This window comes from Takifugu flavidus, chromosome 12 (assembly GCF_003711565.1).
Source record: "Takifugu flavidus isolate HTHZ2018 chromosome 12, ASM371156v2, whole genome shotgun sequence".
NCBI classification, from domain to species: domain Eukaryota; kingdom Metazoa; phylum Chordata; class Actinopteri; order Tetraodontiformes; family Tetraodontidae; genus Takifugu; species Takifugu flavidus.
Window position 1 is genome coordinate 9,385,313 of NC_079531.1, and position 70,844 is coordinate 9,456,156.

The 70,844-nt window shown below is 42.1% G+C and overlaps 4 protein-coding genes and 2 long non-coding RNA genes across 16 annotated transcripts; 4 read left to right on the forward strand and 2 right to left on the reverse strand.

Annotated features, from left to right (window-relative positions):
* Positions 1-9,843: 9,843 nt before the first annotated feature.
* Positions 9,844-13,460, reverse strand: LOC130535045 (uncharacterized). Its single transcript, XR_008953025.1, has 2 exons — positions 10,353-13,460; positions 9,844-10,272 (listed from the first exon to the last, which is right to left on the reverse strand). It is a non-coding gene; the product is annotated as an uncharacterized LOC130535045 (long non-coding RNA).
* Positions 13,461-16,824: 3,364 nt separating this feature from the next.
* Positions 16,825-19,768, forward strand: zgc:162730 (uncharacterized protein LOC564559 homolog). The gene is given in 3 exon segments (XM_057049847.1): positions 16,825-16,981; positions 17,473-18,222; positions 18,224-19,768. Coding segments are annotated over 3 exon segments (1,281 nt in total). The 5' UTR covers positions 16,825-16,948; the 3' UTR covers positions 18,722-19,768.
* An 8,380-nt stretch (positions 19,769-28,148) lies between these two features.
* On the forward strand, positions 28,149-30,909 carry LOC130535048 (uncharacterized). The gene is made up of 3 exons (XR_008953028.1): positions 28,149-28,730; positions 28,813-28,904; positions 30,171-30,909. It is a non-coding gene; the product is annotated as an uncharacterized LOC130535048 (long non-coding RNA).
* A 2,188-nt stretch (positions 30,910-33,097) lies between these two features.
* On the forward strand, positions 33,098-36,621 carry zgc:114130 (uncharacterized protein LOC570332 homolog). 2 transcript variants are annotated; one of them, XM_057049846.1, is made up of 2 exons: positions 33,098-33,306; positions 34,259-36,621. In XM_057049846.1, exons 1-2 carry the CDS (start codon positions 33,253-33,255, stop codon positions 35,489-35,491), a joined length of 1,287 nt encoding a protein of 428 aa, XP_056905826.1. In that variant the 5' UTR covers positions 33,098-33,252; the 3' UTR covers positions 35,492-36,621. The 2 variants fall into 2 exon arrangements, with proteins under 2 accessions (XP_056905826.1, XP_056905825.1); XM_057049845.1 differs by having other exon boundaries at positions 33,125-33,306; positions 34,256-36,621.
* Positions 36,622-38,699: 2,078 nt separating this feature from the next.
* On the reverse strand, positions 38,700-41,873 carry trappc6bl (trafficking protein particle complex subunit 6B, like). 7 transcript variants are annotated; one of them, XR_008953024.1, is made up of 8 exons: positions 41,637-41,867; positions 41,266-41,363; positions 41,086-41,168; positions 40,900-41,017; positions 40,523-40,606; positions 40,218-40,311; positions 39,014-39,694; positions 38,700-38,965 (listed from the first exon to the last, which is right to left on the reverse strand). XR_008953024.1 is itself a non-coding variant. In XM_057049858.1 (7 exons), the coding sequence occupies exons 2-7, from the start codon at positions 41,359-41,361 to the stop codon at positions 39,660-39,662; spliced, it is 495 nt and encodes a 164-aa protein (XP_056905838.1). In that variant the 5' UTR covers positions 41,362-41,363; positions 41,606-41,873; the 3' UTR covers positions 38,700-39,659. The 7 variants fall into 7 exon arrangements, 6 of the variants coding, with proteins under 6 accessions (XP_056905838.1, XP_056905836.1, XP_056905833.1 ...); XM_057049858.1 differs by having other exon boundaries at positions 38,700-39,694; positions 41,086-41,153; positions 41,606-41,873; XM_057049856.1 differs by having other exon boundaries at positions 38,700-39,694; positions 41,086-41,153; positions 41,637-41,872.
* Positions 41,874-41,940: 67 nt separating this feature from the next.
* On the forward strand, positions 41,941-50,210 carry bloc1s3 (biogenesis of lysosomal organelles complex-1, subunit 3). Of its 4 annotated transcripts, none has more exons than XM_057049848.1 (5): positions 41,941-42,030; positions 42,209-42,326; positions 42,431-42,617; positions 42,724-42,824; positions 43,214-50,210. In XM_057049848.1, exons 1-5 carry the CDS (start codon positions 41,975-41,977, stop codon positions 43,370-43,372), a joined length of 621 nt encoding a protein of 206 aa, XP_056905828.1. In that variant the 5' UTR covers positions 41,941-41,974; the 3' UTR covers positions 43,373-50,210. The 4 variants fall into 4 exon arrangements, with proteins under 4 accessions (XP_056905828.1, XP_056905830.1, XP_056905831.1 ...); XM_057049850.1 differs by having other exon boundaries at positions 42,784-42,824; XM_057049851.1 differs by lacking the exon at positions 43,214-50,210 and adding an exon at positions 42,899-43,161 and having other exon boundaries at positions 42,784-42,824.
* Positions 50,211-70,844: the final 20,634 nt, after the last annotated feature.

The following is a 70,844-nucleotide window of genomic DNA, read 5'->3' on the forward strand; positions in this document are numbered from 1 at the left end:
TTAAACGCTTCATTAAATTAAGCCGTGGTTGATGGGATGTGTTGCTTCTTAATTTAATTGTTAATTGAAAACTAATTCTGGACCTTGTAGGAGAAAAGAACAGATCATTTTGTGTGGTTACATGTTAAAAATGTAAGAACTTTCTGTACTTCTAAATTTGTGATTCACTTCTATCCACTCCTTGTGGTTGGCTTTTCCCATGCAATTCACACCACATTTAGTAAGATTATTTTTGTTTTGTTCTGTAATCTACTTCCCCACTTGACCAAATAACATTTCGTAGCCTGTAGAAGTGCTTCTTCTCAGTTCACAATAGACATTGTGTGTGCGTGCGTGTGTGTGTAACCCTAACCTTACTAATTATCAGGTGTGTCTCAAATCAATCTTTATTTATAATGCATCTGTTATAATCAAACTTGTTTCTAGGCACTTTACAGAATCCCAGGGCCTGACCCCCAACAAGCAACAGTGGCAAGGAAAAACTCCCCTTTAACAGTAAGAAACCTTGAGCAGGACGAGGCTGTAGGGGGACCTTCCTTCTGATGGCCGGCTGGGTAGCAGCAGCAAGCGGCTTTATTTTATAGTTTTCATTTCTCGCGGTATGCACAATGCACAAGTTAAATCTTACTTGTGTTGAAGCTATGTATTACACAGACAGGAAATGGAAAGAAGGAAGTGAGGTCCCACAATACTAAGCAGAGGAATGTTCCAGTAAGGGGGAGGAATGCTATTCAAGATCAAACCAAGAGCTTTCTTGGTACATTATGTACAGCTCATGATGCCGACCACCCTTAGTTTTATCGTTTTTGATCCTGCTATAATAATTATGTTGCAATGAAACAATAGATGGGGAAAATCAGTAGAGTAATCTATCAGGGCTTGGTTGCCTTATCACCCTCTAGGTGTGGCTCTTGTCTTTGTCTCATCTTTTTTTAATCAACTATACCTTCATAAAACCCTCTCTACTCTTATTTTCATGTTGGTTAGAAAAAACAGAGCAACTGATTTATAAGGTGATGAAACCTTTTATTTTTCTTCAAAATTTGACTCAAGCCAAGGGCCAGAAGATTTTCTGCATTAGGGCCACATTGCATGCCAGATGCTCCACCGCATGAAGTAGGAGCAGGTGTTTGCAGGGAGTGCTCGTTTAAAATAAAATTGTGAGAGTGAACATGAGGGGAAAAATCATTTGACACTTTCAGTTAAAATAAGTTCAGTCACTGAACAGACGTGATGAAACACGGCATTAAGATTCAGCTGTAAATATGATGAAGCCAGGAACTGACTCAACTTGTGCACGAGCACCTTTCAGATTCTCACTAAACTTGTGACTGTGCTGACATGAGTTACTAACTCAAGTCTGGACAAGACATGAAGGGTTGGAGATACTCTTTTTTATCATTTGTTATTCCTGCACTTGGAGATTATCCAGCTAAGTTAACCTTTGTTGAAATTAAGATTCCAGTAGTTTCACTGTGGTTTTTACGCTGAGTCTCTCTGGAAAGTTTAAGAGCCTGTTTGTCAGCCTGGGTGCTGCACGTTCAAGCTCCTGGTTCTGCTTTGATGTTTATCACCAGTAGTTGCCATATTAGACTATTTACATTTTTTCACTAATATGGATCCAAACATCAATCAGGGTGCAGGTTGGAATTTAAAGTTGTTTTTTTTTAATTTGTTGAACCTCTGGTCCTCAGGGACAATGATCGGTTAGCAAAATAACAGTCAACCAGACAAGGTGACACATTCTGAGTCAATGTGTAGGTGTTTCAGATGTCCCACTCACTAGTTTAAAGAAGAAATTACACATGCAAGATAATAAATCAGTCTATTTAAAGAAGCAGACATGCACCAGGAGGCACAGATGTCAGCAAATGTTATGTGCAAGTTCAGCCGAGGTAATATCCCGTAAATACGCTGACAAAAACACGTGTTAAGGACGCCCAGATCCCTCTGAGATAAACACTCCACCAGTGGTGGATTTAGATCTGCATTCCCTATTTTGTCCGACTGACTCCATAAAACTCATGAGCTTTCGATAACATACAATCTCTGAACAGCACACAGAAAGTTCAGCAGCGTCTGTGGAAACTATGCAAACAAGTGCGCTAACGTTGCCATTTTTAATATAAAGTTGAGATCTAGATCAGGCAGTTGACATCAGAATGCTTTCTTGGCCCATAACTGCACCACAGAGGCGTCCACCTCCATTCTTTCTGATGTTATTGCTCCTTTTTCAAGGATTTTTCTCATTATTTCCAGGAAGAACTCTGCCCTTGTTTTAGATTATCAGCTTCATGAGCTGAAGTTTCTGCCAATGAGACTTTTTCAGTTCTAAGCCGTGACGTGTCTCCTCTGTTTGGTATAGCCGGCCCTCCAGTCGTCTCCTCTCTCCTACCTCTAGAAAAGAAAGAATGGATGTGGATGGAATGAAATACCTGTCTTCAACCCCTCCTATTTCAAGCATGTTGATGAACCGACCTGGGCTGCCTGGGAATATGTGCATTTCCCAAGAGTGCATTTACTAGTATTTCCAGTCCAGGTAGTCAAAGTTGCGGGCTCATTTAGAAATAAGAAGTTTGAAATTAAGCTTTTCAACTAGAATAAATATTAGATATTAAAAATGTATTATTGAATATTAAAAAATAAATATTAAAGTTTTAACAGTTCCCTTACTGTTGGCCAAAAAAAGTGTGTGCTATAGCTAAATGAGACTCCACTTCTCCAAAATGAAGTTGGGGTGTAATTTCATAATTTTGGTTTCAGGTCCTGATTGACATCACTTCTGAAGCAACTTGAGCTTTAGGGTGTAAGTTTATCGTTCCCCAGGATGTCATGAGAAGCACCCGATTGTTATAGGTCAACAGCTGTTTCCTTTTTGTTAATGTTCATAAAGTTTTCAAGCAAACTTTTATTTTGATTGGATGGATCATTAACCCCCTAAGTCAGTTACAGGAATAAAATGTTCCAGTTCTGTGGGGTGACTTGAAGATGTGAGATACAGGAAGAGGAAGTACAAAAGCAGCATAAAAAAACACCCCGAACGCATCATAATGGAACACCAAAACATTTCAAACTGATAAAATACCTGAATAATCCAAACAAGTTGGTACCAGTGTGTGTGTGAGTTCGTGCATGCGTGTGTTTGTGTGTGTGTGTGTGTGTGTGTGTGTGTGTGTGTGTGTGTGTGTGTGTGTGTGTGTGTGTGCTACACAAAGCATGTGACATGCTAAAACCAAATATAACCAAGAGGAAGTTAAACTTCAACACGTACTTCAGTAAAGCAGTTCTGCAATTTAATTCTGAAGTGAACTAAGTACACACACACATACACACTCACACACACACTGAAAATGAGAGAATTATAAGAAATATCATTAACACTTGTTATTTAATTTCAAAGATTGTCTTGCGCAGCAGATTTCAGTTTTCTCGTCCCAGTATTACTTTTTTGAAACTATGCCTGTGGACTATGCTTGTGGACTCACCTGGATGCGTAAAAAAGCTACTTGTGTATATGAATCATCTTCCTAGACCTGAAAGGATACCACAGGAAATTCTGGTGCACCCATTTGTGGTGGGGTGTAAAGACAGACCTTGGACTTTTTGAGTGAGCTTCCTTCTGCCAGCGATTCAGGAAAACCTCTGGCCTTCCACAGAATGTTCCAATCTCAGGAATGCTGGGAAGTCACCTGGCAGATATATGTTGGTCGTGGACTCAACTTGATTCATCACCTGGCAGTGAAATTAATCTTTCACAGTGTTTTTAAAATGAACCAAGCTGAAATGTCTTAACCAAATCACTTTTTAAAATTTAAGTAGCTAATTGTTTTTTACCTTGAGAAACATAAACTTTTCCACACCATCATTCAGTATTGTGATACTTAATATAACTTTAAATGACCTTTCCACCTTTGTCTCATCATCTGGGTCACGTGGTGACACCATTGATACAACAGTGACTCACAGAAACAGCACAAGTTAATGTGTTTTGATTTTGAGTACTTCTCTGTCATTCAGACTCAGAAGGGTGTGTTTTCTGCAAGCAGTCAGGGCAGGTCTGGTGGGTCAGAGGCAGCTCTGATGCATGGAACAGAGGATCTGCTGAGTCAGCAATCATACCAACGTTCTCAGGTGGAGGTCGGAGGTTATATACATGTTTCTCTGGGTCTTTTACAGGTTTCTTGCCACAACAGTTGTCTGCTTCCGTTTGTTTCGGTTCAACAGCTGCTCCCCTGAAACTGTAGAATCCAGAATTGGAGCTGTCAATCATCACCGTCCTTTGCTGGTGGGGGGGGGGAGATATGATGATACTAAAAACAGACAAAGGTGCAAGGACTAGATCCCAACAGTTTTAAATGGGCTGAGTTTGGTTGACGCCTTCCAGCTCCTCTTTGACTGAAACATTTCCAAATCTGTGCTCACCATTCAGTCACCTCCTAGACTGATGGCAGAGGCACTGAGACCCCCCCCCCCCCTTCCTTTCCCGCCAGGCCTCCCCTGCCCCCCTGGCCCCCACGTCTTTGCTGTAAGGTGACAGTGCTGACCACTGTGCCACCAATTCGAGACTGTCTAAAAATCTATGTTTATTTACAGTATATCGAAACACTTAAGGATAGTTTGTATTAATGTGCATCCTGATGTCAGTAACATACAATAAAATTGCAGCTCTATTAACTGTGCGTTACAGTGTTTACCGCACGTTGTATTGACTTATTATTTAACATGCCAAAACATTCTGTGAAACCTAATTTCAGTTCACATGAGTAAGTGAGCAGATAACCTCCTACATTTACTGTATGTTTCTGATCACACGGCTAAGTGAGCAAAGGGGCGGTAAATGAGGGGAAAAGTGACAAATAGAAGAAATGATAACAAGGAGCGCTGTTTTTGTGAAACCTGTAAGATACTGGTAGAATTTAAACATCTACAATGTGATGCAGGCACAGTTTGTGGTTGTGAGTCATTCCGCTTCGTTTTTTGATGTTATCATTCGCATCTGCCACTGCGGTTTGATGCTGCATATGGTGAACTGTACTCAGACTGTAGCCAGGGGCGACATGAGAGGTCGTTGGAAACAATGTATAATCAAGCCTGGGAACTTCTCAGTAGTTTCCTGAAGTCAAACAATGTCCTGAAACTGAAAGAGAGCAGCTAACGGTTTACGGTACACCTGTATGTTCGCTCGCCACTCCAGTGGTGAGCCCAGGAAAATGTAGTCCGTGAAGTCATAAACATGTCATTAACAGTAAGAGTGTCCACTCATGTGTGATATTTTGCTGTAACGTTTGCAGGTAATCAAACACCCAAAAGTGATTTTGTGTGTGATGGAAATGCCAAATTGTGTAATTTAGTGGACAAATTCTAATGAAAATTTACAGTAATGAGCTTTATTTAATGAAGCATCATGACGGGTCTCATTATGGACCCCAACACACTACCTGTGATGCAGAGACACAGCATGATAGTTCTAAATGCTCTGTATATGTTGGCCACATCTATTTCCTCCTGTTCATTTCTGTTTCATTTCCTGCTCCTTGCTCATGAGTAACTGAATACAGAAGTGCAAATGGCTGCTACTCCATATGCTAAATGTATGTGATTGAAGAATTAAAGTTCCCATAAAGATGTATGTATATAACTGCCTTTTTAGACTCTGTCTTCACACGCTTGACTGACAGGTTCAAACAGAGTCCACTGACACCTTAAAGAAAGGCTGACGGGTGATGGTTTTCTGAGACCATCAAGAACAGGGTCCTAAACATGCACACAACTCTGCTCAGAGCGACATAGCACACATTCTTCAGTGCCTCACCAGGCAGGCATGCAAGTCTGTGTGTTTGTGCATGTCCTCCCCCATGTCGCCTTATGTCAAGTGTTTCCCTCTGTGACTCTAGCCTGTGCATGTCTGGCTGTGTGTATGTGTGTTTGTGTCTCTGTCATATAGGCAAACCCATGACTGACCGCTTTTATAATTAGACTGCAAATCCAGTCACCATTTTAACGGCTCATCCATCACATCTCGTTCCTAAAACATCAGAGCTAAAATAAAGGAATGTTTTCCCGCTGAGCCCACACACAAACGCACGCGGGCGCCTGCATCATTTCCTGCCATAAACTCAAAACAGGTTTTGGACCTCTGATGTCATGTCATGTGATCTTTCTTAAAATTAGGCAATGCCAAGTCACACCCATGTCTCCAGGTTTCAGCCACACAGTCTTCATTATTGTGTGTGTGTGTGTGTGTGTGTGTGTGTGACATCAAGTCTACTGTGTTTTATTGCATTTAATTCTTATTTTGGAGTTTTATTGTGGTCATCGTCGATCTCAATGCAAATTTCTGTGTTTGTTTTAAAATTGAACTCCGCAGCTCCACATTTCTGGTTATTATGGGTCATCCAGACCAGCTCCCACTATGGTTACTGCCACCACAATGTCTCACACAAGCTCCTTATGTTACAATGTTATATTTTAGTCTCTTTTCCCAAAAGTCTGATTTTGCAACGATGTTCTTTTTGGAGTGTTTTCCTTATGCTGGGGTCAAGAAAATTAATATGAGGCAAGACGAGAGAAGGTTGCCTAATAGTTTTGCTTTCTTACTTCTCTGGCTTTTCCATCTTTGAGTGATCCTTGTTGGCGCTTGATCTTTTACACGTGGTAAAAAACTAAATTTCAATCCTGATGAGACAGAGAGAGAATATTCTGATGTCTCAGCACTTCATGCCATTACTGTTAGACTCTTGTCTCTGATCACAAATGCAGCAGAATCCAGAATTCCACCTCATAACTTGGGTTGAATACCAAATGACCCAGAAAACAGAGTGAAAACGGAGTATTTTGGGATTGTTTGGCAATTTGTTTTGCTTCAGCGACATCAAATACTAATAATGATTAATCCCATCGATAGAGTTGTGCAACTGTGCACCCAGTGTCCGAATAAGTGCTGTTATTAGTTGGCACTAGTTACTAAAGTTAGCAGCAATGATAGTTTCCACAGAGTTGCCCACCGTCTGAGGCCAGTTACAGTACGTGTTCCGTGTGGTGTGAGGTAAATGCCATTTCAGGGAAATGGAATGCACCATCACAAATAAACAGTGGGTGCTAGATGCAACTTCGAATGGACCCACATATTTACATGATTTCCATACAGCTGACTGAACCCTATTTCAAACTTAAAATTAACTATAAAGTTACTGGTGCTGACTTCAAATATTTGAATTTTTCCTGCAAACTTGAACAGCATGCCAGATAATGAAAATGGAAACAATTAATGAAATGGGGCAAGATTTTGGTTTCACAAGAGTCTAATATTTCACAATCTAATGGCTCAGGACTGAAAAAATATAACACCTACTGAATGAGCCTACTAAAATGATGTTAAAAAATAAATCAAATCAAGTTGATATCCACCATTTTGCAGACCTGGGGGTGGGGTGGTGCTGTTGGGGGGTGTCACCCAGCAGGAATACCTCCTGGACCATGGCTTCTCATTGCAGGACAAACACCCATCACAAATGCACTCATACCTAGGGGCAGGTTTCCAGTTGGCCCTAGATGCATGGTTTTGAACTGTGGGAAGAAACTGGAATACCAGAGAAAAACCCACATGGGCATGACGAGAACATGCAAACTGTAAACAGAAAGGCCCAATTTTGAATGAAACCCAGAAGGTTCTGACCACTGCACCACCCTGCTACCCTTAGATGGAATTCTTCGTAAGTGATCACTTTCGAGCCAATTAAAATGTTAGTGCCCACACCTCCGGAGCTTCAGCAACGTTCACTTTGTGGTAACAGTCAGGACCCCAAATGTGAGCTTTGTCCCACTCACGCAATATGTAATGCACAAACACGATCTTGTATTTTTTCCATCCTTGTGAAAAACAAACTTTCTCATACACACTCACCGTGCCTTCCTATTACATCTTTACACCTTAGTAGAGTTTCACACGCTCACAAGAGTCTTTCAGATGGGAGGAGTGAGTGGGCAGCATGTGTGGGAGAGGACTGTGTCATATGCATCGGCCCTAGGTGTTGGTGTGTAACTATGTGTGTGTCAATAGTGCTGTAGTGGGAAATACAAAGTGTATGTGAGAGAGAGGAAGAGAGCAGAGAGACTGGACAAAGGGCTTTCAGTGTATCTCTGTTCTCTGTTCCTGGTGACAAACACATTTTAGCTGTTTAATCTTATGAAAGCTCCACTCAAAACAGCCATAACTCTTTTTTCAAGTGTATGTCCCTTGTTGCTATGGTACCATTTTCTGATCCTGCTCGCAATTACCAGGCGTGTCCTTGATCATACAGCCATCTGAGGTCCCAGTCTCCTCGTGCCATAAACTCTCAATAATGCAGTACACCATAATCCAAAGTCCCTGGACCTAAAATTGTTATATTTTTATAGGGTTGCTTTGCGTGGCTCAATCATGAACTCTTAAAAGAAGCAATCAGTTAAATTAGTTGGCCCTTGGAAAAAAAAACAGACTTTATAATTTCTTCTGTGAGTGTGAAACTCTCAGTGTGTCTCTAGATCCTCTGGCACAGTCAGAAACATACTTTTCCTTTTAAAGAAACCGTATGTCAGGGGTGTGAGGGAGCTACAGTACACACACCCTGTAGTGCAGTACAATCACAAAAGATAGAACTCAAAAGGAAGAAGCAGTGCCAGTCAGTAGAGGTTTAACCAGGCAGACATTAGAAGCAAATATTATTTTCATATTGGGCTCTTGCAAGGAGTGTAACATTAGAAGAGACAATGTAAGAACAGGTAATGGTATTTGGACTATTGACTCTAGATCTCATGCTAGCAATGCTAACATCAAAGGTCTACTTACGTATCAGCTACCATCCACCTGTTTACCAAGGTGATGTGTTACCATGAGATGTTTCATTTTTTTAATGCAATTACCGCATGCACAATTTGAGCCGAGAGGAATGATACGAAGAAAAAACGTTGTTTCATCTTATCTTATGTTGACAAAAATATTATTTATTCATATAGTGGATTAATAGCCTAACTTAAAAAAAGCAAAAAAATTGCTTTAAATGTGACTATATTTTGTAACACCACAGCCACCATTTATTCTGAATATGGTCAGAATAAAACATGTTCAGCTCTGTGCTTGTTAAATTGTTTGAAATTGCTTGGTTTGGAAAAACAGGTTTTAACTCCTCCCTTTACTTTGTATGCAGGTGAGATCACCATTTTGGAAGGTCACTTCCTGTCAGGCACATGACTGTCACCTGATCGTCTGACTAGGATGTTTAAGGACTTAATAAGTTAAGGTAAAACGTATAAAGTTAGATAAAGTGGAGTTCAAGGTAATAAAAGTGTTCGTCACACTGCACTTTTATGGGTTAAAGTGAAAGTAATAGCTAATCTAAGAAAGCATGTGGGTGTGCCTGATGTGATTACTGTTGAAGAAATGATCAGGGTTTTTACTCTGTGTGTGCCCTTTTGCAAGTGTTTGATTCTAAAATGACATGATGTGGTAATCTGGGTGTAAATGAAGCAAATGTGGTAAATACACCAATCACAACATGCTACGTATTTGTTAGCTAATGAGCTGTAATCTTTGCATACCTTTTACTGCTTTAAGAAAGATATTTGTGACCTAAGTCAAAGGAGGAAGTTAATTCCTACCATCATGCTTGTAGAAGAATCCACAATAAATGTATGTATTTGGAGTTATTCCTAAAGCAAAGTGTTTTGGACCTTTTCCTAAAGCCTTATGCTCAATGCTGCTCAAAAAGAATCACCTCACCCAAACATCCCAGGTCTTAATGGATGAAATGCTGCAGTTAAGACATACAGAGAGACAATCAGCACCTCTCAACTAACAATCATACATTTCTGTAGAGTTGTGCTTTATTATATTCATAAATTGAAAATACTGACATAAAGAATTATATATTTGAACAGAGTCTATGACACTTGTTTCCTGGAAGTTAATAGAAAACATTGCAAATAGAATATTCTCTCTCCTTCCTTTCCTTCCAGTATGTGACAAAGTGCAATCACCACATTTCACCACTCATCTAATTTCAGGGGATTTTATAAATGTCAGTTTCCCAGGCAGAGCGTGCTCATTTACTGGCAGCTGCCTAAGCCAGCAGCTCAGAACATTTTGTTTCACTGGTTTGATTTTCCTCCTCTGCTTTCCCATTCATCCCTCCTTCTTCATTCTCTGGCCAATCTTCACTCTGGCTCTTTTTTCCAAGCGTAGAGGAAGAGAGTGGTGTGCTTCTCTGGGCAGGAAAAAGGGAAGGAAATGGCAGGCTGGGAGGGTGAGAAACAGTTTAAATGAATTAGGGGAGTTTCAGTGAATCTACAAAAGTGATTCAGCCACATGCACGTACACAATCCCCTGCCATTCAAGATCCATTTGAGATCTTCTGGAATTGAGGGAATGTTACAATCAGACACAGCACACACAGAATGAAACAGTAACAAAATATACTTCTCGCCTGTTTAAGCCTTCAGAAACTCCTGTCTGCTTCCCTCGCATGCTCTGCTCTGCTGTACTTTCTATACTTCCAGTTGCTCGTCATGTCCTTGGTTGTCCTCTGTTTATTCTTTGTTATGTCGAGGGTTTGCCGACACCACTGAAATCTGATCGTGTTGAGCTAGTGTTGGCCCAAGGAACGCCGTGATTACATTTTCCTGAAGTCAAAAAACCTCAGCACATCTTCTGGGCTCTTTCAAATGGCTCAGGTTAAGAGCTGGATGGCGGCCAGGGAGAGAGCTTGCTTTTGTTTCTGGGAGAATCACAGTGGATCAGGGCTGGCCTAGTGGGAAAACACCCGTGCGTTGGGTGAGTCACGTAGCTACAGACGCCGATATCTCCTGACAACATACACCGCTGACCTTGGACAGCAGGTCATCAACACATGCACCCACACGCACACACATGCGCACGCACACACACACACACACACACACGGGTAGGTACCAACATGCTGATAAAGCATTTGCTGTGCCAACAGACAGACGTTTGAAGGGATAGCTGTGCTTGAAGCATGTTTACCCTGAGAAAGTCCAAGTTTTTATGGTAATGTTTTATGTGTTTGCACTTGTAGCTCTTTTACTCGTTTTACTGTTGCTTATCAAAATATACAAGTTAGTGATAGTGTATTAGTGACATCAAAATATCCTCTTAAAGGAATAAATCTGTTTTTAACACAGCGCTGCTGCTTGGCAGCATGTAGGCAGCTATCATTGCACACCTCCTGCTTGGTGATGTCTCTCTCACAGGAGAAAGGGACCCTACCATCTGTGAGGAACTACACGTTCAAGGAGATTTTTCACAATAAAACTGGACCAACACTGTCCAGACACAAATGTCAAGGGACACAATCCAGCCGGGGTTTCTGCCCTACCGGGCGGATAGAGCTTTCACCAGGGGAAATGGGATCCTGAGCTTTTCTGACTGGTAGGACGGAAAACGTGGCTGGATTAAGGTCTCTGAAGACTGCATCTGGACAGCACAGAACTGGACACACATAGAAAAGGTTAAAAATAGAAAACATATCCATTTCCTTTGCTTATTGCTTAAGTTTGGGTCACAGGGAACACTGTAGTTTGTCCCAGGAGTCAACAGGTGAGGCAGGAATGATTTCAGGACAGGTTGCCCCTTCACTCACTTACTGATACATTCATAGCTGGAGCGGGTTAGAATCTCCACCCAAAAGCCTCATTTGGGAGGAATCAGGAGTATCATGCTGGACCACCAACAAAAGCCTGCAGACAGTTTTCACGGTTGCTCAGGTTGGCTGCAGGGAAGCACTGGTGTAAGTGAACTAGGTCACTATGAGGCTGGAAATCAAATTATAATTGAGAGACGTGACAAAGAGATTCACACAAGATCAAGGATGTGTGAATGATGCACAGGTTCAATAACAGCCCTGGAGCGAACAATGGTTAATGTTGACACTGATGCCTTTCTGGATGCAAATACAACTATCTGCATTCCAATGGTGACACTAAGGAGATGGAAGATTGGACTTGAAGAGAAAAGATGAGTAGCCTGGAGCTCACCAAGCTTACTGCTAAAGCCCTGTCAGAGGGGTGAAACTCTGACCCATCCAACAAGTAGAAAGACTTCAGCCATATGTTTAACTTTGGAAAACTGGGATCACTCTAAATGAAATTAGTTTTATTCTGAAGTGACAAAGCACTTTTTTTGAGAGCTCATAAAGTTTAATTTTCACAGCCAATTTGATGTAAAAGCAAAATAATTGTTATTGTAAAATATTTCTGGATCTACGAGCATAGGTAAAATGGTTATTATGGGCTGCAAACCCTACCAGTAAACAGCCTCTACTTCTATATGCTGGTTTATTTCTCTCCCTCAAACTGTTTCTCTTCCTCTTCTCAACTTGCAAGTAAAACGAACTTGCTGGTAAACTGAAACCTTACCCCCAAAAAAGAAAAAAACCTTCCTGAGGCAAAAAAATGGGATTTTTTTTTTTTTCTGGCAGCTGACAAAGCCAGTTCACAACGGCTGTCTCAAACAGACTGAAACCATATTTCTTGTTGACGACAAAGTTCAGTTACAACATAAGAATCAAGTCATTAATTTTTTAATCAATACACCTTTTTTTGGCTGTTAAACCAGAAAACTGCTCTTCCCTGAAAAAAAGGAACAGGCTACTGTTTTCTTATCAGCTATAGTTCCTATGTTTGATCACATATGAAACTGTTTCTTTGAGTTTTGTAAGTCACGCTGCTCATTGACACAGTTCAGCTCTATTCGGAAAGAAAAGACTAAAGCTGACAGGTCATTGTCTATGTGAAGCTCCTGCCTCCAAAACAAACCCCAGACAAACGAGAAGAACCAGTTTTACCTATCTTTTGTCACAGCTAAAAGACATTTTTAAATTCCATTTCTTTAATCATGTTATTTTCTTATGCTTTTCTAGTTAATTTTATTTATATCACCTCTATAAAAGGCAGAAGGAGATATATAAATCCTCAAAGGTCATTTAATATGGATTAATCATTATTTTCCTCCTTAATTGTAGAACATTTAGAGAACACAAGTGATGGTTACACAAAAAAGAGAAAAGGGTCAGCACTAGCACTGAAAACTAGAGCAGGGCGGCCATATGACTTGCAGTTACTCCTATATGGTGACGCACAGAGTTTCTGATCAGTCATCATGTAGGCTGACCTCTGGGATTACCGGTAATGACCTGATTCTGATGTAAACAGAGGTTGGTGTTACCAAATGCAGGGAGTTTCTCATCAGTCACACATTTCTATAGGGTTGCCCATGAAAATGTATGTGCAGTGTCATGATCCCATGAAGTCTTCCCACTTATGCTGATTTCCTTCACAGCAGCCCATCAAGGCCAATAGGAGTTGTTTGTTGTGTCAGTTGCTGTACCAAAATCACCCTCATGGTGACAGCGTGTGTGAACCACAGGATTGGCTAAAGTCCACATCTCCAATTGTGATAATCCCACATGCACTTCCCTGTCTGACACAGGACCTATAGATGGTGTGTTTGGAGAGGCAGGTACTTTCCCATAGGCGGTGACTCACATTGACTCCAGTCTCCCTTCGCTGCTGTCCTCCTTTCTTAGTCACCTGATTAATTCACAGACACGAGCAGTCGGCCACGTCGCTGCAGCAGCCATGTTAGCTGAGCAAACCGGCCTCTGATCTGTTGCTAAGTGACTGCTGATCCCCGTGCCCACTTAAGGGTGCAGTTTGGCCCATCACCATGGCGATGCTGCCCTGGGTTAAATATTTGAAAGTGTCACATATGAGAGGCCGAGGCTGGCCAAACAGTGTTGGTGTGAAATGTAAAAGGTTGGGGCCGAAGGAAAAGAAGCTAAAAACATTTAAATCTCCACTTATCAATCATCAATTACTGATTATTGGCGTTGGGAGGACTTCTGATAATGAAATGTCCCTCTCCAGCAGTCCAGGGTGAGTCATTCAGAAAGTTCCCCTGATGTGTCCCAAGTAAGGAATCCCTGAATCATGGTGAAGGGGCGAGAACTCTATTACCTTTATTACCTCCATGAACAGGATCAGCAGTGGCAAAAATAACTTTTGAAGTTTGTAGTTGTGTCTATTACTATTTGGGGACACTCCAGTGTCAAATTACGTAAATGCATCTGTTCCATCCAGAGGTAAAGATCGACGTCCTCTAGTAAATGATCCATTTATACAACTTAAAGGCAAACAGCCGGTCTGTAGCTTCATCTTTATGACCTTTTGTAAAGTACTGTTCATCACGTGAACCATTTCTTTCAAAACACCAGTGAGGCTGACTGGGCGACGTGTGCCCCAACATGTCAGAAGACTGCACATACTGCACATCACTGGAGGAGTCTGGGCAGTTACTCCATTAGTCACCCAAGAGAAAAAAGATAGACCAAATGTTTTCAGCACATTTCAGAAGGAATTTAGCTTTTCTTGAAGCTTCTAAATCCAGCTGAACTCTACTTATGATGCAAGTTGTTGCTTTAGAATGGCAGAAGCAGTTTGTAGTGAGTACTGGATATTCACCAATGTTACCACTTCAATGGAAACATGCATTGTGTATTTTCTTATAGTGGAGCCCTCTTGGCTCCTGTTCTCATCATGTCTCACATGATCTCTTATGTACTCTTCTAACATGATCTTTCCACTATCTGGATGGCTCTGAATGGCTTTAAGATACAAGATGATGTGTTGAGCCACAGTGGAATAGTTGTAACTTGAATTTTAGGATTCCTTCTGTGCAGAGTCTGAACCCTGTCTCAGAATTCTCAGTGTTAACGGGTGTTTACTGCAGGTTCCAACAGGGTAATGAACTGAGAGCAATAAATAGATCTTTCTTCTGGCCCCAGATCAGCATTCTCGATAGGTGAGGTGACATGAGTTACACAACTCTGGGTGGATGCTTTCTCACTTAAGCACTGTTGTCATTTCCAGTGTTGAAAGGATGGTTCCATTGATCTGATAGAGATTTAATCAGAAGAAACATACTCTGATAAGCATCCATTTCGACCATTACATCCCACCTGTGGAAAGACTCTTTCACTTTCCTTTTGACTGTGACCTGTCTAGGTGTCTGAGAATGTTTTATTTTTGTTTTTTTTTTATTTAAGTTTTGAGCACTGGTGTGTGATTGTGGTGGGCTGATGTGCATGAGACAAAACCAGATTCAAATTATTAAACCGCACAGAACAAATTTCTCCTCAAGAAATTTTGTGTTCTTTTCTTTCCATTTTTTTCCCCAAGTTGTTCTTTAACACGTCAAACAACTAGTTGACCGCTAGCAATTTGGAACCCATCAAAGCACCACGATCACTTCATGCTATTGATGAAACATTACAAATGGCGCTGTTGCCCACGGTGACAGAGAATGGTGTGCGGTACATCAATCATGTCCATCATATCTGGGTTATGCTATATATAATGGTGTTATTGTTGGAGAAATGTACTTTCTGTTTGTGTGTGTGTGTGTGTGTGTGTGTGTGTGTGTGTGTTGTGTGTGTGTGTGTGTGTGTGCGTGTGTGTGTGCCCCTCCCTGTTTTGAGTGACTTTCCATACCACTGCGGTGAGAGCCAAATGGGAACAAGTAGAACAAGACAACCACAAATCAGAAAGAAACATGCTAGCATCACACACGTTGCTGTGGTCACTTTTGCCCTCACACACCAGTTTACAGATTAGAAAACATCCCGAATGAACGGACTATATCGGAGTTAAGGTTTCTACACACTATATTAAACTAGATCTGAGTGTTATCGTCACTGTCCAGATTATAAATAGTTGTTTTATTTATTTCTAGCTACTGAACATGAGAGGCCGCTTGATGGTTCCTGACATTACATCATGGCTACTTAGAAGAGCATTAATAAATGAAATAAAACTACACATTATTCATTTTAAAGGACATTTTACTCCAAGTGAAACCTTTCCTCTTGTCATTTGGCAGGGTTTCTGTTTATCTTAAGTGATTTTTTTTTTTTTAAATTGCTGAATAAAAACATCATTGAGGATAATTGTTCAGTAGCATTACACAGGTCCCATACAGTGATCTTTTTTTATAGAAATGTTGTGGAATATTGCTTGTGTGTGCTCTATCCACACCTTTCCAGTGTGTTTCATTCATTTGCCTCAGGTTGATTTTCCACTCATCTTTTAACCTGTCACGGCTGTCAGTTTACCCTTGGTTCTTCTTTTTTTACTCTTGCGCAACATCTATCAGACCATATGCTTCGTCATTGCCAGTATCAATTATGACTCATGTGAACACACAACCCTTGCAGCAGTTGCAACAGATTATAATAAAACTGTTATTACCAGCGCAGCAATCTCGTATAGAAAACGTAAATTTGGATTCCTCATACGTTTGTTTGGGACTTTCTGTGATGAAAAAGCTTTTGATCGAGCTTCTTACTGGCAAGTAACAACAATCCCTTATCACATGGTGTATGTTGAGTTTCTGATTAGGTTATGAGATTACAGAAAGTACATTGAAATATTTATGCAGACACATATTCCATGTCGTCTCTTTATGTCTGGGTGTGACCGATCTTGTAAAATTTCCAAGAGTGATTTATAATGCCCTTCAGGCACCAAAGCTATAATAATGTCAAATAAGAACAAACCCTTTTTTTATTTTTATTTTTTTAAAGGCCTACATGGACAGCAAAGCACAAAACAGCTATCTAATGGCACTTTCCTTCCACATGCCTTCAAAAGTGAAGCATTTCACATAGCTAGCTAAAAATACACACTTTTTTGGACTCCCGCCCTCTTTGAGCTCACACTGAAACCTGAGGCGGGGGGAGGGTTATAGGGAGGGTCATCCCGGAACACCTTGGGAGGAGTTTCTGCTGTAACCATATAAAAAGCTGGGACATACAGCAACAGTCTGAACACAGATATCAAATATTTAACTGTGGATCACAGCGCAGAATATTTTTTTTTTTTGGCTGAAGGGTACAGCATGTCCGAAATGCTTGACAACATCCTCAAGAAGGTGAGTTACCGTTTGTGTGGTTTATTTATTGTTTGGTGAAAACATTTTACCGTGTATATTGAAGGGGAAAGATTACCTCTGATGTGAGGTAGCTCTGCAGCTGGAACTGAGCGTGCTTGTGGACATGATAATGACAAGTTCGGCAGTAAATTTCTTTAAGAGCCAAGTCTCCATCTTGAGTGGGTTGTGAGATAAGAGAGAGAGACAGTAAGCCACAGTAGCAGGAAATCCTAAAGAAATGGAAAACTAAATGTGTTCCAAACTCTACTGAACCTTTTTATGTAAACAGTGTGAAGTCGCACATGGATAATGAAGGTTTTAGACAGGAAACATTTGCACAAGTATGGCAATAACAGCTTATTTCTCACATTGGACTTTTTTAACAACTGATAAAATTATCAGAAAGAAAAAGTGATTAATAGTAATGTTACTTTACTGATTTCTGTTGCTTCTATTATCTGTGTATTAACTCTGTCAATCATTTTTAACAGAACTTCATGAACCTGACCCTGAACGATACCTCATTCCTGCCGCAGTCTGAATTTAAAGTCCCAGGGCAGACTGAGCTCAGCCAATCAGGATCCTTCTTGTCGCCCCCATCCCCCCCTGCCTTGTCGGTCCACAGCTTGAGCACTGAGCACATGAACTACAATGACAACAGCAGTCCACTCTGGACATCCAATATCTGGAGCCAGGGCCCAGTCTCCAAACCCAAACAGCCGCCCTTCAGGCCGGACCGCTCCATGAGTCTGACCGAGTCGAGCAGCAGCTTCCTCACTTCCTTCAGACACCTGAAGAATCTGGAGGGCGTTCCCTCAGGACCTACTTCTGCTGTGCCTCCGCCACCGGGTTTCCCTCCATCGTCCACCCTGCCGGCTCAGGTTCAACCAATGGTGTCGACCAACCGTTACAAGACTGAGCTGTGCAGAGGCTTCCAGGAGACAGGCACCTGCAAGTATGGTAGCAAGTGCCAGTTTGCTCATGGTGAGGCAGAGCTGCGAGGACTGTACCGCCACCCTAAATACAAGACGGAACCTTGCAGAACCTTCTACAACTTTGGCTACTGCCCCTACGGCTCACGCTGCCACTTCATCCATGAGGACAAAGTCAGTGGAGGTTCGCTGACGTCTGCCAAATTCCAGCATCAAGTCGCTCCCACAGCTCGACACCAGCTCCGTCAAAGTGTCAGTTTCGCTGGCTTCTTGGGTTCCTCACGCAATTCTCCTCCTCCATCATTCCCTGCTTCGTTCAACGATCTGAATATGGGCTTCGTTCAACGATCTGAATATGGGCTTCAGTCGGGCTCCCTCCGTTTCCCCACCTCCTGCCGATCTCCTCTCGCCAGTCTTTGGGGACTCCCTCCAGAATGAAGCAGCAGCATTCCAGTTTGGCAGCCACCAGACCCGCAAAAGCACCGGAGACATCCACAACATTCCTCTCATTCTGGATCCAAAGGCCTCATGCTGTGTGTGTGGCCACGGAAATAACATAAGCAGTAACAGCACCAAAGCCTTTACTAACATGGAAGAAGGGCAAAATCTGGACAACAAGCTCTTCCCCAGCGCTGGAGGCCACAGAGCATACACCAAGCCTGCTGGCCTCCAGCGCTTCTCTTCAGAGGACTCCCTGGAGGACAGCTACAGCAGCAGTGGGGGCTCCAGTGGCACAGAGTCTCCAACCTTCGACGGCTCCAACACCAAGAGGCTCACCGTCTTTGAACGCCTGTCCCTGTCTGATTAGAAGGCAAAGAACAGAGGGGAAAACTTGCAGCATGCGTCTGTTCAGCTGGACATTTTTAAGAACTGATCAGGACAAGTCAACTTTTGATGACACAATTAATACTTTTAGTTCTTAATTTATGCTTGTAAAAAAATACAACTTGTCTTAGATAAACTACACATGCTAGGATCATTTTATCACCCAAACATCATAGTTATTTTTATACTTAAAAATATTGTGTAGTCTATTAGACCTTCATATGTGGTCTTCCATAAATATGAGCTCCTCTATAGGTATTGACAGTCCTGGATAACGACCTGGTTTATGCTTTTAATCTGTTTTGATCAAAATTTCTTATCTTTGAGTAATTGCCGTGCCTCAGATATTCTCCCAGCCTCAAAGGATCTTTACTCATAGTGCCAAAGAAATGTTTAATTCAGTAGCCTTAAGCAGCAAGACCTGACACGTTATCTGTGATATGCACTTTACAGCTCAGTTAATGGGAGAATCATACAAGTCTCCTTGTAGCATTCAAACCAAAGCTTCATACATCACTTTCTGTGTGTGTGCCTGTGTGTGTGTGCGCGCGCGTGTGTTTATATATCTATACATATTAGGGTGCATGTGTCATCTCTCCGAGACATGGGATGTAAACATTGAGGTTGCAAAAGGCTGGATGATTCAAAGGTGCTTATAGAAAATATATGTCAGCAAAGTAGATATGGACCTTTTCATTCTGACACAGGGTCTAAGGTTTGAAGCCGTAAACATTCTGAGTGTGAGGAAGAGTGTGGAAATTGCACCCATCTTTTATTTCCCCCGTTTGCTCGACAGCCTGGTCCAGGGACGCCACAGTATTCCTTTCTGTTATTGCCTTATATTGTTAACTTAAATATTTATTATGATATTTATTTGTTTCAGGATAAAGAAATGTATTTTGTACGTTATTTATAGAAAAGAAAATATTCAAGGTCTGTGAAAAACCAATGTGAGAAAAATGCAGTATAAGAGAAAAGCCTATATTTTTAATTTGCCTGAAAGGGATTAAATAAATCTATAAATAAAGAAGTGACTTGTTTTTGTATTTATTCAGTAGCAAATCCACACTAAACAGTTACTATCTGCTTACTACAGCTTTATAATCCTTGACGAAGACTTAATATTTGTCAAATTTAAAAGGTTAGTATTTATTCACCTGATAGAACTGAGACACACTACAAGACCAAAGAACAATTATTTTCCTAAATATTGAATATTGAGAATAAGTACCTGTATAATGGGAATAAATATGACTTTCCCTAAGTTTCACTATTAGACAAACACTTCTGCAAATGCAGAAACACAGAATCCATTTTCTGTTCGACTGTCAGGCAGGTCACCGGTGTGAAAACAGGAAGAACCGCCTGTTGTCTGTCTCACACAGTGTTTTGTTGCAAACAGTGTCTGTGTTGTGTATACACTAGATCACCTGTGGGACATTCCCACATCAAGTCAGGTAAAAGCTGCTGTGCCTTAAAGCAAAATACAATTATTAATGACATTTCATGAGCAAGAAAGAAATGTGCAGCCAAATTGATTAGACACAATAGTAACTAAAGGACCCCGTCAACAAACTCTGTATATTAGAAATGCAAAAAAAATTAAAAAGGCAGAAGATCCCGAGAGTGGAAAATGGTTCCAGGCAAACATTATTGGGCAAGATGGACTGACGGCAGGAGCAGCTAAAACAGAGTGAGGTCCTGTTCGAGGTTTCTTCCTGCTAAAAAGGAATTATTCCTGTTGCTGTTGCTTGTTGGTGGGGTCATGTCTAAATCAATGGGAAAGTTGATAGAATGGTGGAAAAACCTCTGTAATAACCAACAAATGTAGTGGTTGTATGCTGGATAAATCTCTATTTCATTTGATTTGATATTTATCTTCCTCACTCTTTTAGAGACTTTTAGAGCTGCTGTGACTCCAGCTCTAAATGTAGTCCACAGAAACCAAAATTGTCCACAGCACTGTTGACTTTTATGGAAATGTAGCCTTAATATTTTGCTGCACGAAATCCATGTTCGAAAGGAGCAGAAGTTAATGATTCCCCTGTTATCATTTATTCTTTCTTTTGTTCAACACTAGCTGTCTGGCATCTTCGCAGCTTCCTTTTTGAAAGAATTTGTCTGTGATTGTGAAGCCGAAGCCCACCTCAAGGGCCCGATAAAAACATCACTCAAACAGGCTCATTAACTGAAAAGTCAAAGAAACCACTTCTATTACCATAATACCTTCACTTATCACTTTTATCACTTTAAAGTCACTGCACGGTGTCTTAAAATCGATATTTAAAAGTCTGAAAATGACTGAAAATCCCAAACACTCTGTTTTCACAGTTGCTTCTCGTGTACTTGATTTTTATCTATGAAAGTCCTGTGTTGGCCACACCCCTTCCCCTTTGGACCAATGGCAGGATGCGTTGCTATGGTGATGGACGATGACCACAAAGAGTAAACAGAAGGGATTTGTGTGTGTGTGTGTGGGAAGGGGGGGGGGGGGGGGGGTGTATATGTGTGTGCACGCAAATATTAACTTCCAAGCCTGTTCTGAAGGACTGAACTGATCAAAGTTCACCAAACCAGCTTGTAATGAACATAACACCAGTTAGTTAAATGAGTCTGGTTGTTTAACTCTTGTCGACACGGACTTGCTGTTAAATATTTTATTCATTTTCTTACTTATTTTGAATTATTCTGTCTCAAAAATAACCTCTGGACCTCTGTGGTGGATCCATGGTAACGCAGGCTTAACATTACAACCACCAAGTCTAGCTGTTAATAAGCAACCACAAAGCTCCTGAAATCACCTGGTCCTGAGTACACACTCACGTACGCACGCGTTGTCACACACACACACACACACATACACACACAAACGGTGGATCACATGCAGGTAAAGTTCAGCCCTGGGTGGACATCTGCAAATGAAATTCTATATTCTGTTGTTCAAAGGTGAGAAAAAGATTAAGCAAGAGTTGCAAAAGGGCAAGAAATGGAGGGAATGATGACGTCAAACAAGGATTCTGAAAAAAGATTGTTACCAAACAACAAATCAAACAGAAAGATAGATTTCAATGTGGAGCTTAAACAGAGGAGTTCCTGTCAGAATTTCCTGTTTGTTGGAACATTTCTGTAAACAAAGCAGCCGAGGTTGTCCAGTTAGTAAAGACAATGAACAAGATGCATATTCCCACTATTAACAGCAATATTAAAGTCAACAAGATTGTAGTTCATCTATATTTCCACTGTCCAGTTTCTTTCCTATGTTCAGGGGTGCCTTTTCCATCCACCAAGGTGATTTTGCCACAACTACCTTTAACTTCAGGCACCAATGTTCCTGTTCAGACGGGTTGATAGGGAACGCTCGTTCCTTCATTCCTTTGGTGTCTTCTCTTTATCTCTCCTTCCTAACAAATCTGTCTTTCCCACCTATTCAAGACATTTTGTCTTCATCACTGTGTGTGTGTGTGTGTGTGTGTGTGTGTGTGTGGTGTGTGTGTGTGTGTACATGCTCAGACACAGTCTGTTATGGAATTTCTCCCTCTCCTTCCCTGTCAAAACCTGCAGATTATGGAGGTTGAGTAATTCGTCACCCCAAACCTTCGTCAACAGCGAGTGACGAAGTGTCTTATGTAACTTCTTCAGAATTTAGGCCACTGGAAATCCAGTGTGTCAGTAGATGTTAAATATTTATAATATAAATGTATCCTGCATCGCTCTATAAAAAATGATGCTGTTGCCGATCCACCACATCTGTTGTTTTACCCCAGCTGAGCTCCAGATTAAAGTTGTTTATGACGCCACGCTTCAGAACGTGATGTCTTCTCATCATTTCACCACAAAGAAGTCTCAGACCTTTTCACCGAGTCATCATGAGGTGAGCAACAGGGAACACCACCTGCGCCTGTTGTGTGGATTCCTAGAAACTTCACAGCCAAATCCATTGGCCACCATTTCAAACTCTGACAGGCTTTTAAGACCTATGACTTTCCATATTTTAATGTATTTGCTAATGAAAATAATGAACTATCTTATTCAGGTGTGCTTCACATACAGATGCTAAGAACTAGCTGCCATGCATACTATAATATAATTCATATGAGTAAACGAACATATTCGTTCAAATCTTTGATTTCACAAATGTTTTGACCTCCTGTGCAGTGTTCCTTGTGCACACGGGGAGACCTGGGACGGGCAGAACGGATCCATAAATGACCTGCTCTCTTCAGTGCTAGGTTACATAGCTCCAAACAGATTGCTTCAGGAGAAAGAGCGATGTCAGTAAAAAGGGAGAGGAAGGAGAACATATCTGTGCAATGACATCACAGCTTTGGAGTGGAAGCGCGATCCTTTTATAGCCATGTTCTCTCTAACTGGCACATTCCTCGGTCACAGAGTGCTCCTCCTCCGCCTTCGTTTTGCCCTCCTTTCCTCCTTCATCACTTCAGCGCCGAGTCAAGTGGCGTGACGCAAGCGGAGAGTAAGTGGGGGGGCAACTAGGACATGGAGCAGTAGGAACGGGAAGAGGGTTTGGTAAACAGTCAGGGGAAGGCAGAAATTTCCCGGAAATCCCCCCACAGGCTAAGCCCTTCTGACCACATCTGTTTGCTTTTCTCTTCAGGTTTATCCTACTTTTACTTTCACTGTTATGATCTGGACTCAGTCGGCTATGAGGAATTCCAGAAGAGCTGTATGTCCTTTTTCCCTGGAACACTAACTTTGAAATGTGACCGGGCAACTCCTGGAGCTCTGGTGAAGGCGGGTTACTTAAATATCATCTCTCAGGAACAGTGTTTAAAAAATCACTGAGTCTATATTTGGAAGCAACAGTGTGCATGGAAGTCACTAATATTGCGAGTAAAACAACATATTGGTATAGTCCCACCTTTAACAGGGAGGCCAGCGATTCAGGGCCTGATTTGAAGACATGTGGTGCATGTAGGGGGATTTATTTGATACTGGAAGTGTCCGTATGGACCCTTGCAGACCAGAGGCAGCCTCGCCATCACCTTAAACTAAGGCTAAAGCACGTGTACACATTCAAATGCCATCTTGTGTAGGCAGACCTTTTTTTAGTGTTTGTGTATAGATCCGGTTTGGCAAAATGAGCAGTAGAATATTTATCTCCATTTCCTCTGTGCATGATGACAGGTGTGATCAGATGAGCCTCTTCAGTATCAGACTGACAGGGTTGTTCTGGTGCCTTTCAGTCTTTTGTCTGGTTGAGTTGAGAGACCATCAGATGACAGAATACATTTTTACAACCTCTGATGTAAACAGTCTTCAAATCATTCATGCTCTCAACAATCAAGAACACCCAAAAACAATCAGCCAGATCCGTTAACGGTAACATCTTGACTTGTTTCAAGGCTGTGTGATTTTTCTTAAATTGTGGTTTCACTGGTTCCACCCTCCTCCCATCATACCTAATATGAAACATGGGTCAAACAGGGTCATTTAACCCTCAGCCAGTTATGGTGGTCAAGATACCAACAGGATCCTCCCCTCCCCTCCGCTCTCCTCTCCTCTCCTCTCCTCTCCTCTCCTCTCCTCTCCTCTCCTCTCCTCTCCTCTCCTCTCCTTGTCAGTTTTTAGTCTGACTCATGTACCCAATTTCTCATGATATACAAGGAAAGAAACGGAGAACAGGAAGTGAATCTTAATGAGTGAACAACTTGCACAAAATGGATTTGTGAAAATATCAGGAAAAAAGTATTCGGATTCGGGAGGAAGAAGTGAAAGAGCAGGTATTCAACAGAAAACCTGCTATATGCTACATATTGTCAAGCTTTTGGGATAAAGTACATCAAGTGTTACCTGTTTTGCTGAAAAGATGAATAAGCAACAAAAGTTCCACTTCCACAAGGCCCTGAACACAAGACCTTCACCCAATTATAACATTAGTTTTTGTTTTACATGTTTTTCTACAAAATATCTTTACATTTCTTTTGTCTAAATACATTTTCAGGGCTGTAATCGAGAACTTGCTGCTTGTTTATTCTTTTTGCTATGATTATTTAAGCTAATGGGATCCATATGTTGTGTCTCCACCAACCATCCGTGTTGCTCCGACAACCAGTGTGGTGCCTGTATTGTTATGTGGAGTGCAACCAAACATGGTTTGAAGAGAGGCTTTAGTCGCCAGATGAGCTATTGTGCAGATGAAGAAAGTCCCTTTAGACAGTTTCACATCTGTCTTATTAAAGCAGATCTTTCACAACAGGCTGGCAAATACATGTGGACAGTCGGCTTCCTCTTCGCACTCACGCTCCACGCTGACTTCTCCTTTTAGAGTTTGCACTTCCTGTTTTGGGCCCATTTCGTAAGCGTGGTATGAAAATAATTTAGCATCATGTGGCTGAGTTTATTAACACCAGATGTGTCAACTGAACATGAGACCAAAAAAGGGATTTCTGTGTTCTGTGTTCCATTTTATTTCAAAGATGCTCTTGAAAACTCACGACACAAGTATTTTAGGAAAAACATTTATAGATTGACAGACTTTTAACTTCTGTTGTGTTGTGTCTCTTCTCATTGTAGGTAGTTTCAGCCTCTTAAATTAATCCTGGAACACCAGATTTAATTGGGGTTGCTACTGTGTGGCGTTAGCATTCTGGCTAAAGGAGAGTCAATAATGGCCTTAAATAGGAATTCTGAAATCGCCTGGTTAAACAGTTTATTTTAAAGCACCTTTTATAACAAATCAAGAAGAACAAGTTTGTAAAAAACATAAATAAAAATTACAGATAATCATATATAAGGTAAAAAAAAACACTTAAAAATATACAACTCAAAACATTTATTTCAGTAGCTGAACTGTTAGTGTTTTCCCTGCAGGCCACAGGAAAGAGCTGTTCAGCAACTTCTTCTAACTGACGATACTGTTGATTTTTAAACTTAAGTCAGTAGCTTGTGGCTGGGTGGTCAATTTATGACACAGCACGAGCGCCTAAAACCGAAGGACAATAGGTCCTCTGTGAGGGACGTCTCACACATGGACACATGACCATGTTTGTACAGGTGGGATGAAACAGTCTTTGACAAGAGGTGTGTGTGTGTGTGTGTGTGTGTGTGTGGTGTGTGTGTGTGTGTGTGTGTGTGTGTGTGGGTGGTGTGTGTGTGGGTGTGTATGTGTGGGTGTGTGTGTGTGTGTGGGTGTGGGTGTGTTGTCTTGGCTTCCATCCTCCCGATACGTATCAGCGTGACATCAACAGTGCAGAGCCCAGCAGAATCCCCCTCTTTTAAATCAAGCATCTCAAAAATGAGATGAAATTGTGCGAAAAGTTGTTAAAAAATTCCTTTTTTAAATTAATTTCAACAAGGGTCTTCAGAAAAAACAGCTGGCTCTGTTGTTGTCATGGGGAACACAGCATTGACCGAGCCAGTGCTTTTAGGTTTAAATGACAAAATACAGAATACAGCATTCTAATCATTTTTTATTCAAATTGTAAGCTGTGTTGTAATTTCCTTTTAGGGTCGACTCGTGCGTGACATCTGCACAGATTGGTGGTTTTGGGTGACTAGAGTAAGGAGCTGTGAGTCCGCTCAGGTTATTCTTAGCGAGCTGGTTTATTGTATTAGTTAGCTTCGGCTTCGTCATGGTGACAGGATGTCTGTTTTTGTCCTCCTGACATATCAGGGGTGTTTATTCTGATGTTCAAACTTGGCATATAAAGTGCTCTATGGTGATTTAGGGCTTACTCATTTTGTGTGTGTGTGTGTGTGTGTGTGTGTGTGTGTGTGTGTGTGTGTGTGTGTGTGTGTGTGTGGTGTGTGTGTGTGTGCGTGTGTGCGTGTGTGTGTAAGTGTGTTGATTTTGTCAAACCTTTGTGTTGTGGTGCATAATGCTAATATAAAGTCAACACAAATCAAATCAAATCAAATCAATCTCTTTTCCTGTTTTTTCGTTTGGCTGCTCTCTTTTCCTCCCAAAGTCGATTGAATTAATCTTTATTTATATAGTTACTTACAATCAGAATTGTGTCTGGTTGCTTTATAGACCCAGGGCCTGACCCCCAACCCCCTCTGGCTTGGCAGAGAAGGAGGTGAAGGGGGAGAACAGATACAGGAAGTCCTAAAGAATGCAAGTCAGCATCTCTAGAAAAGCTGCTTTATATAATATTTCCACCTTTTATCTGCCAGGAAGATGTTACTTGCTGACACTAACTTTCAAAATGAAACCAGGAATCAGCACATAAAAAGAACAATGCTGTGTGTGTTCTAGTACCGCAGTCAAGAACATGTGACAAACCAGCAGAGTGGGAAGTTAGGGTTTAGCCATATGTCTACATGTAGGCAAAGCTTTTAAGGAAGTGACTTGTCGAGTGATGTAGTTTAACATTAGTGACGACTGATTAAAAGGAAGTTTTACTTGTGATGACGCTGGACAGCAGTGCTAATGAGCAAACATACAGTAAACGCTAAAACCGTGAGTACATCCCCAAAAATATCCCCTTTCATCAGCACATTTTTACCACAATTTCGGACAATAGGTAAGAAACTATGTGTAACCGGTTTTGGTCCTTTTTTGGTCCAGTGAGCCCTTCTCTTTGTTCCTGTTGCCACATTATTGCTCACATTATTATTGATGACACCTTTCTTCCAGCATGAATTTTTATCTCAGGTTAACATTGTTAGAGAATAACGAACCATTATTGATGTGTAACCTCCTTTGAAGGCTCGAGTCGCTTCGAAGACAGAGAGCACGGTGACGAGGGTTCTGAACCGACAACCATTGTAGTCTGTGTGGAGCGAACCCAGTAAATAAGACATCCTGAATCCTGAATGTTGTAAATGTCAACTGTAAATGCTGATGGAAGGATACCAGCAAAACTGAAGAGTTGAGCTTGCAATGAGAGTCAAAACAAACCAAGCAATAATTTTATTTATCTGTTATTAAACGTGCACATGTGGTACTGGTGTGAGAGGAATGTGTGCAAAGGGGAGCCTTTACTCCATCAAGGCACTGTTCTGTGACTTTCAGCACGTACGACTGCTTACTGACTCTCTGAATAATGAACAGCTGAGACATTTGACTGGTGTCATAAAGAACAAGAGTGCGAACCTCTGTGACCCCAGTGACCACTGACCCCAGTGACTTATGTGATCTTGGTGACCAGAAGTCCTCTCTGATCGTTCACATGCAGAATTACGGGTGAGTTTAAGCCGTTGACTACTGTTTGAGGTGTTCCCTCCACAGCTGCAGCTCTTCTTTAAGGTAAAGGTTCAGACCAGTCAGAGGCTCTGAACCCATGTTGACCCCAGTCAGTAACTGAGGGAGATGGACACTGGACAAGGAATCCTGGTGTTGCAATCGCACCATAAGTAATCATTCCTATAATTCATAACTGCAGAAGTGTGGGTGTGTAGGTAATGTACACACACATCTGCACATGTAAACAGGCCGAGTAATAATTCACAACAGTGAGGAAAGATGAGACAATGGAGGCCGAGGATCCTGAATACATGTTGGACAACAACGAGTTTCTTTGGCATTTCAGATGAAATTGGGAAAGAAGTTTAGGAAAGATCCAGATCAGAGGTGTGTTAACATCTCTGGATTGTGACACAGGCCAGGACCTTGGGATTGTGTAATCAGACACTGACGCACACAACCATACGTTCGCTCCAGAAACACAAACACTTCCCTCACAGATACAAATGCTTCCTTTCCATCATGCACGCAGGACACATGTGTCAGCGCATTTGGGTTAACCATTTACGTAAAGCTTGTGCGGCTGAGCTGGCATGTTGTCACATTATGGTAGCGTTTAAACGGCATCATATGGAGACATTTGCAAATACATAGCAACAGGAAAGAACCGGCCAAACCTCACTGTGTGGACACTGCAGCCACACGACTGCACAATCATAAACAAAGGGGATCTCCTTCAAGAATCCTCAGGATGACATTTCACCCTGAGAAGCATTGAAAAGATGATGAAAAGAAAACATTATAATGACGATAAATTGATGTTCACTGGCCTCAAAGCAGACAGGTTGGTATTGTATGTTGTTGTATTGATTTGAAGGGATAATATTTGGAATGTACACACAGCTTGCACTCTCTCTCATTCTTAGACATTGTTTCCATCTCCCTGAAGAATTGGCCCATTATTCTGTATTTAATGTGGATGAAACATCACCATGTCATCCCACAGACTTTACTACAGGTAAGATAATTGATCCCATTGTTAAACTGTTCCTATTTAACAAGAGCTGTAGAGTAGTTTATTCTTATTTAACGGTTTCAAGTCAAACGACATCTATTTAAGGAGAGGTGTGGCTTTCTTGCTATATAATGATTAACTCAAAGCTCCAGCAGCATGTCTCCGTTATTAGAACAATGAGTTTTGGCGTTTGTTTTGGGTTCGGGAAGATACCCGCATATCCAGGTTACCTAACACTGACACACACTCACACACCACTGCTGAGGTTGTGAAAGAGCCACTAGTTGTACTGGACCCATCAGTCCAGTTCAGGGGCAGAGTTACATGTGTATTTACAGACAAAAAAAAAAAACACAAAAAAAAAACCGAACAGACACACTGAAGCTGAGACAAAGGCGCCACCCCGTGAACTCTGTAAGTCTTTGGTCACATTAGTCACATTGTGTTTAATTTGTTGCCGTAGCTCTCTCTAGTGGTGACAACGTGAATTAAACCACGTCTCGGTCTATGACAACTTGAGTAGTCATAAAGCGCGGCCATCTCAAAGCAGTTTCTAAGGTTTTACTTTATCTTTTGACTCCAGTGTAGTCCAGAAGTCCAAAACATACTCATTGGGCTGATGGGAAAACGCTAAAGTGCCGCTGTGGTCGCACTGTTAACTTGCAACCCGTCCAGCATGCGTTCCTGGCGTTGACTTGTAATAGAGCTATTATCCAGCAGATGACGATGTAGCATAGCGAACTTCTACTTCCGCTATAGTTCTGCTTTATTATTTTAAAGGCCTGATGGGGGATGTTGATTTATTTATTTATTTAAAAAGAATACACCTGCTGATTTGGCTAGATTGATTATATTTAATCTGTTACAAAAAAAATCCATATATGAATGACCTGATTTTAATGATTTGGCCAATTTTAATCTTTCTGTGACAAGAAAAGCTGTGCCAACAACTTGTAGCAATTTGTTGGAAATCAGCAGCAGATAAGGAATAATAACATTGATTTAGCCTCGATAGCATTACATGGCATTACACCAATGTCATCTCAAATTAATGAAAAACTGCCCCAGCGGGTCAGTGTGCTGTTCACTGCTGACCCCTTTTACCACCATCACAAAGGCATTTTGAAGAATCACAGCCTGAACTCTCTTCACCACTTTCATCATTGTCTCATTTTCCATGACAGACCCATTGCAGGCATTTGTCACTGTTATCTTGTTTTGGAGATATTGGCACCCTCCTTGTCCCTCTTTCTCTAATTGAATCCACAGGAGTGAATTCCAGCAGGCAGCAGAGGCGAAGGGGGTGAAGCAGCTGATGTCAGGGGGTCAAAGGTTAGGGTACAACCTTTAGCCTGCTGCTAGAATCCTCCTGGGCACTATCTCTCCCTCCCTCCCTCCCTCTCTCTCTCTCTCTCTCTCTCTCTCTCTCTCTCTCTCTCTCTCTCTCTCTGTGTGTGTGTGTATGTGACATGAAGATTATGCTAAAGAAGCTGCCATGACAGTCTGATTATCATCACATTGACCTGCTGCAATAACTTCCCAGTCAAACTTCACAGAGCTGCACTAGGTGGAACTTTAGATGTGTGCTATCATGGAGTTTTTATCAAGCTCTGATAATCAGAACCTCAGTTCCAGGTAGGTGCTCTTATTATGCAGACAGTTCAAAATCAAACAGATGTTTTATTATAAACACATGCCAACCATCAAACTTTGGCCTCAAGATCCTTCAGTGAGGACATTTTGGTCATCCAGAGCATAACCTGTGTAAAACTTCTTTCATGCTTAAATGTTTATTAAAATAATGAATAAAACAATAAATCTCCACCATCTTATCAGCTTTCATAGGACTGTGTCCCAAACCATAGAGCAGACTATCAAAGATGGTGTGTGTGTGTGTGTGTGTGTGTGTGTGTGTGTGTGTGTGTGTGTGTGTGTGTGTGTGTGTGTTGTGTGTGTGTGTGCGTGTGTGCGTGTGTGCGTGTGTGCGTGTGTGTATTTGGGAGGGGGTCTGCACTAAAATGGAAGACAAGAGAGAGGAGCAGATGTTCGTCAGACCCTCCTCCTCTTCCATTATGTCACTGGTAATAGTAGCTCTTATCTGAAGGGGCCTTTAGAGCTGTGGAGGAATGACACTCTCAATAGGCTGAGTGTGGACGTCTGTGTGTGTGTGTGTGTGTGTGTGTGTGTGTGTGTGTGTGTGTGTGTGTGTGTGTGTGTGTGTGTGTGTGTGTTTGTGCGTGCGTGCGTGCGTGCATGTGGGTGTTTTGCAAAAACACCCACATGAAAGCCAGATGATGCCTAATGCTAAAATTTATTGAAAATCAAAAGAAAGAAAACTGGATATTTTCTGGCTTCAACAACAGTATCAAAGTCAACAAGACTGTAGATCATCTACATTTCCACTGTCCTGTTTCTTTCCTTAGATTAGGGGTGCCTTTTCCATCCACCAAGGTGATTTTAACGCAACCACCTTTAACTTCAGGTATGTTCCTGTTCACACGTGCTGATAGGGAACACTCGTTCCTTCATTCCTTTGGTGTCTTCTCTTCATCTCTCCTTCCTAACAAGTCCGTCTCTCCCACCTATTTTTGGCACCTACATTTTGTCTTTATCACTGTGTGTATGTGTGTGTGTGTGTGGGGGGGGGGGGGGGGTGCAAAGGGCAGCCCATTAGTTTGTTAGTTGCTTCTGCAGCTCATTGAGCTCTTTGTCCTCTGAAGGCCCTCTAACCCAGCTGGACTCAACAAGAAGCAAGAACTCTCTTTCAAATCTCTCTCTTCACCTTCTCCTCTCCTCCCCCCACCTCCATCTTCTCCTCCCCCCACTAATACCTGCCTTCCCCAAAAGGGATTTGTTTATATAACTAAACTCTACTTACTCGCCAAACAGCTTGTTTATTGATAACAGTTCTGGGTTGGCTTGATGAAATTTAAAGAGGGGCCCCATTTACCCCAAGACCCTCACCTTGTTGACGTCCTGCTAATGGTTGTTCACAACGGTGGTCCTCAGCTCGGGGTGACAAACAAACACACAATGCCACTCTCTTAAGTCAATGAACAAATACTGAAGGAGTGAGTTTTCAAGCAGTATTAATCAAGACAAGAAAAGGAAAATGTGTCTTTAACCACAATCAAAATGTGATTTACATGCAAAGTTTTACACAAACATTTCAGGACATCAAATTTAGCTTTACAGCAATTTTCAGACCTCAGAGAGACGAAAAACCCTCAGAGAGAGATCAGATTCATGTGAGAGCCAAACAGCCTGCGGGGGGTTTATAGTCGGCTGTAGCTCAGACACTCTCCTCTAACACACGCGCACACACACACACACACACACACACACACTTGATGTAACCACTTGGCTACATCAAAACAAAGCTTTTCAGAAGTCTTTGTTTTCAAACATCTCTAAAAGCGCAGAGCTAAAGACAAAACTCTCCCTTTTTTGTTGTGCGGCTCAGACCTGATGAAAAAGGTTTATTAACGCGTTTCTTCAAGTTTCAGCAGAGATCAATGGCATGTTGTTTAAAGGTAGACATTCCCCCACATCTCTGACAAGGAAACATTAAGGTGTAAATCCAGATGGGGCTGAAGACTTTTTCTCTTTATTTTAATGTCAGCGGGAGTGTTTGTGACCTGCAGACTAGAATTACTGTACAGCAACAAATGAGAAAAGAAAAGACAGGCAGCCACACAAGTTGTCAGCTGGAGCAAGTTGTGACATCATCACAAACATGGATGGATGGATGGATGGATGGATGGATGGATGGATGGATGGATGGATGGATGGATGGATGGATGGATGGATGGATGGATGGATGGATAGATTCCCTTTTGTTCACGTGTCCGCAGTTTAACATTTCACTAGTAAAGAGCCAAAAAGATAAAATTGTACTAATTTTAATCAATTAAAACATTTGCTTTATTTAAAAAAGCAGCATTACGTTCTCTGTTGGAGCATACCATTTGGAAAAAAAACAGTTACTAAACCATTTAAATGGAAAAGAGTGCAATGAAATGAAAAATACAGTTATTGCTCAATATTTTGGTATTTGACACCTTTAAATATGAAGTTTAAACATCCGGGCTGTGGCTCAAATGTCCAAAACAGTTATATTAAATGAAACGTGATTTTTTTAAGACTTTAACAGTTGGTCAAACTTATTTTGGTTGGAGGCGCCCAGTAGTGGGCGTGGCCAAAAGAAGCGTAACTTTTAAATGCACACGTGGTCGCGCTGCCCAGCTTGTTTAACGTTCAGACCCAGAAAGTTCCGAGCTACCGATGAACGTCGGCGTCTCCGGTCTAATCTCCGCTGGGGCAGTCGCGACCGGACTGGTAGATAACTAAGATGCCGTCGTACCCTCTCAGCCAGTGCTCAGAGCTGGACGACATCATGTACAAGGTAAAGTTGGAAACATAGTGCCTCGGCGTGGCGGAGGGACATTTACAGAGCGGCTGAAGTTGGCAGGAAAAGGTTGATGTTCGCTAGTTAGCTAGCTGCAGAAGCTCATTCGACACTAATTTTCTTCTGTTTTTGAGTTCTCCTTCCTTATTGTGAACCCTTAAAGTGAAACCCTTTTCAGCTGGTTGTGTAAGGATTCACTTTTGGGGCGAATGTTGGCCGAGAGTTGAAGCTAAAGGCTAACTGACCTTAAAGTTGTTAGGCTTGATCGCAGCAGAATTAAGTCCACATTTACTTTGTTAACCGTAGAAACTAAATAAGTTGGTTAAGTTATCCCTTTAAAGCGCGATTCCGTGTTTTGACGGGAGGAAACGTCATCAGGATGAGTGAAAACAGATCCGTAGAAACTAATCTCTCTTTTTGGAGCATATAACGGAGCCAAGTCGCAAAATGGCCTCGTTTTTATACACATTCGGATTATTATGTTGGAGTGATGTTGAGTCTAAACATCACATTATATCTGTGTTGTAATGTGTGTAATGTTCCCGTTGAAGCAATACCACGAACTACTAACCTGGTTGAGATGAGGGTTATTGATGATAAAACTCTTATTAACCTTATTAATATGTCTGCCTTAACAGCTGTGTTATGCTCTTATTTTAACCTCTGTCGCAAAAGTGTTGCAGGCTGCATGATGGCATATTGTAACGTTCTTGAATTAGAAAATGGGCTCCCTGGAACAGCTTTGTAACAGCATTCCTCCTTAACTTCATTCTTAAAAAAAAAAAAAAAAAAGGCCACATCAATGCAGCTCAGCCCCTCTTACCCTTCTCCAGGGTGAGAAGAATCACCCGTCTGCTTCAGCAGTGACATTAACTTCATGGACATTATTGTAGCAGAATAAAAGGTTAAGCTGTGAGATTTGATTTATCTGGGGTTCTGTCTACAGCAGTTACTGAGTCTGGATCTGAGGGAGCAGAGCAGTCCAGTACCGGCCCTCAGTTCAGCAGCGAGACCACCGGGCTTCATTGGTCAGCCGCGCAGCAGCACGTTGGTGTCCGTCTCCTCGCTTACCTGCCTGCCTGATGATTCGCCAGAAAATGGATTCGGTGCCTCCAGCCAGTGGGGGCTGCAGTCAGAAAGCCCTCAAACCTCCGAGTTTGCCCACTGCTACATATGGGGAAAGTCTGGCTTCTTTGCGCAGCGTTCCATCAGCATGGTGGAGACCAGCAGCGCCTCCACAACGAGCCTGGGGTGGCACGGGGGCGACGTTAAACCCTACCACGGAGACATCAGTGCCACCTCACTGCACACCTGCTCCTCCTCCTCCGCCTCTTCAGTTTCTTCCTCCTCGTCACGCTACAAGACCGAATTGTGCCGATCTTTCACTGAAAGTGGCTTCTGCAAGTATGGAGGGAAGTGTCAGTTTGCACATGGAGCTGAAGAGCTGCGTGACCTAAACAGACACCCGAAATACAAAACGGAGCCATGCCGCACGTTTCACACCATTGGCTTCTGCCCGTACGGGGTGCGCTGCCACTTTGTCCACAACGGCGATGAGGAAAAGCCCTTCTCTCGTTCCTCTTCCTTCTCTTCTTCGTTCTCTTCTTCCTCCAGCGCCATGCAGCAGCCGCCTTCATCTTCCCGCACGCACAGACCTCCCCTCATCAGACAAAGCTTCAGTTTTCCTGGGTTTCCCTTGGCTCCCCAGCAGCTGCTCAAGTCCTCCCTGACTACTCATCCTCCCCCCACCTCTTTTACTCTCACTCCATCGGCCTCTCCCCCCTCCTGCGCAGACATCACTGACCTCCTGTCTCAAGCTCTCCTGGACATGGACTCTGCCTTCGAAGCCTCCCCAGCTCCTCAGTACCAGGCCTCCGCAGCAGGTCCTCAGTCTCCATTCCTGCCTTCCCCGGACTCCGGTTGCTCGCCGTGTGGCCCGTCACCCAATACCTCACCATCGCTGCGACATAGTTCCAGCGCCGCCAGGGTCTTCTCAGGATCGCTGGGTGTCCGATCACTGTCCTACACCTCGCTGTCCGACCAGGACCAAGATGGGAGCAGCTCCGCCAGCTCACTCAGTGGCTCTGAAACCTGCGGGGGCACCAGCGAATCTGGGGGCAGACGCCTGGCAGTTTTCAGCCAGTTGTCTGTTCCTGAAGATCCCGTCAGTTTCTGTCTGTAGCCTGAACGTTCACACACAAACACACAATGCAGACACACTCTACACTATGACTACACACAGCCAAGGGACTGACAACTTAGACATCTTTCATCTTCTGAGGTCACAAGCTAATTTGGTAACCAAGTCTACAGCGTTCACTTGCTATTTAAATATTTGGTGCCACACAAGCCCATATATTAGTACACTACCACCGAGGGTTGTAATCAAGAAGGTCCACCTGCTACGTTACAATCACCGCCTACTCACCAATGTGATGATGCCAAAGCTACATGTTTGTTACTGGAATGTTCTAATGATGACAGTAGCCCAAGTTGCGTTCAAGAGCTCTCTTTCTCTACTTTAAACAGTGTTATAAGCTGGTGAATTTTTCTCCTCAATAGTCCGAGGTCATGTCTGATGACTGTCCTTCAAGCTGATAAGGTTTTTAAAGTGCCTGTAGTGTTATTGACCAGGTCATGTCTGTGTTGAAGCAACATTTGCTGGTTGGTTGAGGGATGTGATGAGTTCTGGTGATCCGTTTGTGGTTAATGGGGAAAATGTCGCCACGATAAATGAGCAAATGTCTTGTTTGATCCTGAGCTTGTGCAGAAAGTCTGTGGTCACTTGTATGATGATCACTTTAATGGTTTGACTGGACAGATTCCAGAAAACCCAGCAATAGACCAAAAAATGAGTGACTTAGATGCAATTCTGCAAGTTGTTGCAGGAGTCAGGTGGACCTTTCCCTGGAGTCCAGCTTTACCAAAGCCGTCTTTTCCTCCCCGTCATCTGTCTCTCAGTTCTCATGCAGTATTAATTTGTCCCGTTGCTGTTTTGTACTGTTCACGTGTAGCAGCCAGGACCGTTGCCTTACCGAGCTAGAACCAACGTGTAGCGTTAGAACTTTTACTCGGACATTTTTTGTAGTTAGGAAGGCCTTTACGTCATTAGCAGTCCATTAAAATCGCCTTTCATCAACGTGTTCAAGGCCTGTTTAGTGTTAACAGTGATTATCTTTAGTAAATTAATTTCTTTAATTTATTTTAACCTATTTATAGAGGACTTTGAGTTGTTAATGCTTGTATCAAGTTTAATATATTTGGCTTTTCTTGCTTTTTTTGTACTGGAAATAAAAGTTGTTTTTAAAATGCTTTGGCCTTGTTCTGTTCTGTTACCTCGGGTTGAATTTTGAACCCCAGAATACTCATTTGAGTGCATTTACTAAGTTAAACTTGGTTTAAAAAAAAAAAAGTTTAAAGTTAAAGTTTCCAAGTCCTGATTTAAAAATACCTGGCAGGTAAAACAAAGGGTGTCCTAAATTCATATGAACTGTCAGAAATAAGAGTTACTAAGAACTAGGTTTAAACGCACACAGCAATGCAGTATAAATATTTGTGGCTGCAGCACTGTGTGTGCATGTGCTCGTGCACTCATGTCAGTCTGCAGTTATGCCATTGAGATTTCTTTTGGAGTCCAGATGTCTTTTGTTGGGGGCTTAATCTGACCAATTGTGGGCTCCCTCCCATTTCCTTTCTCCTTCAATGCTGATTCCCTCCATCCTCCTTCGCTCTTCCTTTCTTCAATTAAATCCACTCGTCTCCCCCAGCAGCAACTGCAGGCACTGGAACCACTGCTGAAGTTAAAATGCTGCAGTTAATCACCTCTAGTTTAATTCTTCAGATCAGGACTTGTGTCAGTAGCACTGGATCATATATTTAATTTGTGTCTTTTACTAGTAAAAACTTATATTCGATGTGTGAGGTGGATCTATTGTCCTTTCACTATTAAAATTGAAACTGAATGAGCAGCATGTGTGTTAGCGAGAGAGACATTCTCTCACTCTGGCTGCCCTGCAGGAGCTGAAAGGCAGGCAGATGGCTGCATTCATGCCCCCCCCAACCCCCCTCCCCAGGTTAACATATGGCCCCAAGAGACCAAAGTTAGCGTTTGTGTATGTGGGCAAAGTCTCTCACCATGCGTGATCACAGAGGGCTAAATGAGAATGGCCAAAAAAAAAAGGGGGGGGGGGGTGAGGGCACAGCAGCTTGAAAAAGAGATAAAGAAATAAAACTATTTGAGAGTAAGAAAAGTGGGCCTTGTCCTGTCATCAGCAGGAAGGGCAGATAGAATTAATGTTATTTCTTTGATACTTTGGTTGCCTGTAATAGACTGAAATTCTTTCTTGTTTGGAAAGTGAAATCTAATCTTGGCTGAGGGATGATGATGGATTTGGATTTCCTTTGCATATCTACGCTGGGTGAAACTTTCGTTTTTGTCATTTGAACTTCAGCAGTTGTGATTTGGCAGTTGTGATTAAGGCCTCAGTTCCTTTGCTTCACCACTCGCTTCGTGAGTAAATGGCCACCAAAACGAACAACTTAATCTTACAAAAATTGAGTAAATTCCACATTGCTGCAGTTTTTCAAATGAATGTATTGAAATAGGATTATAGTGGCAAAATGTTCTTTGATGATTAGAATGTCTTATTTTTGCACAAATTGATAGCATTTAAGAGCTTCACCTATTCTTCAACAAGCAAAATATCATATTATGAAATAAACTGAATTTGAGCCACTCGGGGAGCCTGAACACTCCATCAGCCCTACAAAAGAGTATAACAGCCCCCCTCAGCTTCTCCTTTATTTCCTCAGGTTGCTGAAAATTCTCCCTTCTCTTTTTTTGCCTCCTCTCACATAGTGAATGTACTGGTGATATTGTGGGACAGGGTGGAGCAGCATGGAGAGGAGGGGGCTTGAGCGAGCAGGACAAAACGCTTGTTGATGAAGCAGCAGCATTCAGCCTGACCGTCCCTGAGAGCTCCACATTCTTGCTAAACTCTCTCTTAGGTGCTGATGAAAACTCCTCCTCATCCTCTCCTTTATTCACTCTTTCTCCCCCCACAATACCATCGCCCAGCTCCAAATCTACCAACACTGCCTGCAGCCTCCTGTAGAGGCTCTTGATTCACTCCAGCTCTGTGACTGTTCTCTTCTCCCCCCTCCCAGGCATCCTCTCAAAAGAATTACTTTTTTCTGCTTTTCGTTTCCAGAGACGATTTGGGAGTTTAATGGTTTGCAACAAATGGCTGAAAGAGTGTGTTATGATTTGGTGCCATGCATTAACACGGATGCTAACAATCATTTCCTGTAGTTGTTTTTTCCTCCCAACACCTTTTAAAGTTTACATGCATTCTGAGAACAGCAAATAATTATTATTCTCCAACACCAGAGAACATCCCACACAGAGCAACTTTAATAGACAAAAAGGTGACAATTGTTTCAAAATGGGCTATTTTTACTTTTCACTACTGATGGCAGCTCAAAAAGTCACATATTTAAACTGGACTTACAGAGAATCAAGTCAGTGCAATACAATCAATGTCCCTCACCAAAAACGCAACAAACTTGGTGCAATGCAAAGTTTTGCCTAATAAGAAAAAGCACTGATATGTAGCACAAGCTCCTAATACATATTAAAGATATACATAGTAGAAGTCTGTAAGCTCAAGGAAGTAAATATATGAACGGATGTTATTTTTTACACGTGTAAATGTTGACCGTAAATACATTTGTCTATCAGAACTTGCCTGCTAAATTCATATAACCGTGAAATGTCTCCCTTTAGTGGCGGTGGGGCGAAATGCAGCGATGTTTGTTTTCAGTAAAATGTAACGTTGACAAGGTTAAAAAAAAAGAAAAAGAAAAGACTGTCACAGTTTCACCCAGATTTTCAAATGATTTAGAACAAACCAAACGCATTGAAATATACATGAAAGACATTTAAAGCCTGTACATTTAAATTGAAATGTTCTGAAAAGAACCAAACATTCCCAGGTTACAAAAATAATAACCAGTAAAAATTGTTAACAGACCAATATGCAGGGATTCGGCTCCAGTGTAAAAAGATAGAAAATGACTAGAAATTGACATTTATTTGAATCATAATAATGGCATAGCAATGACCAATACTGGAGCTCTTTTTTTTTACCATCAAATGAACTGGGAGTTGAATAACTTCCAGCATATTTGGATCATCCAGCTAAAGCACCGTTTTGAACCTTTCATTTTACAAGTCTTGTTCTTTAAAACAACTGGTGGAACCTATAGGATAAAATCCCAACATGTTTCACTTGGAAATTGTGGAAAAGCAGGGGGTTTTGTTCATCAGCAGCATTAGGCAGCAGATAAGGCTAACTCAGCTTCTGGATCACTACCTGGAACTTACCTAGAAAGACAAAAACAACAAAAAGGAGTTATTCTTTAAGCTATTAAGGAACTCCTGCATAAACATGTTTATCACTTCCATCTGCAATCTGCATCTTTTGCTTGTTTTGGTCAACAATCCTAATCCTAATACATTTGGGACAAAAGTAGTCATATATACAGCTGAGTACAATTATGGCACAATTTGAACTGGTGGGTACTGATGTGTCCCACATGGGCAACAGTGAAGCAATGTAGCTTATCAGTAAATTAAACTTTAAAGGGAAACCTGATACAGTGGGGGGTAAAACACATGATGATCTTAACTGTTTGTTAAAAAGATGACGCCGCCTCCAGCTCCATTCCCTACTGTACCAGTGCTTTAATTTACCAACAGAAGGGTAAAAGTAATAAACATACAGCATGATTAGGTACTAAACCGGTCAGTTGTTCTGAGAAACCGTCCCCAATAATCAGTCCCATATCATTGGCTATTGAATTGTTAGCTGACTTTCAGTGTGATGTTGCATCATGACAGAACTCACATGAGGGCATGATGGAGACTTCGGCTGTTACCACACTTTCTAGACCGAGGTTACACAATGCTCCTCTCACCACACCACAGGAAAAAGCCAGGTACTGAATTAAAATCACGCAGAGGCACAATCATTTCAACAACAATGACAACCCCATACTCCATTTTAGTAGATTGTTTTTGTTGGCATGTGCACTGCCATATATAATGGCTATATGTTGTCTAGTATGTAGAAGTGTGTTATTCTTTTAGCAAAAATGTACATCTTGGAAATCATTGAATTGTGTCCATGCAAGAGTAAGAAAGGGTGCTAACCTTCGGTGCTTGATCCAGGTACTGTTTCCCACTGGAGAGCGGAGTGAGCAGAGAAAATTTGTTGTCCTGAAGAACATAGGTGCCCTGTGGAAAAGGACTGATCAAGAGCCCATTGTGTGTTTGAGCTACAATTATAAATCCATGAGCACTTTCTGAAACTGAAAGTTTATTAAAATGTATCTTTATTGCAGGTTCAACTATAGTTCACTGGAAAGTCCAATTTCCTAAAAAGTGATAAAAGGCAACGGTACAAAACTGGCAGGAAGGGTCAGAATTCTGACCACAAACACTGTATGTACAAGACAAGTTGTAGTTTCTTTTAAGTTCTGATGCATTCCTAAACTGCAGTTTTGCTTCTAATCTCTTTTTTTTTGTACCTGATGGTTTGTTCTCAGGTTGTCTACCTGCCTCCTGAACACCTTTGTCCAAAAGTCTTTGCAGATGAACTTCATTATGTCCAACTCATCTTTGAAGCTGGGAGAATCCCGAGTCATCCTAAAGGGCAAAATTTCACTCAGGCTCTGAATTTAAGGAGGAATCATCTTTCAGTATGAACATGGTACCTCTCAATGAGTCCTTGTCCCACCCTGAAGCCCAGACTCTCAAGAACAGAAATACAGAGAGCTCCATCCTGGACACAGGAAATCTGGGTAATTAGCAAGAAGTAGTTGGCAATGGTCGAGGTGTACACCGATTTTATAATACAACTGAAAAATATTCATGCGTAGTAATCCTATAGGCACCTTGCTGTCCACCTGTTCCTTATTGGATTGCTGCTCCTTGTAAACATGGGACACGATCTCCATATGGAGAAAGTCAAACAAACACTGATCTGCCATTTCTGGTAAAAACAGAATTACAAAAAAATGTAACACCAAATAAAAGTACTCGCAAGAATGTGTGTTTCAAATCAAAACCGCGGATATTTTTTAAACTCGGCCTAACGTAAGCAAGCTAGCTCTGTCTACGAAATGACGTTTAGCTAGTAAGCTATTTGCCATTTTCGTCTTAAACTTGATGCTGTTATTATCTGGGTATAATAGACAAGATGAAGGCACACCAAAACCTTCTGATTAATTTTACCTGAAGAATAAAGTGAACAATGTCTCAATACCTGTTAAGTGAGTGGAGGCAGCATAAAATAAACATTAGCCTTGCTGGGTTGTACTCGATATAGTCAACCGGGTACGGTTTGCCCGGGCGGGGTTAGTGGAGTCAGTCAGTCGATGTGGAAAAAGCACGTTCAAATGATGGACTAATTGACATAAGCAACAAAAATCATTGTAATCGAAACTTAAATTCTATTTTGATTGACATTTAAAGGACTGTTGTCAAAGACATGCACGTGTACATTGGGGCATCAGCTTTACACCAGATTAACACAAACCAACGCTTGGGTATACAACCAATCGCGTTAACGATGGTCAACGTTAGCGCCTGACTGATTGGTTGATGGAATCTAGCTACTTCCGCATTAGTCATGTGATTATTGTTTTCTTACCACACAGGTTTGACAGTTATGTTTCCCCCATATTTATCGTAACAAGAAGCTTTTAGTTGACATTAACTTATAGTTTATTGTCTGTTTAGAAGAACGTGGTCTACTGTTGACGTACTTAATTACAGTAAGATATTTTCTGCTAGTTTTTAGGGTAATTAATTAGGTACGTGTGTGCATTTGTGTAGAGCCATGTCTAACAGATACAAGACTGTGGTGCAAGGCGAGGCGTCAGAGACCGACTCCGATGATGAGGTTTACATTACCTCCATGCCGCCTCCCCAAGCAGCCTTGGTGGGACTCAAGGTTGCCCTTTATTCTTGTCTTTTCTCAATCATTCTGAAACTGAACAATCAATTCCATTTGTCATTTACATGTGATGTTTTGTCTGATCTTTGATCTGCTGCTAGGTTTCCGGGGAGGCATCTGAAACAGACAGTGATGGAGATGAGGAGCAGCTGGACCAGACCTCTACATCGAGCCAGCAGAGTTCTCTGATCCTACAGAGAGACCTCCCGCCCCTGATTGTAGTCCAGGATCGTCCTGATATACAGTCGGTGGTTGAGGACAGGCCGAGCCCCACGCACAGGCCACATGGTGAGAAGGACAATGTGTTGTAGTATTTGAAAATCCATTTATAAGCCTGGCTTGTAGTGTTTTGAGGTAAAATGAAGGTTCTTTAGGTATGTGATTCTGTTTCCAGGTGAGACTCTCTTACAACAGAAGTTGCAGGAATCTAACACTCGCCTTTATCATGACGTAGGAGAGATGGTCCGGCAGTTGTATAGCAGTGCCAGTAAAGAGGTATGTGCTTAGTTGTTTTCAATTACACACTGACCTTTATGAAATTTGGGTTATTAGGTTATTTGTGTGCTCAGTTGCAGGAAGTAGGACATTGCAGGACATTGAAATGGTATTTAAATGATGCCTTACTTGTTTTGAATGAACATTTGACCTGCAAGCATTTACCTTTTTGTATATTAGGTAAATGGTTATATTAGGTAAATGATTTCGATATAATCTCATTAAACTGTGATCGTCAGAATTAATTAATTAATTTATTTATTTATTTATTTATTTATTTATTTGAGTCTTGTCATTCTAAATCAACATTAGCATGTTTGCATGTGGAGTTGTATTTAGTATGTAGTAGACTTGTGGCTTCAGTCTTTTTCTGATGGTTTACTTGAAAGGTGCACAGTGCAACAGCTCAGCTGAATGCGTCACAGGGTGCCATCATCAACGCCTCACACAGCATCAGAATAATCCTGGATGACCTGAAGGCCGTATCTGAGAAGATTGACATCATTACCAGCTGTCAAATATTGCCAGATATTAACATCACTAACTAAAATAATTATACTCCTTTGTAAATAATGTATGAACGTTGTGATTTCACATTTGGATTCAAGCTGAAAGAAATAGCACGGTAACATAGCTTCTGTGTTTATGAGCAACACCAATACAATACAATACAACCCATATATGTAAGAATCACTGCATGTATTCATGATTCAATAGTCACAAATAATTATACAATTAAGAATTTTGTCAATGTAGCCATATGTAATATTGCATATTGTTTTTTTTTCCAAGGAATGTAAATATATATTGCCCAACACAAAAATAATCAGAATCTCTTATTGACATAGAAAGACGTTTGCATTGTATCATAAACTTGCAACGCATTATCAGTCAGTCTGAGCGCAGGTCAGACAGACATATAGAAATATACCATCACAACTGCCACCAGGTTGAGAATCACACCCACAATCCCAAACAATGCTGAGCATGTGTTTGAAATCCAGCTCAAATCTGATTGTTTCCAGAAGGACCCTGAGCGGTCTGTCTACGTGAAAAGGGGAACAAACGGTTTACAATAACGTTTCAGAATTTTAGGATGAAAAGTTGCTCTAAATGCTCTTTTCATGGTTAGGCCACTAGCTGGAGTCATCGACCATATTCTGAAGAAATACTGCACAGTGAAGCTGAAAACGGAATTTAGTGCAAAAATTTGTTTATTAGTACAAAAAAAACTACCTATGATATATAATATTTTTGATTGTAGATTAAAAATAACCTCATCACTAACCAAATGTTAAACATATTTTTATGAGTATTGTATGTGATGCACATTGTAGAGTCTGATTAGAGTCTTACCTCTGCATCGTTTCCTTCCCTGATGTCTCTGTCTTTAGTTGCTGTGGTCCACTCCATCTAAAACCCATCAAAGTCACAGCAAGAAAGAGCTGAATACGTACTCAAATCAAATCAAATCAAATCAATCTTTATTTATATAGTGTCCAGAATCCCAGGGCCTAACCCCAGACAAGCAATAGTGGCAAGGAAAAACTCCCCTTTAACAGGAAGAAACCTTGAGCAGGACCAGGCTCATGTAGGGGGACCCTCCTGCTGATGGCCGGCTGGGTAAAGAGAGAGGAGAGGAGAGTGAGAGGGAGGAGAGGAGAGGAGAGGCACAGAGCACAGAAACACACACAAAAATACACTATACAACGGGTCAGCAGGGCCGGAGGTCATCATGCAGCTCCGAAGGTGGCGATACCTGTAAATGAATGGGGGGGGCAGAAAAACTATACAGGAATCAGCATAACTAGTCTGCTTGATGAGGAGGAGGAAATGAGAGGAGAGGAGAGGAGAGGAGAGGAGAGGAGAGGAGAGGAGAGAGAGGAGAGGAGAGGAGAGGAAACCATGATCCAGTGGGGTGACAGAGGCCTGTCAGGTGATCATGTTTCCAGACCCTGGCAGCCTTAGCCTATAACAGCATAGCTAAGATGTGACCTAACGATTAGACGACCCCCTAAGTATGATAATTTGTCTATCTATGACAGTAACTGGAACTACAGATTTAGTAACAATAAGCTTTTTCAAAGAGGTAGGTTTTAAGTCTGATCTTAAAAGTAGCGATGGAGTCAGCCTCCCGTACCTGTACAGGGAGCTGGTTCCATAGCAGGGGGGCCTGGTAGCTAAATGCTCGGACCCCATTCTACTCCTAGAAACTCTGGGAACCACAAGTAGACCAGCATTCTGAGAGCAGAGCAGTCTATTGGGCTGATAAGGTATCACTAGCTCCTCCAGGTAGGATGGAGCTAGGCCTCTGTGGACCTTGTAGGTCAAAAGAAGGGTTTTAAAAATTATTCTAAATTTAACGGGCAGCCAATGAAGTGACGCCATTACAGGAGTTATGTGATCTCTTTTGTCAATACCTGTCAGAACTCTGGCTGCAGCATTTTGGATCAACTGGAGGCTTCTTAAAGAGTTGTTTGGACACCCTGATAATAAAGAATTATAATAGTCCAGCCTGGAAGAAACAAAAGCATGAATTAACTTTTCAGCATCATGCCGCGTCAGTAGTTTCCTGATCTTTGTGATGTTCCTCAAGTGAAAAAAGGCACTTCTAGAGACTAATTTAATGTGTGAGTTGAAGGAGAGATTTTGATCAAAAGTTACTCCTAGATTCCTCACAGAGAGACTAGATGTTAATGAGATGCCATCTAGAGTGATCATATGATCTAATCTATCCCTGAGAGGTTCAGGACCAAACACCATGACCTCAGTTTTTCCTGGGTTAAGGAGGAGGAAATTTGAAGACATCCAGGACTTTATGTCTTTAAGACAGGTCTGGAGCTTCACTAACTTCTCTGTCTCCTCTGGTTTCATGGATAAATAAAGCTGAGTGTCATCAGCATAACAATGAAAATGTATCCCATGCTGCCGAATAATGTTCCCTAAGGGAAGCATGTACAAGGTGAAGAGGATTGGTCCAAGTACAGAACCTTGAGGAACTCCATGGCTAACCCTACTGTATGAGGGAACACCATGGACGTGAGCAAACTGGTATCTATCAGATAAATATGATCTAAACCAGTCTAGTGCTGTCCCTTTAATCCCAATCACATGTTCCAATCTATGTAACAGGATGCTGTGATCAACTGTATCAAAAGCAGCACTGAGGTCCAGCAGAACCAGCATAGAGACCAGTCCATGATCTGAAGCTATAAGAAGATCATTAGTAACTAAGAAGTGCCATTTCTGTGCTGTGATGAGCTCTAAAGCCTGACTGAAACATCTCAAACTGGCTGTTCCTCTGCAGGTGCTCCAGTAACTGAGTCACCACCACCTTCTCAAGAACTTTAGAGATAAAAGGAAGGTTGGATATCGGCCTATAATTTGCTAATACGTTAGGATCCAGTGATGGTTTTGTAAGCAACGGCTTAATCACTGCCACCTTGTAGGACCGGGGTATATAACCTGTCACTAAAGAACCATTGATCTGGTCCAGGATAGAACTGCCTATCAATGATAAAACATCCTTCAACAGGTGTGTTGGGATGGGATCTAAAAGACACGTGGTGGTCTTGGATTTCTGAATTAGCGATGACGCCTCAGAAAAATATATAGGGGTGAAGGAGTTTAAGGGCTCGTTGGAGAACCTGTATGTTCCCACAGTCAGCACATCTGGTGATGGTCCATTTGTTGGGATGGCTTGGTTAGCTTTCTCTCTGATAGCTAGAACTTTATCAGTGAAGAAGCTAATGAAGTCTTCACCACTAAGGGAAGAAGGGATACGTGGATCTAAAACACTGTGACTCTTAGTTAATTTGGCCACAGTGCTGAAAAGAAACCTGGGGTTGCTCTTATTTTCCTCAATTAAAGAAGAAAAATAAGCTGTTCTAGCCTTGCGGAGGGCCTTTTTGTAAACTAATAGACAGTCTTTCCAGGCTACATGATAGCTGTCTATTTTACAAGAATGCCACTTCCTTTCCAGTCTTCGCACTTTCTGCTTGAGGGTCCTAATGTGTGAATTATACCAGGGGGCACACCTCCTCTGATTTACTATTTTCTTTTTCAGGGGGTAACAGAATCAAGCGTGATTCTCAGTGAGGTTGCTGCACCTTCCGCAATAGAGTCAACCTCAGCAGGGCTAAGATTGTAATGATTTATCCATGGAGAAACAAACAGTGGTCCTGGGATTAGCACAGGGATCACTTCCTTAAACTTAGCTACAGCATTATCTGAAAGACATCTGCTATAGTAAGACTTTGTTCTGAGCATAGAAGAATCCTTAATCATAAATGTGAAAGTGATCAAAGAATGGTCTGACAGGAGTGGGTTCTGAGGGAACACTGACACATGTTCTACCTCAACACCATAAGTCAGAACTAGATCTAGGGTGTGGTTGTGAGTTGGTTATGAGTTGGTTGGTTTATCTGCTGGAGGAAACCAACTGACTCAACTGCACTGTGACGAGAGGTCAAACTCAGGCTTGTTCCTTTTGTTATGACCTAAAACTTGCACTGCAAGACACCACCCATTCTCAGGTTTTTACAAAGTCAGATCTGTGTGTGTGTGTGTGTGTGTGTGTCTGTATCTGTGTGTCTGGGTTTTTGTGTCCATCCATTATGCTTAAAGCAGACAGAGCAGCAAAGTGCACTGTATGTGTCACCCTAACAATTAAGATCCACTGCGGTATCATTACAGCCGCTGTAGGAGTGTCATTGAGGGGCCACTGGAATATTCTCTTCAGGCCGTTTGTCAAACACGGTTAGAGGCAAACACGTACAAAGAAAAAGTGCCAAAAAAGACATATAATTGCTGCTGGGTTGAAAACCCTATAAATCATCATTCCAGGCAAAATTGGACCTTAATATCAGCTTAATAACCACAACAAAAGAAGGAAATGACATAAATGCATGCAAATCAAATTCCATTTTCTGTCACAGCATCATCCTTGGTGCTACAGCACCTTAAATCTCTGGTGGTGACAGTTATTGGAATAATAAGTATGTGGTTCAAACTGATCTTTGGCCTGTTTCCATTACAGAGAGCAGAGAAGTGATTAAAGAGCAGTGCCGGACTCTCCTGAGGTGGGGGGGTAGATGAGCATAATGAGACCCCAGAGACATGATAACCTGTGATATTCATTTAAGGTAGCAGTTTCTTTTGCTTGTCAAGCATTTTTTTTCACATGCACACAACTATTATCACTACACATTTTTTTACATGCACACAACTATTATCACTACACATTTTTACATCAACATATGGTATAAATCTTATTCTAACAATAATAGTTATAATAGACAGAGAAAACGGGAGAAAGGAGGGAGAGATTTATACAATCTAACGTTTTTTAGGTGCCAACACAACATCTCTGTGAATGTCATGGTTCACGTCCTGCTGGCCATGATGTGGGCAACTGTTAAACTCAATGGCTGCTGGAGGATTCAGGCTTTGCAGAGACTCTGTGTTTTGGGCACCTTCCAGGAAGCCGCGTCCATCAGGAAATCACGAACAACTGCTGTCACATCGTTACTACCTTCTGACGAAGGTGGGCCAATCTCCAAGAGGACTGTTTAACAGGCAAATAGGACAATGTGTTCCTGTTTACATAAAACATATTTCCATGTTCCTGTGACAGTGGCTCCAGGCCCTGAGTCAGGGAGCACTGCTCATGCTTGAGTTAGCAAACAAGCTAACCACTAAAAAATGCAGCCAATAATGGCAGAAGATGGTGTGTGTGTGTGTGTGTGTGTGTGTGTGTGTGTGTGTGTGTGTGTGTGTGTGTGTGTGTGTGTGCGCGCGTGCGTGCGTGTGTGTGTGTGTGCACGCGTGCATGTTGGAGCGCAGACGGACAGGCCCCCACATTAGCCAGGTCAGCAGCTCTCCTGAGGTGCCGTAGGACACACTGTTAGTTTTTCTGGCTGAATGAATGTGGCTGCACAACCCAGCACAGGTCTGCAGAGGCTGCTGAAAGGTTCCCTCTGTGGGTGACACCATATTTTTCGTGAATCTATTCAAGATGGCAGATGAGAACAAGATCCTTAATCCATAGAGGAATACAGTATTAAGCAAGGTGCTTGATACAAAGAAAATCTTTTATCTGTTCTGCTGAGTTATATTCTAGTCTTAACTCTGAGTCCTGCTGCTTCTTTCTGATGGTATTTTTTCTGCTTTATGTTTAATATTAAAATCATATCCATTAAGAATATCGAAAAGAGAACTGTGTTTACCGTGTTTAACATCACCCGATATACTTTTAACACTCTATCAGAGTTAAAGTTGTCGAAATCCAATAAATTGAAAGTAATATTTCTCCTCTCCTCTCCTCTCTTCTCTTCTCTTCTCTTCTCTCCTCTCCTCTCCTCTTCTCTTCTCTCCTCTCCTCTCCTCTTCCTGTTAAAGGGGAGTTTTTCCTTGCCACTGTTGCTTGTCTGGGGTTAGGCCCTGGGATTCTGGAAAGCACCTTGAAACAATTTTGATTGTATAAGACGCTATATAAATAAAGATTGATTGATTGATTGATAGTATTTTCTCAGAAATGTCACTGGCTGACAATTCAAACTAGAAACTCTTCTGATTTATGAGTTGTTACACTATGCTTGTACAGTTGTTTTTATTTCCACTGGCTACTCAAATCAAGTTGAATTAAAAACAAGCTGATTTTGATATTTTAAATTTTTATTGGCATAATTTTAACAGTACGTGTACATAAATAAATATCACACCAAATCACAGCAGATCTCACAGCAGTAGATCAATAAAAATAAATACTGAATAAAAACTTCAAAGATGAAGGAACAGGAAGACAGATCCCATTTCAGTACAGCTTGACCGGCCTACAATAAACAGGAAGTAATGTGTAAATGACATGTCAAAAGTAAACATCACAGACTGTGTTACAATTTTTGCAGAAAATACTGTACATTGGAATCTGTTAAGCCTTAAAGTGTGTGATATATGACAATAATCTTGTCTTTTATTTAAAAAAAAATCTTTTTCAAAAGCCCAAGTCCATTTACCGTACATGAAAAATCAGAATGTGTCTTTGCTGTAGCTGAAAATACAGTCATCTCTGATCACAGACATGCACCTGCATTTGAACCCTTTTGTGGTTGTCAATGCCCACAGCAGTGGTTACATGATGCAGCTGCTTTTGCTGATGCCAGTAATTCTGTTTGAAGTGAGCTTCCATTAGGACAATGATGGAAAATAATTAACAATCTCTCTTTGAGCATTCAATGTGATGTAATGCAACGTCTGTGTGTGTGTTGACAGCAGCAGATGGCCAGGACTCATCCTTCAGGCTTTCCCCTCTCAATAATTACTGTGGCAGTGAGTCAGACGTGAAATAATATCAAACATCTCAATTAAAAATAACTAAAAACTTGACTGTCGTGCAATATTTGGAACAGTGTGTTTTACAGTGATGAGGTTGTCACATTATCATAGTAGGCGGAAGAGTTCCTATTCTGACCTCAAAATGGTGCAATTATAAAAATCTTTGTTGGTACAAAACACACATCTCTCACTTGTTTCAGTTGCTCCAGTCAAAAATAGTAACTATGTTACTGGCTTTTGAAACAGGAACCGGGTCAAATCTGTATCCTACTTTTCAAGCAAGGCACCACTGAAAGGGTTGATGAGTGGATACAAACCAAAAAGCCTTATATCCCTTTTCCTTTAAATTTGAAGTATTTTAATGTAAAATAGTATCTGTCAACAACAGATACCATTGTGGGTTCTATTAATCAGTATTTAAGCATTAGCAGCTAATTGGATTTTATGAATCTGTTTGTTTAATCTGGTTTATGGTTGCAACTATTGTAAAAAGCATGGAGTGATTAACATTGATCGAGCTGGTATTACAATTTGTAGATATTTTGTCATTATAGATACATTTTAGAACATTTCTGTGGGCTGGAGGTGTAGATTTAACAGCAGTAGGAACAACACCTGAGCCAAACAGTTGTTTGTGTTACAGTTTATCACGTGACCACTCACAAGTGCCGTAGCGGGAGGCAGCAATACCCCTGTTGCCTTTATGTTGTGTCCTAGTCTATATAAATGTGCTCCTGTCACACCTTTTTCTAGTTTAGTGTGAGAAAATTAGTTTGACAGCAGATTCTTTCCAACCCAGCGGCGGCTCCTTGACACAGACTGATGCACCCTTAAAATGAGTTCAGCGATGCAGCCTCCACTGTACTTGAACCAGGTAGTAAATGTCCAAGACAAAGTGCTGAGGGATGAATCTATCGGTGAGCCTTGAAAGTCAGACAAAGAAAACAATAAAGGGCACCCACAAGGAAAGCCAAATAGGAGCTTTGTATTTAAACTTCAGATTAAACCTGGTAATTGTCAATGCGGTCGTAATTTATTCTGAAATGTGACGTATCACATCTGATGATTAAGCTATTTACTTTAAACCCCCAGAATATCTCAGGTTAATATACAATAAGATAAGAAATGTTGCTGCAGTTCTGGTACTCCTACCAGCAACAGCAGAGACTACATCATATTGCAAAAGCTATATGCTGTACATGTAAACAAACAGCATTGTGTCAATTGCCCGTCTTTGCTGTCAATGTGAAAGGCAGCCTGCATAGTCAGCATTGTGTAACCCTGGAAATGCCTAAATGATACTGTAAGCCTCACAAAAATTGTAACAAAAAATAAATGTAAAAAACAATAAAAGTATACATAAAAACATGCTAATAATGACAATAATGATGAAACAACATTTTAGAACTACTAAAAGGAAGACCCAAATGTGGTTATCAAAATCTGATTCTCACAACCGGAAAATGTAAAATTGACACTGTTATGTCTCACATTTCTCTCCTCAACATTTCGCTGATGGTTTCTGCATTGAAGGAAGGTGTGTGGAAAAGAAATGGAAGGGCTGTTGGGTCTTCTCAGGCTTTAGTTTGTTGGTGGAGAAAAGAATGATGAAATTTGAATTTAGGCCAGTCCTCCCAGCTGGCCTGCCATCTTCATTTAGGGAGGATCCCCCGTGAGACACACAGCGCTTTGACCTAGAAGCAGATCTGTAGCGACGAGCAGCTCCAGCAGAAATGATCCCACCAGATTCTGGAGAGTTTTTAGTGCCATCGCAAGTCTCCTGGCAGCTGTTGAAGCCTTGCAAAAGCATGTTGTGTTGGCGTCTGGCAAACGATCTGCACGGCTTCAACATGGCTTTTTGTGTAAAATGTTGTATCCTCTGCACTGAAGTTTAAATGCTGTCTTTATTTTTATGACACTGTCTTTTTTTTCCTTCCATTGAATCGTTTCTCTCTGTCTGAAAGAGTCCCTGAAGAACACGAACCTGGCATCAGTCTTCACCTCAGTCAGTCAAAATGAAGCAAATTCACAAATAGAACGTTGAGAATGTATGATTGCCTGAACATTTACATCTCCTTGATCTCATATATTATCACTAATGTCACTGTATTTTCAGGCACAAAACCCCATAAAAACCCTCATACGATCCCCAAATCACACATGTTGGGAGGCTATGCTTCTGTTCAATATCTTCACGTGTGGGGTGAGAATGGGGTTTGTCCAAAGTTCTTCTGTGGCTATCAGCTACAGGCGCTCTTGCACATCTAATTGTACTTTCAGGCACATTTACTGGGTCGCAGTGTAGATATAGACAAAGACAAGTAGCAGGAGATTGAGAAGGATGCCAATGACTCCCAGCACAGCCAGGAATCTCTCTTCTGGTGTACTGAGATGTGGACACGGTAGGTCCATGTGAAACATTTAGTTACACTAAATAAGATTAATAAATGCGAGTAATCATCAGTAATTATCAGTAATTGTATGGGTTCATTAGTTTAATGCATTTAAGGGTCCTTTGCACATTTTGATCCCTTAGCATACAATAAAACCAGTAGTGTTGATACTACAAACTTCTTACAATTACAGACAAAGCAGCACAACTATGGGCACAATCAGCATACACACACACACACACACACACACACACACACACACACACAGTTCAAATAGATTACTCTCTGATGTCAGTTAGTTCAGTCTTGTTTGGGAAATGGTTCCTCCTGATCCAGAAGTGGACACAGTCAGTACATCTGCGAATAAATCAGCCTGTATTAATGTGGCCTTCAGGTGGTGCAGGTAGAGATGAATAAAGCTTCTATCTGTGGTGCTGATTTTCAGACTGCTTGTACTTTGAGTGGCATTTTCAGTCAATCAATACTTCAAAGGAAGGCCAGAAGTCTGGAGGGAAAGCTTAGGTGACAGATGTGTAAATATAGACAAAAATGACAACTAGAAGGTTGAGGATTGTTCCGATGATACCCAGCACGGCCAGGATTCGCTCCTCGCGGTCGTTGGTCGAGTCATCATCTGTGGCGTGGGTGCTGCAGACATAGCGGCTGCCGGGGACCATGGTTACCATCACAGACCCCCACCCCCATAGGGCGTGACGCCTGGTCATCGGGTTGGTTAGCAGTGATGGAAAGGGAAAGAAAAAAGAGCACAAATCACTCTTAGATTTCTGAGTAAATGGCCTAATATTATCGCACAAAATATTCATCCACGTCATATGTCTTTATTTTGAACTCACTTCTTATTTCATCTCTTTTAAAATCCTTTTAACTTCTGCCTACTTCTCTGCCTTCTTATGTATTTTTGCATGTATCCCATTTTAGTGAGTTGTAACCATTTTAACTGAAATATTTGAATTATAGTCTGATATGTTCAAGCTGAAGCAAAGGCTGATGGTTGCATGTTATTCCGTCACAGACCCAACTCCAGGCAATTTAAAGGCTTTATTTAACCTAATGTGCATGTTTTGGACTGTGAGTGGAAAGCTAAGTACCCAGAGAAAACGCACACGCAGAACATGCAAACTCAAAGGCTTCAAGTCCTGAATGAAACTCCTTGATAGACAAATGTATTAGGAACAAGTTTAAGGAACAGCTTATTTGTATATATATATAAAAAAAATCTCTTCCTCGCCCTCCTGGGCGGTGCCTCCTTCCTTCAGACTCGAGTCCTCTACCAGAGGCCTGGGAGTCTGAGGGTTATATATATATATATCCCCTCAGTGGGCTACCACCGTATTGTGGTGGAAGGGTTTGCGTGTCCCAATGATCCCAGGAGCTCCGTTGTCTGGGGCTATATGCCCCTGGTAGGGTCACCCCAGGCAAACAGGTCCTAGGTGAGGGATCAGACGAAGCGTAGCCCAGACCTCCTGATGATGAAAAACAACATTGGTACCAAGTTTCCCTTTGCCCCCTCCTGGAGCCAGGCCTGGGGGTGGGGCACGTTGGCAAGTGCCTGGTGGCCGGACCTCTGCCCATGGAGTCCGGCCGGGCACAGCCCGAAGAGGCAACTTGGGACCCCCTTTCCGTGGGCTCACCACCTGCAGGAGGGGCCAAGGGGGTCGGGTGCATTGTGTTTTGGGTAGCAGCCAGAGGCAGGGACCTTGGCGGTCTGATCCCCGGCTGCATAAACTGGCTCTAGGGACATGGAATGTCACCTCTCTCGTGGGAAAGGAGGCTGAGTTGGTGCGCGAGGTTGAGAAGTTCTGACTAGATATAGTTGGCCTCACCTCGACGCACAGCAAGGGCTCTGGAACCAGTCTTCTCGAGAGGGGTTGGACTCTCTACCACTCTGGAGTTGCCGATGGTGAGAGGCGACGAGCAGGGGTGGCAATTCCGGTTGCTCCCCAGCTCAGTGCCTGTATATTGGAGTTTACCCGGTGGATCAGAGGGTAGCCTCCCTTCGCCTTCGGGTGGGGGGACGGATCCTGACTGTTGTTTGTGCCTATGGCCCAAACAGCAGTTCAGCGTATCCACCCTTTTTGGAGTCCTTAGAGGGAGTGCTGGAGAGTGCTCCTTCTGGGGGCTCGCTCGTCCTCCTGGGTGACTTCAATGCTCACGTTGGCAATGACAGTGTGACCTGGAGAGGTGTGATTGGGAAGAACGGCCCCCCTGATCTGAACCCGAGTGGTGTTTTGTTATTGGACTTCTGTGAGGCCATGGAGAACGACTTTCGGACGGCCTCGAAAAGGTTCTGGACCACCATCCGGCGTCTGAGGAGGGGGAAGCAGTGCACTGTCAACACTGTGTATAGTGGTGATGGTGTGCTGCTGACCTCAACTCGGGACGTTGTGGATCGGTGGAAGGAATACTTCGAGGACCTCCTCACTCCCACCAACACGCCTTCCAGTGAGGAAGTAGGACCTGGGGACCTGGCGATGGGCTCTCATATCTGGCTGGGCTGAAGTTGCCGAGGTAGTCAAAAAACTCCTCGGTGGCAAGGCCCCGGGGGTGGATGAGATCCGCCCAGAGTTCCTTAAGGCTCTGGATGTTGTAGGGCTGTCGTGGTTGACTCGACTCTGCAACATCGCGTGGACATCGGGGGCAGTGCCGCTGGATTGGCAGACCGGGGTGGTAGTCCCTCTTTTTAAGAAGGGGGACCGGAGGGTGTGTTCCAACTATAGGGGGATCACACTCCTCAGCCTCCCTGGTAAGGTCTATTCAGGGGTACTGGAGAGGAGGGTCCGCCAGATAGTCGAACCTCGGATTCAGGAGGAGCAATGTGGTTTTCGTCCTGGGCGTGGAACAGTGGACCAGCTCTACACCCTCAGCAGGGTCCTCGAGGGTGCATGGGAGATTGCCCAACCAGTCCACATGTGTTTTGTGGACTTGGAGAAGGCATTCGACCGTGTCCCTCGGGGGGTCCTGTGGGGGGTTCTCCGAGAGTATGAGGTGTCAGGCCCGCTGATACGGGCCGTCCGCTCCCTGTACGATCGGTGCCAGAGTTTGGTCCGAATTGCTGGCAGTAAGTCGAACTCGTTTCCGGTGAGGGTTGGTCTCCACCAGGGCTGCCCTTTGTCACCGATTCTGTTCATAATTTTTATGGACAGAATTTCTAGGTGCAGTCACGGTGTTGAGGGGATCCGGTTTGGTGACCTCAGGATCGGGTTCTGCTTTTTGCGGATGATGTGGTCCTGTTGGCGTCATCGGCCCGTGACCTCCAACTATCACTGGATCGGTTCGCCGCCGCATGTAAAGCGGCTGGGATGAAAATCAGCACCTCCAAATCCAAGGCCATGGTTCTCAACCGGAAAAAGGTGGAGTGCCTTCTCCGGGTCAAGGAGGAGATCCTGCCCCAAGTGGAGGTTCAGTTCAAGTACTCAGTCTCTGTTCTGAGTCGTGAGAAGGAAGAAGAATGGGCGGGAGGTCGACAGGCAGATCGGTGCGGCATCCGCAGTAATGCGGACTCTGCACCGGTCGATCTTCGTTCCTACCCTCACCTATGGCCATGAGCTTTGGGTCATTACCAAAAGAACAAGATCACGGGTACAAGCGGCCGAAATGAGCTTCCTCCGTAGGGTGGCTGGGCTCTCCCTTAGAGATAGGGTGAGAAGCTCTGCCATCCGGGAGGAGCTCGGAGTAGAGTCGCTGCTCCTCCGCGTTGAGAGGAGCCAGATGAGGTGGCTTGGGTATCTAGTTAGGATGCCCCCTGGACGCCTCCCTGGTGAGGTGTTCAGGGCATGTCCCTCCCTATATATATATATATATATATATATATACAGTATATACTATATATACCAGGAACCACATCAGAGAAGAGAGCAGAAGTGCGCAGTCCTAGGAACAGCTAAGATCCTGCGCAGAACCCTCAGACTCCCAGGCCTCTGGTAGTTCCAGATTTTGCACACCTGTTCATAACCCTATATGAGGAAAAGACACCAAATTTCATGAAGAAAAAAAAAAATAGCCAGCACTTTGGACAACACAAAATCTGAAACAGGTCAAATTGACCCTTAAACATAATATGAGGGTTAGCCTAATGATTAGACGACCCCCTAAGTATGATAATTTGTCTGTCTATGATAGTAACTGGGACTACGGAATTAGTGATAATAAGCTTTTTCAAAGAGGTAGGTTTTAAGCCTAATTTTAAAGTAGAGATGGAGTCAGCCTCCCGTACCTGGACAGGGAGCTGATTCCGCAGCAGGGGGGCCTTGTAGCTAAATGCTCGGCCCGCCATTCTAACTCTGGAGACTCTGGGGACCACAAGTAGACCAGCATTCTGAGAGCGGAGCGGTCTATTGGGCTGGTAAGGTATCACTAGCTCCTCCAGGTAGGATGGAGCTAGGCCTCTGAGGACCTTGTAGGTCAAAAGAAGGGTTTTAAAAATTATTCTAAATTTAACGGGCAGCCAATGAAGAGACGCCAGTACAGGAGTTATGTGATCTCTTTTGTCAATACCTGTCAGAACTCTGGCTGCAGCATTTTGGATCACCTGGAGGCTTCTTAAAGAGTTGTTTGTACACCCTGATAATAAAGAATTACAATAGTCCAGCCTAGAAGTAACAAATGCATGGACTAACTTTTCAGCATCATGCCGTGTCAGTAGGTCCTTGTGATGTGCTGGACTGTCTCAGGGCCATCTCCACACAGTCTGCACCTGGGGTCTTGTCTGGTATGGTAGACCCTGGCCTCTATTGCTCTGGTGCTCAGGGCCTGTTATTGTGCAGCCAGGAGTAGAGCCTCTATGCTGTCTTTCAGTCCGGCCTTTGTCAGCCACTGGTATGTTTTCTCGATATCAGCCACTTCCTCAATTTGTCAGTGGTACATTCCATGCATGGGCTTGACCTTCCATGAGAGCCCCCAGGTTCCTCCTCCTTGGTGGACTTTTGTTGCCTGAGACATTCACTCAGCAGTGGGTCAGTGGGGGCCATCTTGTGATGTGCTCTCGGAGGCTTGTTGTTTACTCCTGGACAGTAGTTCGGAAACTTACTAGTCCTCGCCCCCCTTCCTTTCACTTTGTGTATAGCCTCAGGACACTGGACTTAGGGTGAAACCCTCCGTGCATGGTGAGGAGCTTCCTTGTCTTGATGTCAGTGGCTTGTATCTCTTCCAGTGGCCAGGGTATTATGCCAACAGGGTATCTGATTACTGGCAGGGCGTAGGTGTTTATGGCCTGGATCTTATGCTTACTGCATTCAGCTGACTTTTCAGGACCTGTCTCTGTAGCTATTTGGCTGTGGCTGACCTCCTAGCTGCCTCCTGATGGTTACCATTTGCCTGCGGGATCCCCAGGTATTTGTAACTGTCCTGCAAATCTGTGATGTTCCCTTCTGGTAGGTCAACCCCATGAGTTGTGATCACCTTTCCTCTTCTAGATACCATCCGCCCGATTGATTGGTCAGAAGATTGGTCAATCGATTGATTGATTGGTCCAAGTACAGAACCTTGTGGAACTCCATGGCTAACCCTACTGTATGAAGAGGGAATGCCATGGACATGAGCAAACTGGTATCTATCAGATAAATCTGATCTAAACCAGTCTAGTGCTGTCCCTTTAATCCCAATCACATGTTCCAGTCTCTGTAACAGGATGCTGTGATCAACTGTATCAAAAGCAGCACTGAGGTCCAGCAGAGCCAGCATAGAGACCAGTCCATGATCTGAAGCTATAAGAAGATCATTAATAACTTTAAGAAGTGCTGTTTCTGTGTTGTGATGAGCTCTGAAGCCTGACTGGAACATCTCAAACAGGCTGTTTCTCTGCAGGTGCCACCACCACCAGTCACCACCGCCAGTCACCACCACCTTCTCAAGAACTTTAGAGATAAAAGGAAGGTTGGATATTGACCTATAATTTGCTAATACATCAGGATCCAGTGATGTTTTTTTAAGCAACGGCTTAATCACTGCCACCTTGTAGGACCGGGGTACATAACCTGTCACTAAAGAACCATTGATCTGGTCCAGGATAGAACTGCCTATCAATGGTAAAACATCCTTCAACAGGTGTGTTGGGATGGGATCTAAAAGACACGTGGTGGTCTTGGATTTCTGAATTAGCGATGACACCTCAGAAAAATATAAAGGGCTGAAGGAGTTTAAGGGCTCGTTGGAGAACCTGTATGTTCCCACAGTCAGCACGTCTTGTGATGTTCCAGTTGTAGGGATGGCATGGTTAGCTTTTTCTCTGATAGCTAGAACTTTATCAGTGAAGAAGCTCATGAAGTCTTCACCAATAAGGGAAGAGGGGATATGTGGATCTGAAACACTGTGACTCTTGGTTAATTTGGCCACAGTGCTGAAAAGAAACCTGGGGTTGTTCTTATTATCCTCAATTAAAGAAGAAAAATAAGCTGTTCTAGCCTTACGGAGGGCCTTTTTGTAAACTAAGAAACACACAGTGGTCCTGGGATCAACTCAGGGATCGCTTCCTTAAACTTAGCTACAGCATTATCTGAGAGACATCTGCTATAGTAAGACTGTGCTCTGAGCATAGAAGAATCCTTAATCATAAATGTAAAAGTGATCAAAGAATGATCTGACAGGAGTGGGTTCTGAGGGAACACTGACACATGTTCTACCTCAACACCATAAGTCAGAACTAGATATAGGGTGTGGTTGACTCTATGAGTTGGTTGGTTTATCTGCTGGAGGAAACCAACTGAAATGAAGCCATTTCTAAAGCTGTCATTTACAATGTCTACATGGATATTAAAGTCTCCAATGATAATGACTTTGTCCGTTCTAAGGACCAAGTCAGATAAGAAATCAGAACTCAGATAGCAACTCTGAATGTGGCCCAGCAGGGGGCCGATATACAAATTAACAAAAGTGGCTTTTCTGCCTTCCAGTTCAGATGGGTGATGCCAAGAGTCAGGCTTTCAAATGAACTGGAGCCATGTTTTGGTCTAGGATTAATTAATAACTTGGAGTGATAGATTGCTGCCACTCCCCCTCCTCGACTAGTAACACGAGGAATTTGATAATTAAGATGAGTAGGATCTACTCAGGAGTAGATTCATTTTAGCTAACATACTCATCCTCCTGAAGCCAGGTCTCAGTAAGACAAAATAAATCAATGTGATGATCCGCTATCAGGTCGTGCACCAACAGGGATTTACACAAAATAGATCTAATATTTAATAGTCCACACTTAATTGTGATGTTAGTTTCTCCAGGTTTTGCTTTGGTATTAATTTTAATAAGATTATGGTGATTGACCACTCCCCTGCTCTGTGCTTGGTGAACTTTTAACCGTGGAACAGAGACTACCTCTATAGTGTTAAATATGTTATTGTTGGCGGATGAGGGTTCTATGGAATCAGCAAAGAGGTGTGTAAGACTACCACTCTGCATCCTGGTCTGGACCCTGGATTGTCAGGTCACTTTGGGTCTAATAAAATTAGCCAAATTACTAGAAATGAGAGAGGCACACACGGGATGGACACCATCTCTCCTAATCAGACCAGGCTTTCCCCAAAAAGTGCTCCAATTGTCTATAAAGGCAGCCAGCGACGAAGCGATGACATGCGGCTAAACATCTCATCGCTGGCCAGATTGGGGAGGGGATCAGAGAATGCTACGGAGTCCGTTATCGTTTTTGCGTAGTTGCACACCGACTCTATGTTAATTTTGGTGACCTCTGACTGACGAAGCCGGGTGTGGTTTGCTCTGACGTGAATAATAACTTTACTTAATTTATGTTTACGTCTCGCCAGCAGCTTTAAATTGGCTTCTATGTCGCCCGTTCTGGCCCCCGGAATGCACTTAACTATGGTCGCTGGAGTTGGCTTCACGTAGCGCAAAACAGAGTCGCCAATTATCAGGGTCGGTTTCTCAGCGGGTGTGTGGCCGAGTGGGGAAAAACAGTTAGCCACGGGAAGCGGTTGGTGGTGCACCGTGGGCGTTTGGTTTGGGCTACGCTTCCTGCGAACCGTCACCCAGCCGCCCTGGCTAGCCGGCTGCTGCCGGGGGACCATTAGCTGTAGCTATGCTAGGCAGATCCGCAGCAGCTAGCTTCTCCTGGCTACCTGGCGCAACTCCAACTAACTCCAAGCTGCAGAACCGCGTCTTAAGCTCGCTAAGTCTAGCCTCCATAGCCGTAAATATACTACACTTTCTGCACCTATTCCCTTCACTAAAGGAGGCAGAGGAGTAACTAAACATTTCACACGACAGGAAGTGACACAATACGTTACCCAGTGACGCCTCCCAGTAACGGCTTGATTATGTTCAACAATGTTGGCAATTGGTTTTAATCAGTCTCTGCATCTGAATCCTGTTCAGAGTTCCAGACTGACAGTATACAGGTTAAGACAGATTTAGAAAGATATCCACATCACATCAAAGAAGATTGTTCTGCTGATACTTTTGATTTAATATATGTATACAGAGGAATGAGTGGAAATTGTATTTTTTGATGCAGTTTAGTTATTCAACATTGTAATGTGATTATTTCCAACCCAGTTATGGGGAACGCACCACATACCTCAAAATTCAGGGATCACGCTAGTGTAAAAGCCAAATAATGATGGAGAAAATACATTTCCTCCTAACACATGCTCACCTTTACTTGGCTATTAAATTGTAGGTTGCGAAGGAGGTTGTGGGTGCACTTTTGCTCCATGAAAAAATGTTGACCACATGTCTTAAAGCTTTCAATTTTGGAAGAAATCAACGTTCTGCAGTTTGCTGAAGGCTCTAATTGAACTGTGGTGAAAAGAAAATTAGCAAATTACAAAGGCTCAGCAAATCTCTAAATCTCTGATATAATAAAACTGGTTTCAAATTGAAAAGGAACATTCTGCTTGTATTTAATCAAATTAGAATATGGCTATAGCACATGTGCATTATTAGAGAAAATTTACAATAATAATAATAATAAAGAAAAGATATCAAATTAAAGATGAAAGAAAATCACCTCCAGCTCTTTCAGATGGAATACATGTATAATTCCATTATGCTGCTAAATCTGGAAACAGGACTGTCTGTTTATCTGTACAAAGGCTAAACAGTCTCATCCTCTGTAATGTGGTGCACAGGGTTTTTTCTGTGTGCACAGTGGGTTCCCATGGTAAAAATCAACACTGTAATTTAGGCAACCACAGCTTCCTTAATTGCACACCTTCCTGCCGTTGTCAGCAAGTCTGCTTAGCTTACATAACGTATTCCCTCAGCTAAAGAGCTGTTTAAAAAAAAGTGACTGATCGGCACATTTTATCATGAGTTTTAATTAAAAAAAACAGCCTGTTCTCAGTGATGTTGCCATGGTGACCAGAGACATTCAAATAATAACTATTTGGCTTTAGGATAAATGTACCTTGATTGCCTACTAATCTTCCAAACACAAGCCAGTCTGTTACATAAAACCTTGCTGTGCCTTTTGGTTTCACTTCCACAGCTGTACCTGTTTTTCTGCTAAGGTGCATTAAGCAGTTTGGATGATTCATTCTGAAGCCCTCTTGGGTCAGTGAACTACACACGCTGTCATGCGCACGTATCATATACATATAGTCATACATGAAAGTGATCATGTGCTGCAGGTTACTTCATTCTTGACTGTGGCCTTGAATTCAGAAATGATCTGAGATGTTTAACGGGGCTGTATTTTAATTTGCCTATTAACCAAATGAAGATCAACATGATGGATTTCCCATCATTTTACCACCTATATGGGTTGTGCTCATCATACTTTATCAGGTTTTATATTTCCAACTTATGCAGGGAAAGCACACTCTTTCTTTCCTTCCTCACAACACCCAATCTTAATGAGCCACAGCAGCTCAAGCAGTAAATCATTCAAATTAATATTTGAGTGAAGCCATTTTCTTTTAGGTCTTAAAATACTCATGAGACGAGGAATGTCATCATCTAGCAGCAATTTACTAAACTTTGAACCTGAGGAAGAAAATATAATATCGGACATGTGATTTAGTATCTATGCAGTTGTGGAGTTTAGGCAGATTGATTAGTTGCAAATCTCTGCATTAATTAATGTGTGTAATAAAGTAAACCCCAAACCACCGTGTATACACCTGCATACACTAAATGCCAACCAAATCCACAAAGGGGCGAAAGCTGCTGTGCAAATGCAGAGCACATGTCCTCATTCCTCATCCTATATGAGAACACAAGGCAGAACCACATGCATAAAATTAACCATAATTGGTGTAGATTGAAACTATTCTTCTACTGTCAACCTAATTTATGCAGACTATAAAACAAATTCCCTGTGGAAGATCCCTCTGCACATTGCTTGCCTGGAAAAGTTACAGAGGGACTTAGCTCTGAGATGATTTCTAGGTCAATAAAAAAGACACTCTAGTTTGTAATTTAAACATGTCAACTGGGTCAAAATGAGACTCTAAATTGCAACGTGGTGTGAGTGTGTCCTGTGACACAGGTCAACATTAGATGCTAGGTCAGCAATTATTTCAGCCAACTTTGAAAACAGAAAACTACCTGATGGCCGACATGGTCCAAGCAGCTAAATGTAAAAAATGAATTTAAAGTCATCATAAAATGGCACTCTATTGTCAGCAGAGATTAAGGAATCATGACCATTTCAAATATTTGTATCAGTGACAACAGTAGTCCATCCAGAATATTTCCCTTTTAAGTAAAGTGTCAGCCCGTAAAGAATGTTGTTTACATTTTAGTGTTTTGGTCTGTAGTTTAAGATTACTTATGTCATTTTTTAACCAAAAAAAAAAATCATAATATGTTGGCATGTCATCTGGAAGTAAGAAAAGTTAAGAAGTGAACACGAATTCATGCATTAATCAATTGGTATTAAGAAATAAAAAGAGACTTTTAGAGAGTGCAAATAGATAATTAGTAAACTGCTGCTTCGTATTCCTTCTATACATCATTGTGGCATTACTGTCTTCTCAATCGTTCGTTGGTTGCACTGTGCACGGTGTGTTGTATTCACTTTACTTAATATTGAACACTTGGTGTGTTGTATTCACTTTAATTAAAATTTGAAGACTTGGGACATTCTAGTCACCTGATAACAACAGTGAGAAACAACCCATACTAAACAAATACAGGGCTTCGCCGACTATTAGCATTAGCATGGCCTCACCGTCTGTTTCACCCGGTGTCTTTGTTCAGCGTGTGAAATGTTTAGTTACTCCTCTTCCTCCTTTAGTGAAGGGAATAGGTGCAGGAAGTGTAGTTTATTTATGGCTATGGAGGCTAGACTTAGCGAGCTTGAGACGCGGTTCCGCAGCTTGGAGTTAGCTGGAGTTGCGTGAGGTAGACAGGAGAAGCTAGCTGCTGAGGAGCCGCCCAGCGTAGCTTCAGCTAGCGGTCCCCCGGCAGCAGCCGGCTAGCCAGGGCGGCTGAGTGACGGTTCGCAGGAAGCGTAGCCCAAAACAAAGGCCCACAGTGCACCACCAACCGCTTCCCGTGGCTAACTGTTTTTCCCCACTCGGCGACACACCCACTGAGAAACCGACCCTGGTATTTGCCGATTCTGTTTTGCGCTACGTGAAGCCGACTCCAGCGACCATAGTTAAGTGCATTCCGGGGGCCAGAGCGGGCGACATAGAAGCCAATTTTCTGGCTGCTGGCGAGACGGAAACGTAAATTTGGTAAAGTTATTATTCACGTCGGAGCCAACGACACCCGGCTTCGTCAGTCGGAGGTCACCAAAATTAACATAGAGTTGGTGTGCAGCTACGCAAAAACGATGTCGGACTCCGTAGCATTCTCTGGTCCTCTCCCCAATCTGGCCAGCGATGAGATGTTTAGCCACATGTCATCGCTTCGTCACTGGCTGTCATGGTGGTGCCCCGAAAACCAGGTGGTCTTTATAGACATTTGGAGCACTTTTTGGGGAAAATCTGGTCTGATTAGGAGAGACGTGTCCATCCCACACGGGATGGTGCCTCTCTCATTTCTAGTAATTTGGCTAATTTTATTAGACCCAAAGTGACCTGACAATCCAGGGTCCAGACCAGAATGCAGAGTTGTAGTCTTACACACCTCTTTGCTGCTTCCATAGAACCCTCAACCACCAACAATAACATATTTAACACTATAGAGGTAGTCTCTGTTCCACGGTTAAAAGTTCACCAAACACAGAGCAGGGGAGTGGTCAAGCACCATAATCTTATTAAAATGAATACTAAAGCACAAGTTGGAGAAACTTATATCACAATTAAGTGTGGACTGTTAAATATTAGATCTCTTTTGTGTAAATCCCTGTTAGTGCACGACCTGATAGCGGATCATCACATTGATTTATTTTGTCTTACTGAGACCTGGCTTCAGGAGGAGGAGTATGTTAGCTTAAATGAATCTACTCCTCCTACTCATCTTAATTATCATATTCCTCGTGTTACTGGTCGAGGAGGGGGAGTGGCAGCAATCTATCACTCCAAGTTATTAGTTAATCCTGGATCAAAACATGGCTCCAGTTCATTTGAAAGCCTGACTCTTGGCATCACCCATCTGAACTGGAAGGCAGAAAAGCCACTTCTGTTTGTAGTTGTATATAGGCCCCCTGCTGGGCCACATTCAGAGTTCCTGTCTGAGTTCTCTGATTTCTTATCTGACTTGGTCCTTAGAACGGAAAGCGATCCCTGTGCTAATCCCAGGACCACTGTGTGTTTCCCCAGGGATCAATCATTATAATCTTAGCCCTGCTGAGGTTGACACTATTGCGGAAGGTGCAGCAACCTCACTGAGAATCACGCTTGATTCTGTTGCCCCCTGAAAAAGAAAATAGTAAATCAGAGGAGGTGTGCCCCCTGGTATAATTCACATATCAGGACCCTCAAGCAGAAAGTGCGAAGACTAGAAAGGAAGTGGCATTCTTGTAAAATAGACAGCTATCATGTAGCCTGGAAAGACTGTCTATTAGTTTACAAAAAGGCCCTCCGCAAGGCTAGAACAGCACATTTTTCTTCTTTAATTGAGGATAATAAGAACAACCCCAGGTTTCTTTTCGGCACTGTGGCCAAATTAACCAAGAGTCACAGTGTTTTAGATCCACATATCCCCTCTTCCCTTAGTGGTGAAGACTTCATGAGCTTCTTCACTGATAAAGCTATCAGAGAAAAAGCTAACCATGCCATCCCTACAAGTGGAACATCACCAGACGTGCTGACTGTGGGAACATACAGGTTCTCCAACGAGCCCTTAAACTCCTTCACCCCTATATATTTTTCTGAGGCGTCATCGCTAATTCAGAAATTCAAGACCACCACGTGTCTTTTAGATCCCATCCCAACACACCTGTTGAAGGATGTTTTACCATTGATAGGCAGTTCTATCCTGGACCAGATCAATGGTTCTTTAGTGACAGGTTATGTACCCCGGTCCTACAAGGTGGCAGTGATTAAGCCATTGCTTAAAAAACCATCACTGGATCCTAACGTATTAGCAAATTATAGGCCGATATCCAACCTTCCTTTTATCTCTAAAGTTCTTGAGAAAGTGGTGGTGACTTAGTTACTGCAGCACCTGCAGAGAAACAGACTGTTTGAGATGTTTCAGTCAGGCTTTAGAGCTCATCACAGCACAGAAACAGCACTTCTCAAAATTACTAATGATCTTCTTATAGCTTCAGATCATGGACTGGTCTCTATGCTGGTTCTGCAGGACCTCAGCGCTGCTTTTGATACAGTTGATCACAGCATCCTGTTACAGAGACTGGAACATGTGATTGGGATTAAAGGGACAGCACTAGACTGGTTTAGATCATATTTATCTGATAGATACCAGTTTGCTCATGTCCATGGTGTTCCCTCCTCATACAGTAGGGTTAGCCACGGAGTTTCTCAAGGTTCTGTACTTGGACAAATCCTCTTCACATTGTACATGCTTCCCTTAGGGAACATTATTCGGCAGCATGGGATACATTTTCATTGTTATGCTGATGACACTCAGCTTTATTTATCCATGAAACCAGAGGAGACAGAGAAGTTAGTGAAGCTCCAGACCTGTCTTAAAGACATAAAGTCCTGGATGTCTTCAAATTTCCTTCTCCTTAACTCAGGAAAAACTGAGGTCATGGTGTTTGGTCCTGAACCTCTCAGGGATAGATTAGATCACATGATCATTCTAGATGGTATCTCATTAACATCTAGTCTCTCTGTGAGGAATCTAGGAGTAACTTTTGACCAAAATCTCTCCTTCAACTCACACATTAAAACAGTCTCTAGAAGTGCCTTTTTTCACTTGAGAAACATCACAAAGATCAGGAAGCTACTGACAAGGCATGATGCTGAAAAGTTAGTCCATGCATTTGTTACTTCCAGGCTGGACTATTGTAATTCTTTATTATCAGGGTGTCTAAACAACTCTTTAAGAAGCCTCCAGCTGATCCAAATTGCTGCAGCCAGAGTTCTGACAGGTATTGACAAAAGAGATCACATAACTCATGTAATGGCGTCTCTTCATTGGCTGCCTGTTAAATTTAGAATAATTTTTAAAACCCTTCTTTTGACCTACAAGGTCCTCAGAGGCCTAGCTCCATCCTACCTGGAGGACCTAGTGATACCTTACCAGCCCAATAGACCGCTCCACTCTCAGAATGCTGGTCTACTTGTGGTTCCCAGAGTTTCTGGGGGTAGAATGGGGGGCCGAGCATTTAGCTACCAGGCCCCCCTGCTATGGAACCAGCTCCCTGTCCAGGTACAGGAGGCTGACTCCATCGCTACTTTTAAGATTAGGCTTAAAACCTACCTCTTTGAAAAAGCGTATTGTTACTAAATCTGTAGTTCCAGTTACTATTATAAACAGACAAATTATCATACTTAGGGGGTCGTCTAATCATTAGGTTAACATCTTAGCTATGCTGTTATAGGCCAAGGCTGCCGGGGTCCGGAAACATGATCACCTGACAGGCCTCTGTCACCCCACTGGGTCATGGTTTCCTTTTTTGTATGTGTTTTTTGCACTCTTATCATATTGGAAAGTGCAAGAGTATTGTGCCCAATGGAAAAAAGTCAAATTGGTGAATCTGTAGTGACTCAGGTGCAGTTTTTAGATTGATATAAGGAAGAAAGAAAATATGACCATAAGTGCACAGAAACAACAAAAACAGGAATAATAAAAAGCCAATGTTCAGTTGATTTACATTTTGTTTTGTTTGGATGGACTATAAATTATCATTCATTCAAATATTTCTGTCCTACAAAGCTTTCAATCTAATTAAGTCCATTTCTTATGGATTTCTAATAGTGAGCTCTATACAAGTAGATCAACCATTACTGGATTTCATCCAATCAGACTGAAAGGAAAGAGGTTCGTCTGGGCCAATATACTCAATAGCAATACAGCCATCTTTTAATGACGGAAAAGTAAGAATTCAACTATAACCCTTGAATGGTTCGCCACAAAACAGCCACACTTGTATTTTAACACACTGAAGCCAAAATAAGATACTGATGCTTACAGTGACATCAGGCGAGGTTGAACAAGGAAATGTGGCCAATGACATCAAATCAACTTAATTGAAACTGCTAAATTAATCAAAAGAAATTTAAAAATTGACAGGTCCTTTAAAAATGTATTTTACATCATGTATAGATTCTCTTTTGATACTAACCAAGCATGAGTTTACCCTGCATAAACCCTGTCCACTGATCCATCAGATTCGAGACTGGATCATATGGAAATACACTGCTATAATCCTATAGATGGACAAATCTAAACACTAATCATAGTGTGGGAGGAATGGTAGTTTTGATCTCAGTAAGTTTCCTTCTGTTCCGCCTGGAGAGGACCTTTTGATTGTAATGGCATGGTTCAGTTTACACTGATGTGAGCACCCTGGTTGCCTGCAGCACATGGATGGAAGCCAACAATCATCATCATCATGTGCCAGCCAGTCACAGCAGAATGTGCAGATGAATGATTTATTGTTTGTAGTTTTGGGAAAAATTTAATTTTAACTTTTTCAGGATCACCAGTTATCTCGTGCATTGTTTGGTTTTTCTGGTTTTCAAGAATGGTTTCATTCTTTTCAAATAAGGTCCTTAGATGTATCAGCATTTTATGTGTAAACAGGATTCCGGTTTTCATTTTTTTCTATCTTCTCTGTATTAAAACAGCATCTTCTGTCTCCGCCAACTCATCCTTTGTATAATATTCACAGCTCCCCACAAGTGCATATCATTTCACCTCTGCTATTACAAGTTAGCCTCCAAGAGCCTCCAAGATACAAACTGTGTAATTGCAATGTTTCAGGAAGGCAGCAGAAAGCCTCCCAAAGATCACTCCACTCTTTTCAAATATCGATTGGTCTACAATTTAAGGTAATCTGATTCTTGGAACACTTGACACATAAAGAAGATCCAGTCATACATCTCTGTTGATCCCAGTAGGGAAATAATAAGCTATTCTTTCATATGGTAATATGATCAAATATTTTGTTAAGAGTAGAATGCAGACATGATAAATTTGATCCCTTCAATCTTGAATTTCCTCCCCAGTATTTCATTACCAGTAATCAGGAAATGTCAGATACAATCTGAATAGTTTAACTATTGTTCACAAACCACCAAAGGAACAAGAATTATAGATTGTGGATATTGATTGGCGTACTCATTGACTCCACAGAAAGTCTCAATTAATGGTTTCACAGCTTTGGCATTTGCTACAATACAAACACTTTGTTCAGCCTCTACAGAGATCAATGCATGCATGCACATCAGCTCATTAGGAGAGCTTGCATAGGATTCAGTGGCTATACTACATAGCAAACATGAACTTTGAGGGGTACGTGAGAAAAACCCTGCATGGTCAGTTGAGTCACAGAGTAATAAAGTAGGAGCCAGATCTGTATTACACTGGAACATTTGAGAGTGTCATTATGAGTTCATCAAGCCAATGATGGTGGAAGAGAAGGCGGCCATGAAGCGACTGTCACATAAAGCTTGCATAACCACATTTAACAACAGGCAAAAGGCATTTTAATAAAATAATAACATCTCTATGACAGGAAACTCTATTGCCAAGGCAATAGGCAGACTACAAAACTGGCTTGTTATAGTTAATTTGGCTTTTGTTCCCCTCCTCTGGAAAACAATCCTTCCCAACATTTCAGATACAGTTGTCTTAATGGTAACTCTTTTTGCGACTCCAATCTGGTGAGCTCCACCAGCTCTCAACTGTTTTTGGAGTAGAGATGAAGGTTCTCTTATGCATGTCTGTCAGACTCTGACAACTTAATGTATCTTACTTTAAATATCTCCATATTATTAAAGACCCTCAGCACTAATGATGGTAATTAACTTGAACATAGGTTGCAACCAATGTTATATGGCATTAAAAAATGAGTGAACTTGTATGTCAAGTGAAACTATGCAAACGTACATACATCATCTGAAAATGATACGATTCAAACTATTTGTCAGTGTTTTATGAAGCTTGTTGGCAAGTGGGAAAATGAATTCTGTAATCTGACACTTTCATGAAACTAAATAATAATTACATATATCCTAGTTCAATAATAGATTCATAGAGACTGCAACTTGCAGCTAAAGGTGAAATATAATGTACCATAAACATGGGCACAAATGGAACTAAATATAATGTGATAACATGCAAAACCTTTATGGAACTATGTACTGTTGTAATCCTTCAAGTCTTAAGCTGAGCTGAGAAGCCAAATATTTCTCTTTGTGAATGTAATGCTGCAGGGCATTAGTGATATCAGTCATTCACAGGTGGAAGGCTGGATAAAGTTCTGTTATTATACTCTTTCTGGACAGGTTCTTGTTAGCGTTGTGTATTGCAACTTCACTACTTGTCAGCAACTGATGATACACCTCTTTTTTCTCAAATCTTAATATAATATTGGATATTTCAAGATTCTTTGGTTTTGCAACATGTGTGCAACAGTAAGCATTGCTGCCATTTGTTCCATCCCCATCAGAGTTTAAAAGGTGTTAAATTACCAGTGACCTATGATTCTGGCATCAGAACTGCATCCACAGCAACTTGCACTGCACAGTTTTATTATTTGTTGCACAGAAATTAGTAACTAGTGGGTCAATTGAGAAAATGCATTATGAGTGATTGAACTGGTTCCATACGTTTAGATACGTTTAGTTCATATTGTTGTGCTATACGGGAGGTCACATGACATCCTGGGTTCCACATCATGTGACCTCCAATGCATAATAAAAATCATGGGAAGGAACCATAACTTGACCTGTTGGTCCTACACATGACTTGACCGGCGTCTTCAAGGCTTATAATTGACTTTGGATTTTGA

Bases quoted from the DNA above. Each gene is read 5' to 3' on its own strand.
- bloc1s3 (XM_057049848.1), top strand. From the start codon at position 41,975: ATGGAATCTAGCTACTTCCGCATTAGTCATGTGATTATTGTTTTCTTA. The intron at 42,031-42,208 runs GTTTGACAGTTA...GCATTTGTGTAG, and splicing joins ATTGTTTTCTTACCACACAG to AGCCATGTCTAACAGATACA. The intron at 42,618-42,723 runs GTGAGAAGGACA...TTCTGTTTCCAG, and splicing joins CCCCACGCACAGGCCACATG to GTGAGACTCTCTTACAACAG.
- trappc6bl (XM_057049853.1), bottom strand. From the start codon at position 41,361: ATGGCAGATCAGTGTTTGTTTGACTTTCTCCATATGGAGATCGTGTCC. The intron at 41,169-41,265 runs GTGCCTATAGGA...CTAATTACCCAG, and splicing joins AGGAACAGGTGGACAGCAAG to ATTTCCTGTGTCCAGGATGG. The intron at 40,607-40,899 runs GTACAAAAAAAA...CCTTTTCCACAG, and splicing joins ACCTGAGAACAAACCATCAG to GGCACCTATGTTCTTCAGGA.
- zgc:114130 (XM_057049845.1), top strand. From the start codon at position 33,253: ATGCCGTCGTACCCTCTCAGCCAGTGCTCAGAGCTGGACGACATCATG. The intron at 33,307-34,255 runs GTAAAGTTGGAA...TTCTGTCTACAG, and splicing joins TGGACGACATCATGTACAAG to CAGTTACTGAGTCTGGATCT.